At 37.4% G+C, this 72,089-nt stretch overlaps 1 protein-coding gene and 2 pseudogenes across 1 annotated transcript; 2 read left to right on the top strand and 1 right to left on the bottom strand.

Annotated features, from left to right (window-relative positions):
• Positions 1–21,525: 21,525 nt before the first annotated feature.
• LOC143690072 (olfactory receptor 6C74-like) lies at positions 21,526–22,459 on the top strand (annotated as a pseudogene).
• Positions 22,460–47,161: 24,702 nt separating this feature from the next.
• LOC143690071 (olfactory receptor 6C74-like) lies at positions 47,162–48,100 on the top strand. The gene has a single exon (XM_077168067.1). The coding sequence runs from the start codon at positions 47,162–47,164 to the stop codon at positions 48,098–48,100; it is 939 nt and encodes a 312-aa protein (XP_077024182.1).
• A 2,592-nt stretch (positions 48,101–50,692) lies between these two features.
• On the bottom strand, positions 50,693–50,895 carry LOC143690070 (guanine nucleotide-binding protein G(I)/G(S)/G(O) subunit gamma-10 pseudogene; annotated as a pseudogene).
• Between the last annotated feature and the right edge of the window lie 21,194 nt (positions 50,896–72,089).

Here is a 72,089-nt window from a genome sequence, read left to right as displayed (position 1 = left end):
TGAACAAGGCAACAAAGTCCACTCAACTGGGACAGAACAGCCTCTTGAACAAATGGTGCTGGAAGAACTGCATATCCATATCCAAAAGAATTGAAAGAGGATCCCTATCACACACCTTATACAAAATTAACTCTAAATTTGTCAAAGACTTAAACATTAGGGCTGAAATCATAAACTCTTATAAGAAAATACAGGAATTATCTTAAAGATCTTGTTATGGGTGGTGGTTTCCTACACTCTATACACAAAGCAGAAGAAATTAAAGAAGAAAAAGATAAATGGGAACTCCTCAAAATTGAATACATATTTTTGCATCAAAAGTCATGACCAAAAAAATTTAAAAATAAACAGCAATGGGAGAAATATTCTTAAACCACATATCCAATAAGTGTTTCATATTCTCAACATAAATAAATTTTACAGCTCAACAACAAAAAGTCAACCCAATTAAAAAAAAAGAAAAGCTCATGAATAGACCATGTTCTAGTTTGCTAGCTGCCAGAATGCAACATACCAGAAATGGAATGGCTTTTAAAAGGGGGAATTTGATAAGTTGTTAGTTTACAGTTTTAAGCCTGAGAAAATGTCCCAATTAAGGTAAATCTATAGAAATGCTCAATCCAGGGAAAGATACCTTGGTTCAGGAAGGCTGACGACATTCAGTTTTTCTCTCTCAGCTGGAAGGGCACATGGCAAACATGGAAGTGACTGCTGGCTTTCTAGTGTCTCTAAAAAGGGACTCTATCTAAAATGTTTCTTCTTTTAAAGGATTAATGGGTGGGGTCACAACTCCATGGATGCTATCTGACCAAAAATTACCACCCATAATTGGGTGGATCACATCTCCATGACAACAATCAAAATGCTTCCAGCCAACAATATTGAATGAGAATTAAAGGATGTGGTTTTCTGGGGTCCACCACAGATTCAAACCAGCACAGACCATTTTCCACATAGCTAAAAAACATATGATGGCCAGTCTATGGTGGCTCAGAGGCAGAGTTCCTGCCTGCCATGCCAGAGACCTGGGTCCAATTCCTGGTGCCTGTCCATTTAAAAAATAAAAAATAAAAATAAAAAAGTATATGATAAGATGCTCAACTTCTAGCTATTAGGGATATGCAAATTGAAACCATAATGATATACCATTTCATATCTACAAGTGCTGGAGAGTATGCAAAGAAATAGGTACATTTTTTCATTGTTGGTGGGAATACAGAATGGCACAGCTGCTCTGGAAAGCAATTTGAGAGTTCCTCAGGAAGTCAAGTAAAAAATTGTCATATGATCTGGCAATTCTATTCTACGTATATACTTGAAAGAATTGAAAGTAGAGATATGAATAGACATTTGCATACTAATAGTTATAATACCATTATTCACATTTGCCAATAGATGGAAACAGCCCAAATGTCAATCAACTGATAAGTGGATAATAAGCTGTCCTATATACATAAGATGCAATATTTTGTAGCTGTAAGAAGAAATGAAGTCATGATGTGTGCAACATTGTGGATGAACTTTATGGACATTATATTGAGCAAAATAAGCCAGAAACAAATGGACAAATACTGTATGGTATCATGAATATGAACTAACTAAAATGAGAAAACTCTGAAAAGTAAACTCAAGAACATGGGTTGTCAAGAGATTAAATGAGCGCAGAGATTTGGGCAATTGGTGCTTAAGGAATGTAGAATGTTTAATAAGGTTGATGTAAATGTTCAGAAATGGACAGCATAATACTGCATGATGGTAGCACAATAATGTAAGTATAATGAGCAAATCTGAGTGTGTATATGTTTGAAAGAGGACAGAAAGAAAGCCAGTGGATAAAAACTGGGATTGTAAAACTTATTGACACCTAGAGTGAACTATGACGGTGATCAATTTTATAAATATAAGAAAATTATTACATGAACTAGATCAAATGAGCATCATGATTTCAAGGAGTTGATAATAGAGTGACATATAGGAAAAATAGAATTAATGCAAATTAAGGTCTACAATTAACAATGACATTTGTAATACTCTTACATTAATTGTTAACAAAGACCCTGTAGCAATGCTAAATATCAATAATAGGGGGATAACAGGGGTATGGGACTTTTTTTGAACAAATGGGAATATTCTCATGTTGACTGTACATTGATAAAACTGCTTCAAAAAAATCCCCTGAAATGTTTAAATGCTTCATATGATAAAACAGCAAAGATACATTCAAATACTCTTTCTTATGTTAAAATAATAAAAATAAGAAAGTTAAGAAATAATCCATTGGGGAAACCTGAAATCCTTTTTTGTGTCTTTATGAGAATGATAATAAATATAATTTAAAAAGTTTTTACATATATGTATAATGTTAAGTTTAGAACAGAATGCACAGGTTCTAAAAACAAAGGTGTAGAATAAGTTCATTGTGCTAAGTGGCATATGAAAGAAATTTACTGCTCAAAGCAAAGTGGCACAGAAACAGCTTCTATAGCTACTTAGAACAAAGAAAGGGTGTGGGGGAATGGGGAGGGGGTGTGAGGAGGATGTGAGCTATGTGTTGTCTGGGGCAGGACATCCTTGGGTCGTGGACTATAAATTTGTAAAAACTAGTTTTCCAAGATGTTTACATATGATCTGCTTATCTGGTGAGGATAAGCAGATTTGCTGGTGTCAGCATGATTTGTGTATCACAGTTCCTTCTTTCCAATGGAGGCAGGGGTCTTAATTAGCACCACAAAGGATTATTGGTACGTCAAATTGCTTCAGTTTTTTTTTTTTTTTGCTTCTTCTCCATAACTTTCTAGGTAAAATGAGATTTTAAGTGTGAGTAGACTTACTTACCATTCCAACTTTGCAGTAGTAAAATTATGAGTAGTAACATTCACAGACAGTAAAATTTGTGATATTTTTCTTTGAGAAGTTTATGTGTAAAGGCCACAATGTTCTTTTTCTTTTCTTTTTTTCCTATACTGTGAGTCTTAATAATTCTGTTAAAAGGAATAGTATAAAAGACAGTCAGGGAAAAAAGCATATAATACAAAAATTGACAAGGCACTCTGTAAGAAGTTTGGAACCATGTAATAAGTCAGAGAAAGTTTCTGTAGTGTTTGTACTATGAACCAGACCTTGAAATTTGGGGAAAGAATTTTATTTCAGAAAAGAAAACTGATTTATTAAATGATTGATCTTTTTTTCCCTAGACCATTTAGGTAAATGTTTTTTTACATGTTTGAGAAAGTGTAAAATTATTTCATACTGTCAACTAACTCATATATTAAGATCACATAATGTAAAAGAGGATGAAAAACTAAATAATTTAAGACAAACAGATGAAAGTATATGCTAAGTTTCTATCAATATTCTGAGTAAATTGGGCACTGTGATATTACATTAAGAATGAGTGTGCTTGAAATATACTGCTCAATAGAAATGATTAATTTATCATTTGAGCTACTCTCAAATCATTTATCTATTCATTTTTAAATACCTGTTATCTACAAGCCATTTACCATAAAGAATGTTCTGTGATTTTCATTAAAGGGCTACCATCTTTAAAGTCAAATTACCCCCTTCCACTTCTTCCATCAGAATGTCCAAATTATGTTTTCATTTCTTATGTTCTCTCTGGTACTTCATTTGTTCTGAGACATATTATCTTAAATTATTTCTATTAGAGTATTGACAATCAATTCCTGAATCCCCAGGTAGTTTCCCATGACTATGGTTTTTAAATTGGATCTTTAGCAAGTATACAGCTTATTAAATATATTTACAATGTATTCCTTGATAGAGTTTCCACTTGAAATACTCAATTGCTTTATCCTGAAATCCTTCTTTATTGTATACCCTAGTGTGGTAGGCTGGCCAAACATTCTGATATTAAAAATAAGACATATTTTATTGAAAAATCACTAACTCCCAGCCATGGCTAATTTTTCCATATGAATTGTATAATTTTAAGACAGCAGTTTAAGAATTAAAATTGTTAAGAATAAGTTTTAAGAATTAAAGCAATTTTAAACATTATTAACATATTTAATAAGCTATATACTTGCTAAAGATCCAATTTAAAAATCATAGCCCTCTTTGTCCGAAGGGCGGCGCCCACGCCCCGCAGCAGCCGACTCGCCCGCCCTCCTTCTCCACTCTTTGTCCGCCGGCCCGCCGCATGGCGCCCACACCCCGAAGCAGCCGACCCGCCCATCCTCCTTCTCCCCTCTTTGTCCGCCGGCCCGCCGCGTGGCGCCCACACCCTGCAGCAGCCGAACCGCCCGCCCTCCTTCTCCCCTCTTCCCCCTCCTGCTACAGCGGCTCTCCAACCACCACCGTGCCCTCTTCTACCTTCACCAGCTTCTCCGCCACCAGCCTCGACAGCCTTGCCACCCTCGCCTTTCCTCTTCCAGAACAACTACTGGGGGAGTGGAGACAATACAGAGCAGCTCCTGGAGCCACTAGGGAGATCAAAGGGACAGCGTACCCCATCCTGGAATGGCTGACTGTCTGGGAGAACCAGCTCCGGTGAGAACACTGAGGGACGCAGGCTTTCCTGGGCAGGACGGCAAGCGGCCAGAGTCCCTCCCTTCCTCCTTCCCAGGCCAGCTGGCAGAATTGGGCAGGTGGTCCCATTGGGCCAAAGCGGCTGGCGTCCCACCACACGAGGCCCCCTGGACAACTGAAAGAGTTGGGTCGGAAATCCCCAGACTGCGGAGAACGGTGACCAGGGGGTCCCTTCCAAACACATGACTCCCTGGTCCAGCTGGGAACAGTGCACTCTCCTGGGCTGTGACAGCTGGCGCCCTTCCGCCACGCTTGGCGCCCCGGACCGACTAGGAAATTTGGTCGGGCGCTCTCACGTGCTGCGGCGGCCGGCGACCCTCCCCGCATTCGGACCCCTGGGCCGGCTGGCACTCTTCCAAGATGCTTCAGCTGCCAAACCTCCCCTACGGCGAGAGTTTTCCAGAGTTAAAGGACCCACAGCAACTTTTACTGGTGGATCCCGTAGACAAACGTGTGCCACAAGCGCCATCTACTGGGCAGGATAAGAAAAACAGAACCCAGAGATTTCACAGAAAAATCTTTCAATCTGTGGGGTCCAACACTCAGGGAAATCTGACTAAATGCCCAGATGCCAGCAGAAGATAATGGATCACGCTCAAAAAATTGAAAATATGGCCCAGTCAAAGGAACAAACCAATAGCTCAAATGAGATACAGGGGCTGAAACAACTAATGCTGAATATACGAACAGAAATGGAAAACCTCTTCAAAAACGAAATCGATAAATTGAGGGAGGACATGAAGAAGACATGGGCTGATCAAAAAGAAGAAATAGAAAAACTGAAAAAACAAATCACAGAGCTTATGGAAGTGAAGGATAAAGTAGAAAAGATGGAAAAAACAATGGATACCTACAATGATAGATTTAAAGAGACAGAAGATAGAATTAGTGATTTGGAGGATGCAACATCTGAATTCCAAAAAGAAACAGAAACTATCAGGAAAAGAATGGAAAAATTCGAGCAGGGTATCAGGGAACTCAAGGACAATATGAACCGCACAAATATACATGTTGTGGGTGTCCCAGAAGGAGAAGAGAAGGGAAAAGGAGGAGAAAAACTAATGGAAGAAATTATCACTGAAAATTTCCCAACTCTTATGAAAGACCTAAAATTACAGATCCAAGAAGTGCAGCGCACCCCAAAGAGATTAGACCCAAATAGGCGTTCCCCAAGACACTTATTAGTTAGAATGTCAGAGGTCAAAGAGAAAGAGAGGATCTTGAAAGCAGCGGGAGAGAAGCAATCCATCACATACAAGGGAAACCCAATAAGACTATGTGTAGATTTCTCAGCAGAAACCATGGAAGCTTGAAGACAGTGGGATGATATATTTAAGTTACTAAAAGAGAAAAACTGCCAACCAAGACTCCTATATCCAGCAAAATTGTCCTTCAAAATGAGGGAGAAATTAAAACATTCTCAGACAAAAAAATCACTGAGAGAATTTGTGACCAAGAGACCAGCTCTGCAAGAAATACTAAAGGGAGCACTAGAGTCAGATACAAAAAGACAGAAGAGAGAGATATGGAGAAGAGTGTAGAAAGAAGGAAAGTCAGATATGATATATATAATACAAAAGGCAAAATGGTAGAGGAAAATATTATCCAAACAGTAATAACTCTAAATGTTAATGGACTGAATTTCCCAATCAAAAGACATAGACTGGCAGAATGGATTAAAAAACAGGATCCTTCTATATGCTGTCTACAGGAAACACATCTTAGACCCAAAGATAAATATAGGTTGAAAGTGAGAGGTTGGGAAAAGATATTTCATGCAAATAACAACCAGAAAAGAGCAGGAGTGGCTATATTAATATCCAACAAATTAGACTTCAAATGTAAAGCAGTTAAAAGAGACAAAGAAGGACACTATCTACTAATAAAAGGAACAATTAAACAAGACATAGCAATCATAAATATTTATGCACTGAACCAGAATGCCCCAAAATACGTGAGGAATACACTGCAAACACTGAAAAGGGAAATAGACACATATACCATAATAGTTGGAGACTTCAATTCACCACTCTCATCAATGGACAGAACATCTAGACAGAGGATCAATAAAGAAATAGAGAATCTGAATATTACTATAAATGAGCTAGACTTAACAGACATTTATAGGACATTACATCCCACAACAGCAGGATACACCTTTTTTTCAAGTGCTCATGGATCATTCTCAAAGATAGACCATATGCTGGGTCACAAAGCAAGTCTTAACAAATTTAAAAAGATTGAAATCATACACAACACTTTCTCGGATCATAAAGGAATGAAGTTGGAAATCAATAATAGGTGGAGTGCCAGCAAATCACAAATACATGGAGGCTCAACAACACACTCTTAAACAACAAGTGGGTCAAAGAAGAAATTGCAAGAGAAATTAGTAAATACCTAGAGGTGAATGAAAATGAAAACACAACATATCAAAACTTATGGGATGCAGCAAAGGCAGTGCTAAGAGGGAAATGTATTGCCCTAAATGCCTATATCAGAAAAGAAGAAAAGGCAAAAATGCAGGAATTATCTATGCATTTGGAAGAACTGGAGAAAGAACAGCAAACTAATCCCAAAGCAAGCAAAAGGAAAGAAATAACAAAGATTAGAGCAGAAATAAATGAAATTGAAAACATGAAAACAATAGAGAAAATCAATAAGGCCAGAAGTTGGTTCTACGAGAAAATCAATAAGATTGATGGGCCCTTAGCAAGATTGACAAAAAGAAGAGGAGAGAGGATGCAAATAAATAAGATCAGAAATGGAAGAGGAGACATAACTACTGACCTCACAGAAATAAAGGAGGTAATAACAGGATACTATGAACAACTTTACGCTAATAAATACAACAATTTAGAGGAAATGGACAGGTTCCTGGAAAGACATGAACAACCAACTTTGACTCAAGAAGAAATAGATGACCTCAACAAACCAATCACAAGTAAAGAGATTGAATTAGTTATTCAAAAGCTCCCTAAAAAGAAAAGTCCATGATGAGACGGCTTCACATGTGAATTCTATCAACATTCCAGAAAGAATTACTACCAACTCTCCTCAAACTCTTCAAAATAATCAAAGTGGAGGGAAAACTACCTAATTCATTCTATGAAGCCAACATCACCCTCATACCAAAACCAGGCAAAGATATTACAAAAAAAGAAAACTACAGACCAATCTCTCTAATGAATATAGATGCAAAAATCCTCAATAAAATTCTAGCAAATCGTATCCAACAACACATTAAAAGAATTATACATCATGACCAAGTAGGATTCATCCCAGGTATGCCAGGATGGTTCAACATAAGAAAATCAATTAGTGTAATAGGCCATATCAACAAATCAAAGCAGAAAAATCACATGATCATCTCAATTGATGCAGAGAAGGCATTTGACAAGATTCAACATCCTTTCCTGTTGAAAACACTTCAAAAGATAGGAATACAAGGGAACTTCCTTAAAATGATAGAGGGAATATATGAAAAACCCACAGCTAATATCATCCTCAATGGGGAAAAATTGAAAACTTTCCCCCTAAGATCAGGAACAAGACAAGGACGTCCACTATCACCACTATTATTCAACACTGTGTTGGAAGTTCTAGCCAAAGCAATTAGACAAGAAAAAGAAATACAAGGCATCAAAATTGGAAAGGAAGAAGTAAAACTATCACTGTTTGCAGATGATATACTATACGTTGAAAACCCGGAAAAATCCACAACAAAACTACTAGAGCTAATAAATGAGTACATCAAAGTAGCAGGCTACAAGATCAACATTCAAAAATCTGTAGCTTTTCTATACACTAGTAATGAACAAGCTGAGGGGGAAATCAAAAAACGAATCCCATTTACAATCGCAACCAAAAGAATAAAATACCTAGGAATAAATTTAACCAAATAGACAAAAAACCTATATAAAGAAAACTACAAAAAACTGCTAAAAGAAATCACAGAAGACCTAAATAGATGGAAGGGCATACCGTGTTCATGGATTGGAAGACTAAATATAATTAAGATGTCAATCCTACCTAAACTGATCTACAGATTCAATGCAATACCAATCAAAATCCCAACAACTTACATTTCAGAATTAGAAAAACCAATAAGCAAATTTATCTGGAAGGGCAGGGTGCCCCAAATTGCTAAAAACATCTTGAGGAAAAAAAACGAAGCTGGAGGTCTCGCGATGCCGGACTTTAAGGCATATTATGAAGCCACAGTGGTCAAAACAGCATGGTATTGGCATCAAGATAGATATATCAACCAATGGAATCGAATAGAGTGCTCAGATATAGACCCTCTCATCTATGGACATTTGATCTTTGATAAGGCAGTCAAGCCAACTCACCTGGGACAGAACAGTCTCTTCAATAAATGGTGCCTAGAGAACTGGATATCCATATGTAAAAGAATGAAAGAAAACCCGCATCTCACACCTTATACAAAAGTTAACTCAAAATGGATCAAAGATCTAAACATTAGGTCTAAGACCATAAAACAGTTAGAGGAAAATGTAGGGAGATATCTTATGAATCTTACAACTGGAGGTGGTTTTATGGACCTTAAACCTAAAGCAAGAGCACTGAAGAAATAAATAAATAAATGGGAGTGCCTCAAAATTAAACACTTTTGTGCATCAAAGAACTTCATCAAGAAAGTAGAAAGACAGCCTATACAATGGGAGATAATATTTGGAAATGACATATCAGATAAAGGTCTAGTATCCAGAATATATAAAGAGATTGTTCAACTCAACAACAAAAAGACAGGAAATGACATATCAGATAAAGGTCTAGTATCCAGAATATATAAAGAGATTGTTCAACTCAACAACAAAAAGACAGCCAACCCAATTACAAAATGGGAAAAAGACTTGAACAGACACCTACCAGAAGAGGAAATACAGATGGCCAAGAGGCACATGAAGAAATGCTCAATGTCCCTGGCCTTTAGAGAAATGCAAATCAAAACCACAATGAGATATCATCTCACACCCACCAGAATGGCCATTATCAACAAAACAGAAAATGACAAGTGCTGGAGAGGATGCGGAGAAAGAGGCACACTTATCCACTGTTGGTGGGAATGTCAAATGTTGCAACCACTGTGGAAGGCAGTTTGGTGGTTCCTCAAAAAGCTGAATATAGAATTGCCATATGACCCAGCAATACCACTGCTAGGTATCTACTCAAAGGACTTAAGGGCAAAGACACAAACGGACATTTGCACACCAATGTTTATAGCAGCGTTATTTACAATTGCAAAGAGATGGAAACAGCCAAAATGTCCATCAACAGAAGAATGACTAAATAAACTGTGGTATATACATACGATGGAATATTATGCAGCTTTAAGACAAGATAAACTTATGAAGCATGTAATAACATGGATGGACCTAGAGAATATTATGGTGAGTGAGTCTAGCCAAAAACTAAAGGACAAATACTGTATGGTCCCACTGATGTGAACGGACATTTGAGAATAAACTTGAAATATGTAATTGGTAACAGAGTCCAGCAGGAGTTAGAAACAGGGTAAGATAATGGGTAATTGGAGCTGAAGGGATACAGACTGTGCAACAGGACTAGATACAAAAACTCAAAAATGGATAGCACAATAATACCTAATTGTAAAGTAATCATGTTAAAACACTGAATGACGCTGCATCTGAGCTATAGGGTTTTTTTTTGGTTGTTTTTTACTATTATTACTACTTTTATTTCTTTTCTCTATATTAACATTTTATATCTGTGGCATAATTTTATTCTTGGCCTGGTAGCTTAGTCTCTTTCTCTCCCTCCCTCGCCATTTTGGCACGTCCGGTTCTTCTAGGCCTCTGAATTACAAGCCTCACCGGCGACTAGTGATGATGCAGTCTTGTCTCTCTAACCCTATTAGTCTTCTCCTTAGTCCTCCACCTACCCAACATCCTCTGCTACGGGTACACTCAGGAACAGCATCTCTATGGTCACAGTCACTCATCCGTCCTCCCTGTGTGATTGGCTACCCTTCCCTGGAGGCCACGCCCTAACTCCGCCTCTCCTCAAACTGTATATAATCCAGGGCTCGTCGACCCTCGTGGTCTTTAGCTACTGGCGGCCCTGGCATAAGCGTCTACCAACAATAAAGCTACCTCGCTTCATGCCTTAATTGACTCGGCCTCCAGTCCTTTAGACCCGCAGCGAGGTCTCCTGCGCGCGCCCCTTGGACCCAGACCCCCGGCTCGAGCCCCTTTTCTGCGTGCAGCAGTGTCGTCTAGCAAGCAGTGAGAAGCTGAGGAGTAGAGGGTCCCCGATAGTTTAGCGGTTGGGCCAAACCGCAAGTGGCACCCGAACAGGGACCCCTCTCTCCTTACCCGGCGAACTCCCACAGCACCCTAGGACCTCGTCCAAGGTAAGCGCCCTCGGCACTAGCCACCCAAATAAACTCCAAAGGAAGTCCTAGGCCCTAACCGGAGTGGCTAGTTGTCTCCCTAAATTTTGGTGAACATGGGTAGCAGAATTACTCGGCAGCAGGCACCACAGGTCCATGCCCTAGCGGCACTTTTAGACATTCATAAATGTAAAGTCTCTGTTAAGCAGCTGCAGGTTTATTGTGATCTCCTGCTTCCTTTTAACCCGTGGCTAGTGACTTGCCACCTGTGGAGTACAGATACTTATGATCAGCTAATTGCTGGAGTAATGGACAAAATGGAGCACGAGGGTAAGCGTTTCCCTCTGGGGTTGCTCCCCACTCTCATTGCCATTCGCTCCTGCCTTCAGGGCTCCTCGCCGCTGGCAGACGGCCGCCCGGCCCGAGCGATGGCCGCGGAGACTGACGGCTCCAATTCTGAGTCAGACTCGGTCGCCGAGTCGCTGCTCGATCAGCTTAATAATCGGCTAGAGGTAGATCCTCCGAGGGATACAAATGGCGGCCTTCCGGCTTCTTCCTCGAGTAAAGAACAAAGCAACAGGAAGAGGCTCTACCCCGCCCTCCCAAAAGGGAGTGGCCAGGAGCCATCTTGTAACTCACTCCCTCCCAACCCCCTTCCGCCTCCTCCGCAGTTAAAAAAGCGGAACGACACTCCCTCGACCCCTCCTCTCACAGGAGAGGAGCCTGGTCTGCCATCCTATGCCCCTCCTCCGCCATTTTGTGAGACCCGTCCATCATTTTGTGACTCCGGGGCCATGGCCGCCGGCCCAGTCTGGCCTGGTAGCCCACCTGTTCAGTCCGCTGCAGTGGCATGGCCTACTGAGCCCCAGCGGCCCCTCCTGCCGCCCGTGGTTGGATGCTTCCCTATGAATCTCCAGCCAACGCAGCAGTGCCTACTTGCTTGGTATCCTCACAGTGCAGAGGCAATCAAGCAACTGCGCAAAGCGGTCAAGGAAGACAGGTTTGCGAGTCCGTACGCAACCCACCTGCTAGAGGAAATGTCCACGCAGCTTAATACACCTCACGATTGGACAACTCTAGCCAGAGCTATTCTCACCCCAGGCCAGTATGTTGATTGGAAGGCGCACTTCAACTCAGAGGCCGAGCGGGCTGCTCGACAAATAGATTACCCAGGAGGGCCCCCGGGCCTCGGCATCCCTCTCGAGTCTTTCCTCGGGAGCGGTCGGTACTTCGACCCAGCGGTCTATGCCGCTGCCCCGTATGGGTTTTGGGTCCAGTTACGAGAAGTAGCCATGCGGGCCTTCCGTAATTATTCAGCCTCCAGACCAGAACAAGTTAATTCAGAAAACAGACGAGGATTTCGCCTCCTTTGTCTCTAGGGTACAAGAGGCTTGCAAAAACAAAATATATGATCATCAGGGGCAGGATGCACTAGCTAAGGAACTCATATTTGAGGGAGCCCGTCCCATCTTCAGACAAGCGCTGGCAGGTGTTAGAGAGAAGTCCATCTCTGACTGGGTACTTGCTTGTTCCAATATTAACCCTTCCGCATGAGACCTTGCTGACTCCCTAGCACTCGCCTTAGAGCTACTAATGAATGTTACCGGTGCGGTGAGTCTGGACATTTTGCTCGGGAGTGTCCTAAGCAACCTAACCCGAGAGACACGGGGGCCAAGCCACCGGAAGGAAAACGCTGGCAAGAGCAAAAGCCCAAAACCCCTTGCCCAAAGTGTAACAATGGCTATCACTGGGCACGCAATTGCCACGCACCTAACCCACCTTTAAACTTCCAAAGAGGCAGGTCTCAGCCCCGTCCCCAAGAGACCCGGGGTGTCAGCAGGAACACCCCCAAACCGTAATGTGGACCATTCCTATAATCCCGAACAAACCCACCCGTAAACTAAAAATCGGAGCCGATTGGCTTCTAGGTACGGTGGACTCGGGAGCAGAAATTTCATGCCTTCCTGCAAAATGGAAGAATCTGTGCCCAACTACCGCAGGGCCCGCAGTAATCGGTGCCACGGGCTCTGCCCCCTCGGCAAGAGCTGCCATTCCCCTTACATGGGAGGATGAAGAAGGCCACCGAGGTGTCTTCAGGCCGTTGTTTCTAAACACCATTGACCAGATCTTATGGGGGCGAGACATTCTAGCAGCCTCAGGGGCATATATTACCACGCAGCCCCCTCGAGAATGTTTCTCAACCACCATCGGCCAGGCCCTCTGGGGGCGAGCCATCCCCGCAGATGTAGGGACCGATACTACCTCGCAGCCCCCCCAATAGTTTGCGCCACTGCTCGCGTTACACCTCCAGCACCCACTCCTCTTCAATGGGACACAGAGGAGCCTATCTGGGTGGAGCAGTGGCCGCTTCCGTCCCACAAGTTAACAATATTAGAGCGACTAGTGCAAGAGCAATTAGTCGCAGGACACATAGAGCCATCACGTAGTCCTTACAATTCTCCAGTTTTTATCATCAGTAAAAAGGGAGGTACCAAATTTAGACTTCTTCATGACCTCAGGGAAATTAACAAGCATATCCGACCTATGGGGTCCCCTCAGCCTGGCATGCCGCACCCTGCAGCTCTTGCTAAACATCTGCAAATAGCCACCATAGATATAAAGTACTGTTTCTTCTCCATTCCGTTACATGACAGGGACAAAGAAAAATTTGCCTTCACAGTGCCAGTTACTAACCACATGGGGGCAGCACAGTGTTATCAATGGAAGGTTCTACCACAAGGCATGCGAAATAGCCCAGCCATTTGTCAGGCATATGTGAATGTTGCTGTGCAGCCTCTCCAATCGCAAGCCACTATTCTCCATTATATGGACGATGTGCTTGTAGGAGCGGATACTCAGGAACAATTGCAGACTGTCTTGTCATTGCTAATCGCTAATCTCCAAAGTTTGGGGCTAACTGTCCAGCCCGATAAAGTTCAAACCACTCCTCCCTACACATTCTTGGGCTATACCATTGGTCAAAAGGTTGCACCTACTAAATTTTCATTTGAAATTCCGGAACGCCTACGATTGCATGAGTTACAACAGCTTTGTGGGCAAATAAATTGGGTCAGGTCAGCCCTCCCCGTGACAACCCAACAGTTGGAACCACTGTTCTCATTGTTAAAAACTAGCAACAAGACAGTCGAGGCCATTAATCAACATATTAAGCTCACATGGCAGGCGAAACTAGCCTTACACCTTTTCAATGAATGTTTTGCCTCCAGTAACCTGGGTAGATATCAACCTAATCAGTCACTAATAGCCATGATCCTAAACACTTACCATTCACCATCAGGCGTTCTTTGGCAAAATGGTCCCCTAATGTGGATTCATCCAGCCAAAAGTAAACTCCGTAAAATCTGCCCACAGGTAAAGCTGTGGATAACCTTAGCCCAAGACCTAATCAAAGCAGCAGTTCAGCTGGTAGGGAGGCCTCCAGATGTACTAATCTGGCCTATTGAGGACAAGCAGTTTACCTGGCTGCTACAATTTAATCCCGACATGCAGGCGCTAAAAAGGGAGCTCGTTTGAGCCCCCCGTAATTGCATAAAATAAGTTCTCCTTTTAAGTCTTGTTTCTAGGAATCCAGTAACAACTTGCCCAGTGCAACACGTAGCCCATCGCCGCCGGCAGCTGGTACTGTTGCCGCCGTGACCTTCACTCAAGCCTCTGTCACTGCGGAGACTCTCCTCAACGTGACCCAAACGACCTCTCAAGCTTTGGAGACGCAAGAAAATATCAACCATCTGATGCATAGTGCTGTGTTCAATGTACAACAGCAAAGAGACTTAATTGCTCTAAATGTAAAAGCTCCTTGTAAACTTGCCTCCTCTGTTTGCAATGGACGGTACCCGTTCACTAACATCTGTGTTACTCCTATCCTGGCTCTATGCCCCGTCTCACCTTGCGAGACTAAATCTTCACCACATACCTAAAAACTTCTTGCTCTAGCAACTCTAAACCCTTTCTCTTATGCAGACAACCGGCAGCAAGCGCAGGTATAGTTAGCTAGCGTTGCTCGCCCTCGCAACTTATAGCACTACCTTTCCTATAAAATTCTCATTATTGCTCCTCAACATTTCTCGTTTCTAGGCTGCTCATTCTCTGTCGCCGGTCTCCAGCTGAGGCCCAGTTTTGGCTGCTGTTATGTTCAGCCTACTCGCCCGGACTGTTCTATGGAGGAACGCAGACAAGCCCGGGTTTGACTCGCAGGCCTAGCCTCGCCTGAGGACTGATCACCCTCGGGCTGGGGACAGATGAGGACCGGTCTCTCCTGCTTCCCCTAGGCTATAACAGTCATCGCCTGCCCACATTCCTCACACTCCCCCACAGGGGCTGCATGTTGCCAGAGTACGTGCATCTGGGTCCACCAGATGGGCACCGCTGGGTGCGACACAAGGATCGCAGAAGAGGGTCACTCTTACAGACCTCCTCTGGCTCTTCTGGGGCACATGAGATTTGCATAAGGGTCGGCTCAGCACATACCCTTCCCCTGAAACCCTGAGCCTTGCACACAAGGGGAATCTTATCACTGCCCCTCCCAGCAAAGGTTCATGCCCGCCACTTGTCACACAAGTGTGTTCTTTAAAAAAGAAAAAGAGAGGAATTGTGGCATAATTTTATTCTTGGCCTGGTAGCTTAGTCTCTTTCTCTCCCTCCCTCGCCATTTTGGCATGTCCGGTTCTTCTAGGCCTCTGAATTACAAGCCTCACCGGCGACTAGTGATGATGCAGTCTTGTCTCTCTAACCCTATTAGTCTTCTCCTTAGTCCTCCACCTACCCAACATCCTCTGCTACGGGTACACTCAGGAACAGCATCTCTATGGTCACAGTCACTCATCCGTCCTCCCTGTGTGATTGGCTACCCTTCCCTGGAGGCCACGCCCTAACTCCGCCTCTCCTCAAACTGTATATAATCCAGGGCTCGTCGACCCTCGTGGTCTTTAGCTACTGGCGGCCCTGGCATAAGCGTCTACCAACAATAAAGCTACCTCGCTTCATGCCTTAATTGACTCGGCCTCCAGTCCTTTAGACCTGCAGCGAGGTCTCCTGCGCGTGCCCCTTGGACCCAGACCCCTGGCTCGAGCCCCTTTTCTGCGTGTGGCAGTGTCATCTAGCAAGCAGTGAGAAGCTGAGGAGTAGAGGGTCCCCGATAGTTTAGCGGTTGGGCCAAACCGCATATATCTTTTTCTGTTGTGTTGCTAGTTCCTCTAAACTGAAGCAAATATACTAAGAAATGATGATCATGCATCTATGTGATGATGTTAAGAATTACTGAGTGCATATGTAGAATGGTATGATTTCTAAATGTTGTGTTAATTTCTTTTTTTTTCTTTTTTTCTTTCTTTCGTTAATAAAAAAATCATAGCCATTTACGATTATATATGTCATGTTTTATTTAATTTGTTAAATTTTTTCATTAATAAATAAATTTAAAAAAAATCATAGTCATAGTAAACTACCTGGGGATTCAGGAATCAATTGTCAATATTCTAATAGAAATAATTTAAATAAAAAATAGCTTAATTTTCATTACTCCCATAGGGGAACTGGATGCCTATTAAACATTTATCTTAAGCCTAATCTCTAGCCATTCCTGAGTGGCTTAGTAAAGTACAATTTTTTTTTTCAAACAAAGCACAGTGAGTGGAAGTCTCTGTGTGTGAATAGAATTGTTTTATAACTTCATGCTACCACCAACACCTATAGTTTCCTTACTGCCTTCTTCTGTTTCCTAATGCCTTGTTTTATAAATTTATATGTGTGTCCTGAACATGTTAATTACCCAATTAAGTATTATATTTTTAAGACTGTTATCTACTTTATCAAGGCAGAATTAATCACTCAATTTTCTATGCAAGTTCACTGATAGCACTTAACATCTTAATAATTCAGTGGTATATTTCTTTCAAAGGTTATGTAACTGAGAAATTAGGATGTAAGGAATGATTTTGATTATTGAAGCATATTCCTTTTTGTGTTCTGGGATATTGGAGTAGACAGAGGGGAATACCTGAAATCCCTAAACAATAATTTTGCTGCCCTGATATCTGAAATGATTGTAAATACCCTTCTCTTGTGCCTTTGAGCTGTTATGCCTTTTATCTGGTCATATCTTGTAGGGCAAAGGCCCTAATGCTAATGAAAACTTTGAAGTCAGTCATTAACTGGCTTCAGCCTTAGACATTTGTAAATCATATCAGCTAGATTATGCTATAGAAAGATAAATTATCTCCCTTTTTATGGCTTAAACCTTTAGTGCTGAAGTGATAGCCTGCCTCCCCTCCTTTTAACTTTAGTTCCCTTGAAATGATAATGATGAACTGTTTCTTCATCATTTCATAGCTGTGAATTTGCTATTCAGAAAGACCTCATCCCTTCTTGCGAAAATTCTTAAAAACCTTGAACCCGCTAACACAGGGAGACAGCTTTTGGGCCTCTAGGCCATCTACTTTCCTACTACACAACTAGTAATAAACTCTTTCTCTCTTTGAAATCATGGTGTCTCAGGAATTGGTTGTTGAGTGCGTTGGGCAAAAGATCCATAGCCTTTGCCTGGTAACAATTTGGTAACTCAGATGGGATGGACACCTGTATCTCTGGAGACCCAGCAGAGCAGATAAGCCTGTTAACTGAGCCTTCTGTGGCTGCTGGACTGAATTTAGTCTGAAGGCTTGCAACCAGGGTTTCTCTGTTCTGCTGGCATTGAGGAGACTTTTGGCACCTTAGGAAAGTTTCAAGGAGAGAAACTGTTCTCACTCCATGTCTGGACAGCTGCCTGGGTAAGTCATCAGTATAAAAGTGGATTGGAGAGTAAATAGGCTATTTAAGTCCCCTTGATTCAATAGGCCAGGGTCAAGCTTCCAGAACAATTCCTTTTGCTCAGACTTCTACACCTCCTGATTTTAGGTACCACACTATGCAGAAACCCTGAGCTAATCCAACAATCAACTGGTGTTTAATAAAATTAAGTAGGCCTATTTAACATTAGCTGGTGTGTTACTTAGGTGTTGTTTAACTGTTAATTAGTGTGCTAAGTGTTTAATTGTTAAGTAATGTGTTTAGTGTATGTTCTGTACAGGGTTTGAGGTCTGACCTAAATTTGTCTATTGATGATACTCCTAAAAATGAATATTCCAACAAGTAATTGGCATTTAATGAATTAAGCAAATCTGTTTAAAGGCTAGCTGGTGTGCTATCTGAGTATAGTAATGGTTAATGTTTGTTTAATTGTTAGTTGGTGTGTTAAGTATTTAATGCCTGTTTGCTAGTCAGTGTGTTCAATCTAGTTATTAATTGGTGTGTTATTTAAATATACTAAGTGTTGTGTCTTTTTAAATGTGTGGATTAGTATGTACCTGCATTTGTAATGGTCAAATGTTCATAACTGGTTACTAATTATGGAAATTCTTTGCAAAAGGGAATCTTTGGGCTGCATTGAAAATTGAAAAGATTTTGCTTATAAGTCTATAAAAAAGTTTTTTTGTAACATAATCTGGCCTCAATATAATTGAAAATGAAGATAGTACCATTTAAGTTAAAGTTAAAGATATTGCAGCTAGAATTGTTCTGCAAAAAGGTAGAAATGGTATCAGGTAATATATTCAATTGTTAATTTGTCCATCTCAAAAGTATTTCTGTGTTTTTGTTTTTTGTGTAACTAATTTTCCATTTGTGTCTGTTTGCATTTTTAATGTATAATCTCATATCTCCAGGTGGTAATAGCAAATTAGTAAGAAAATTCTTTAAGAGACCTATTTGAACTGCTTAGAAGTAATTAGTTGTCTAATATAAATATATAAATTGATACTTCTGAAGTAAAAGAGTAAAAAGAGGAAAAACTCTGTGAGCAGCAAGATTTAAAAACCTTAATTTTGTAACTATTGTAAACAAAGCTGGACATTAGAAAGAAATCACCCCTTGGATTTTCTTAAGGCAGCAGAAACCTGCCAAAGGACTGCCTCTGGAAAAAGCAAAGACCTTTTCCAATAGCGCAGATCACAGCTTTTAGTAAAATAAATCCAATAATTAGAAATAGTTAAAAGAAGGACATAGGAACTCTCAAAATTCCACAGCCTTAACCTAACACTTTCAAATTTAAACTGAATAAGCCCGATATCTTTCTATTTGTGCAACCTATCCCTGCTCTAAGGGCCAACTACCTAAAGCAGTTATGGGGAAGGCAAGGCACAGAGAGAAAAAGAAGCTGTGGTTCAGAATTATATTTTACTGGGCCTGGAGATTACAAATTGTAAAAAAATGCTATAGAATAAACTGTTTGTTAATATTATTTTTCCAATAATACCTTTGCAATGGGAACTATAGTAGTCAGATCATTATTAAAATATATAGAGAGGGAACAGGTTCCAAGATGGTGGCTGAGTGAAGTGTGGAATAGCATACACCAGTCTGGACAAACTGGACCAGCTGTGATCCCACCAAGAGCTGTAAATTTCCCAAGCCATGGAGGCTGTCATCCCTCCCCTACAGGCTGGTTCCTGGAGGGGAAAGGAAAGATCTTTATGAGCAGCAGAGGCTGAGCTCAATGATGCTCCAATTGTGAAATTAGTTAACAAATTCTAACTACTGAAAATAGGCCCCCAAATCAGATAAACCTTGAATAAGAGATAAAGGTACTAAGAGTTTTTGCCCCAGACAGAGGGGAAAGGGCTGATGGGCAAAAAAAAAAAAAAAAAAAAAACAGGCTTTTTGAGTTGGACAGCACAAAATACTTTAAAAAGCCTGGACCCTAAAAAAAGGTGGAGTGTGCACATAGAACCTGGAGATACATACACTGAGAAATGTACCAACTTAAGCTTTTGATTAAGAAATCTGTGGAATGGGGTTTCTTAACCTGCTCTGAAAAGGATTTTTTTTTTGCTTTGTTCCTACTGCTTAACTGCTCATTAGATAGAACTGCAAGGTTTCTCAGGCTCCAACTGCCCCAGGCAAGGGTGGAATTAAGTTTGTCTCAGGAACAGAGAGGCTGGTCAGGAATTAATTCACTGGAGGCTGTGCCTTCCCCAGAAGAGGGGTAGGGTCCAGTTCAGGTGGAATCCCTTCCTCAGTGAATTCAGACCCAAGTTTTGAAACTTATATTGTAGGAATCAAATATGTTCTAAGAAAACTTTGAACCTTTCATTTTGTGGGAATCAAGCTTTGTACAGTTATCCCTCACAGTATCTAATGGATTTCAGAAATACATTTTATTAAATAAATTTGTTCCTTCCTCATGGAATTTATGATTTTATATGCCTCTAGTATACATGGTCATTGCAAACACTGTGGAGAAGGATACCAAAAGGTGGGTTTGTTTTGAATTAGGGGCTATTTCCTCCATGATTATCATGCAATCATACTTAATTCAATAAATTTAAAATTTTCCATGCAAAATTTAATTCTCATATCCTAAAGGAATCTCATTTCTTTACATTTCCAAAGTAACCATAGTGACCCCTGTAACTATAATAGTGGTTGGAAATGTATGCCTAGTTTACTATCACCTAGCAAGCACATTATTAGTGGGATTAAGATGCAAAATAAAGTTGTTTAGTAACTTATAATCATTATTTTAAGATTTTTTAAAATCTAATTTTAAGCTAGACAGTATCAACATGTGAATCTACCTCTTGAATTTATTATCTGGGACTTTGTTTAACACATCACACTTTCTCTGATTGACATTTTCCTATGTGTTTTAACCATTAAAATAGACTTTAAACAACAACAACAAAGAAATGAAAGAAAAAGAAAAAAAGACTGTAACTTTCAATTTAAAACTCTCACTTTTCTGCAGATTGAATGCATAGCTTGAGAATTTGGTCGCAAACATGTGACTTCCAAAAGTCTGAGGAATTTAATGTCTTGAAGCATGATTCTATTTAATTGGCCAGCATATAGACTTTTGTCTAATTTAAATTTATGTCAAATTTAATATATGTTAGAGGAAAAAGAAAAATCAGGGTGACTGAAAGGAAAATAAGTTCATGTTCTCAGAAGAAAAGGGGGAAGCTGTACTAAACATGGTTATGAGAATGTGAATTTTGAAAAACATTCAGAAGTTTGGTTAGGGTACCGAATTCTCACTCTAAGTAGCTAGAGATATTTAAGTCAGCATTATGTATATTTCAAAAGGTGGAGAAACCTCAACTGGCACGTGATTTACAGAATAACAGCCTATAACAAGGAGCAATGAACACAGTAAATGGATTAATTTAACAAAGTAGAAGAGTCACCAGATGTTTGAAAATAATTTAATGTAAATTGATAGGAAACTAATTGCAAATACAGAACATAAAAATTCAAATAGCATGAGAGTTCTTTATTTGTTTCTTGTTTTGGGTTTAACTTTGACTTTATCAATGTAACATCCCTTTGACATGCTTGGCTTTATGGGAAATAAAACCAAATTCTTAACATTGTATTTGGTTAGTGAATTTTGAGCAAAAACTGTGAGGTCAAATTTTTAAATATGCAAACTTCTGACTAACAGAATCTTAGGGGAAATTGGGTGTGTGTAGCAAAGTGCATCTGGGAAACATAGAAATATAGTTATATCATTTTAAAATTTTTTCTCTGTTTAGTAGATATAAGCTATGAGAAATCACACAACAGTGACAAGCTTTATTCTTCTTGGACTGACCGATGATCCACAGTTACAGGTGGTCATTTTCCTTCTTCTTTTTTTCACTTATATGTTGAGTGTCGCTGGAAACCTAACCATCATTGCCCTCACCCTACTCGATTCGCACCTCAAGACGCCCATGTATTTCTTTCTCCGAAATTTCTCATTTTTAGAAATCACATTCACAACAGTCTGTATTCCAAAATTTCTTGTTAGTATGGCAACAGGTGATAAGACCATTTCTTCCAACAGTTGCATAGCACAGTTGTTTTTTACTATTCTTCTGGGAGCAACGGAATTTTTTCTTTTGGCTGCCATGTCCTATGACCGCTACGTGGCCATCTGCAAACCCCTGCATTTCACAACCATCATGAACAGCAGAGTCTGCAATTTGCTGGTCTTTGTTTCATGGTTGGCTGGCTTCCTAATAATTTTCCCACCACTCCTTGTGGGTCTCCAGCTTGATTTCTGTGCAGCTAACACCATTGATCATTTCTTCTGTGACGTTTCTCCCATACTGCAACTTTCTTGTACAGACATAGATTTAATAGAATTAATGATGCTTTTCTCAGCCACTTTGACACTTCCTGGTTACACTGGTGTTGGTGGTTCTCTCCTATGCAAACATCATTCAGACTATTCTGAAAATGCCTTCTTCTCAACAGAGGAAGAAGGCCTTTTCTACATGTTCTTCTCATATGGTTGCTGTCTCTATTTCTTATGGCAGTTGCATCTTCATGTATGTGAAACCCTCTGCGAAGGAAAGGGTATCTTTAAATAAAGGGATAGCTCTTCTCAGTACTTCTGTGGCCCCTATGTTGAATCCCTTCTTTTATACACTGAGAAACAAACAAGTAAAAGATGCTTTAAAACATGTGACCAAAAGGATCAAGGTTTTTCAATGAAGTGAATAGCATAAAAACAATGACAAAAGCTATGATTAAAACAAAACAAGAAGGGTGGAGTGTGTCACAGATAGTTCAACATCTGTATTCATGGAAATATTACCTGTCTTGGGGTGCACGGGTGGTTCAGTGGTAGAATACTGGCCTTCCATGCAGAAGACCCAGGTTCGATTCCCAGACCATGCACCTCCCCCCCAAAAAAAATTACTTAACTAATTTAAAATTTTCACTGTGGTCTGCCTCATCTCCAAAGGTTACTCTTCATCTCAATTATTCCCTCAGGCAGAGAGTACACATGTAAGATAATTCTATTTTGGGTAAAGGTCACATTACTCTATTTGGTGCCTCCATTGATTTCCTCTCAAAAGGCTTTCAGAGGGATGCAAAGAAGAATTTAATTTTTTCCATATTCCTTTCACTATTCTGGAATTCTAAGATTCAAATTGGAGTATATTATACACTGAATTTATTACCCTACCTACATTTGATCACTTAATTTATTATAGATGTATTAAAATTATTTTCTTACTCTATTTATTTGGAGCAAACCAATTTAATAGCATTTCTTGAAATTGCACATTTTGATAGTTCCAAAATTTGAACTGGTGATGAGAGATAAATGTATCTTCAGGAACAGATTAAAGAGACTGCAGAGAAGTTAAATAATTACTATCATGGTAGCTATCACATTGAAACTACTGCTAACATTTATTGACTGCTTACAATGTACCAGGCTCTGAGAAATTTATTAGTTCCCATCTTCAAAACTCTCTAAGAAAGGTATTTCATGATCATGAAATTTTATGCATAAAAAATAAATTTTATGCATAAAATTTTTATGCATAAAAAATCTAAGGCATATCTTGACATTGACAAAAAAAAAAAAACTGCCTGATGGAAAAAAAAAGGATCTGTCCCTTAATCTCCATGTCCTTGTTATGGCTTATTAACAAAGTAAAATGAATAATCTCTGTCTGTCCCTGTGTTACTTGAGATGCAAAAGAACAGCAGAATCTTTATAGAACACTCTATATATTGTAGAGAATGGCATGAATAAAATTAAGACTTTATGACACCTAGCAAAGTACCTTATTTTTCAAACAAAGATTTTGAGCATTAAATATTTGTACAATAACTGATCATTTTCAAAGTAGGATGACTTCCCAGTATCTTTGAAATGATGTCATATCGCAATGTAATCAAGTGAGCTAACTTTCCCAGGAAGACTCATGTAAATTTCTTCAGTGAATATTTGTCCATCATTTAGTTTCCACATAAGGTAATATATGAAAATTTCTGATTGTATGGTTATTATTTTCTTTCATTTACCAAATTGTTTCATGGATTTTGTCCTAATATATTCCAAAAGTAAATATGACTCTATTAGACCTTCAGGTTATTGAATATGAATTTTGTGAGGATCAGTGACAAGGTTGAAATCTATATATCTATATGAATATTAACCATGTTATGGAAATGAAGCAGAGAAACTTCAAATATATATTTTTAACTAGGGGCATGCATATATAAGTGGTTTCCATAAAACCAAAAGAGCTTAAAGTGTATCTCATTTGACAGTAGAATTGACACATTAAAGAAGCACTCTTCAACTTTCCTTATGGCATAAAATAATTAGGCAGTCTTTTACAGAGCAATGTCTTCTGAAGGGCCTCAGGAACCCAAGTTTATATGCACAATATTTTCTATTTTATAAGTAAGAACTACAGTCAAGAAAGTATACATAAAATGTTAGGCATCTGACATATTCAAGAATTACTTCAACAATTTGTTCAGATTTTCTTATGAACTCTCTTGACTCATAATTGTTCCCAAATGCAATTATATGAAATATTTACTTTATTTAATAAATTATTCATCTAATTATTAAATATAAACCTGAAGCTTATTTATTTCTTGTAGATATGAAGGCTAATCCATAAATCATTTCATATAAATCAAAGATTATAACTTCTTTCATGAAAAATAATTATGGATAAGTACATGAAATTTAGAAATATATTTACTTTGAATGCATAAGCTTTTTCTCTTCTTCTATCCCTGGGTTGTGTGTAAGTGAATAAAGGGAAAATGAAAAGGGAAAGAACCACTAGACATAGGCCATAATAAGAAATGATTAATGGAATTTGTCACCCACTTAACTGGAAATAAATTATGAGTTTGTGAATAACTGTTTACTTTTGTGAATACTAGAGATGAGAGTGTGTTATATGGATATGTATTTCTCAAATTGTGCTAAATATTTTAGTTTTTCTTACCATTCCTTTGCTGTATGTATTTATCCCTTCCATGATGTTCCTTCTTTTCTGGAGCTGAAAGTTAAAAAACAATGATAATAACTAAGAGTTTCTGTTCCACTATGAATATTGACTGTTAAGAAAAGCCATACTCAGGGTGGGGGAAGGTGCCAAGATGGCAGCTTAGCAAGGTGTGGGATTTAGTTCATTCTGCCAGACAGCTACTAAATAGTCAGGAACAGTACAGAACAGCTCCTGGGGCCACGTCAGTAACCGAACACACAGCGTACCCCAGTCTGGACCAGCTGGGCTAGCTGTGAGCCCCCCTAGAATGGTGAGTTCCCCACGTTGCAAGGGCTGGTGCCCCTCCCCCACAGGTTGTTTCCCAGAGAGGAAAGGAGCACAAATAAGTTTCAAGTGTGGAATTAATTCACAAATTCTGACTACTACAACTAGGCCCCCAGCTCAGGCAAACCTGGTTAAAGCAGAAATCACTGATTTTTGTCCCGGCACTAAGAGTTCAGAGGTGATAGAAAAAGAAAAAAAAAAAGAAGAGAGGTTTTTGTGACTGTGTTTCTATGGAGTGTTGGTTTCCCTTGGATGTAGCGGTATGGCTTCTCAGGCTGCAATTGCCCCAGGCAGAGGCAGAAACTAGCTTCTTTGAGGGCTCATTAGAAACCAGTGTTTTCCGCACGGGAGGGGTGAGACCAAACTCAGGTGGAGCCCCTCCTTCAAGAAATTCACTCCACAGGGTTTGGTAATTTGAAGCCTTTAAAACCAGCCTACAACCTCTCCTCTGTCTCCACCATGCCCCCAGCAGGGAGAGTCTGCCAAGTTAAAGGTACCACATCATCTTATGCTGGTGGGACATGCAGGCAGACAAACACCACATACTGGACAGGATAAGAGAAACAGAGTCCAGAGACCTCACAGGAAAGATTTTCAAACTGCTGGGTTTTACCTTTAGGGAAAACTGACACAGGCAACTCTTTCTTTCTGACAGGAGACCAGTTTGGTTTGGGAAAATCTGGCTGGCATCTATAATACCTAAGTAAACCCTCCTAAGAATGGAGGGTTGGGGAGGGGAAGGTGCCATACAGGCAGGGCAAGAAATAAGAAAACAGAAACTGAAAAATTCTCCTCTGTTAAACCAAACCTAAGCTAGTGGTCCAGAAAAAGCTGAACTGAATGTCAAAGAACAGGCAGACAACAAATTAATCCAGCAAGCAAACCCTAGGTAAAAGATGTGAAAGCAGTCTCCAGAATAAACTAATTAAGGTAATTAAATGTCTAGACACCAGCAAAAAATAACAAATTGCACTATGAAAATTGAAGATATGACCCAGCCAAAGGAACAAACCAACAATTCAAATGAGATACAGGATTTGAAGCAATTAATTCAGAATGTATAAACAGACATGGAAAACCTCATCAAAAATCAAATCAATGAATTGAGGGAGGATATAAAGAAGGCAAGGAATGAACTAAAAGAGGAAATTGAAAGTCTGAAAAAACAAATCACAGAACTTATGAGAATGAAAGGCACAGTAGAAGAGATGAAAAAAAACAATGGGAAACTACAATGTTAGATTTCAAAGGCAGAAGATAGGATTAATGAACTGGAGGATGGAACATCTGAAATCTGAAAAGCAAAAGAAAATATAGGAAAAAATGGAAAAAAAATATGAGCAAGGAATCAGGGAATTGAATGACAATATGAAGCACATGAACATATGTGTCGTGGGTGTCCCAGAAGGAGAATAGAAGGGAAAAAGAGGATAAAAACTAATGGAGGAAATTATCACTGAAAATTTCCCAACTCTTATTAAAGACTTAAAATTGCAGATCCAAGAAGTGCAGTGTAGAGAAAGAATAGATCCAAATAGATGTACTCCAAGACACTTACTAATCAGAATTTCAGAGGTCAAAGAGAAAGAGAGAATCTTGAAAGCAGCAAGAGAAAAGCAATCCATCACCCACAAGGGAAGCACAATAAGACTATGCATAGATTTCTCAGCAGAAACCATGGAGGTGAGAAGACAGGGGGATGATATATTTAAATTACTAAAACAGAAAAAAACTACCAATCAAGAATTATATATACAGCAAAATTGTCCTTCAAAAATGAGGGAGAAATTAAAACATTTTCAGACAAAAAAAAATCACTGAGAGAATTTGTGACCAAGAGACTGGCTCTGCAAGAAATACTAAAGGGAGCACTAGAGGCAGATATGAAAAGAGAGAAGAGAGAGGTGTGGAGAAGAGTGTAGAAAGGAAGACTATCAGTAAAGGTAAAAAGAAGGAAATTTAGATATGACATATAAAATCCAGAAGGCAAAATAGCAGAAGAAAATACTACCCGTGCAGTAATAACACTAAATGTTAATGGATTAAACTCCCCAATCAAAAGATATAGACTGGCAGAATGGATTAAAAAACAAGACCCATCTATATGCTGTCTACAGGAAACACATCTTACATCCAACATAGGTTGAAAGTGCAAGGTTGAGAAAAAATATTTCATGCAAATAACAATCAGAAAAGAGCAGGAGTAGCTATACTAATATCTAACAAATTAGACTTCAAATGTAAAATAGTTAAAAGAGACAAAGAAGGACACTATGTATTAATAAAAGGAACAATTCAATAAGAAGACATAACAATCATAAATATTTATGCACTGAGCCAGAATGTTCCAAAATACATGAGAGAAAAATTGAAAACACTGAGAAGAGAAATAGACACATCTACCATAATAGTTGGAGAATTTAATTCACCACCCCATCAATGGACAGAACATCTAGACAGAGGATCAACAAAGAAACAGAGATTTGAATAATACAATAAATGAGCTAGACTTAACAGATATTTATAGAACATTACACCCCACAACAGCAGATACACCTTTTTCTCAAGTACTCATGTTTCATTCTCAAGTATAGACCATATCTTGGGTCACAAAGCAAGTCTCAATAAATTGAAAAAGATTGAAATCATACAAAATACTTTCTCAGATCATAAAGGAATGAGGTTGGAAATCAATAGTAGGCAGAGTGCCAGAAAATTCACAAATACGTGGAGGCTCAACAACACACTCTTAAAAAACCAGTGGGTCAAGGAAGATATTACAAGAGAAATCTCTAAATATCTTGAGGCAAATGAAAATGAAAACATAACATATCAAAGCTTATGGAATGCAGCAAAGGCAGTGCTAAGAGGGAAATTTATTGCCCTAAATGCCCATATCAAAAAAGAAGAATGGGAAAAAATTGAGGAATTAACTGACCACTTGGAAGAAGTAGTGAAAGAACAGCAAACTAACCCCAAAGCAAGCGAAGGGAAAGAAATATGAAGATTAGAGCAGAAAAAAATGAAATTGAGAACATGAAAACAATTGAGAAAATCAACAAAACCAGAAACTGGTTCTATGAGAAAACCAATATGATAGATGAACACTTAGAAAGATTGACAAAAAGAAGAAGAGAGAGGATGCAAATAAATAAGATCAGAAATGGAAGAGGAGACATAACCACTGACCCACAGAAATAAAGGAAGTAATGACAGGATACTATGGACAACTTTGTGCTAATAATATACAACAATGTAGAAGAAATGGACAACTTTCTAGAAAGGCATAAACAACCAAATTTGACATGAGAAGAGGTAGACAACCTCAACAAACCAATCACAAGTAAAGAAATTGAGTCAGTCCTTAAGAAGATCCCCCAAAAGAAAAGTCCAGGACCAGATGGCTTCATGGGTGAATTCTACCAAATATTCCAGAAAGAATTAGTACCAATCCTGCTCAAACACTTCAAAAAAATTGAAGAGGAGTGAAAGCTACTTAACTCATTCTATGAAGCCAACATCACCTTCATACCAAAGCCAGATGAAGATATTACAAAAAAAAAGGGGGGGGGGGGAACTACAGACCAATCTCTCTAATGAATATAGATGCAAAAATCCTCAACAAAATTCTAGCAAATCGAGTCCAGCAACACATTAAAAGAACTATACATTGTGACCAAGTAGGATTCATCCAAGGTATGCAAGGATGGTTCAACATAAGAAAATCAATTAATATAATACACTGTATCAACAAATCAAAGCAGAAAATCCACATGATTATCTCAATTGATGAAGAAAAGGCATTTGACAAAATTCAACATCCTTTCTTGTTGAAAACACTTCAAAGGATAGGAATAGAAGGGAACTTCCTCAAAATGATAAAAGGAATATATGAAAAACCCACAGCAAACATCATTCTCAATGGGTAAAATTTGAAAACTTTCCCCTTAAGATCAGGAATAAGACAAGGATGTCCACTATCACCACTGTTATTCAACATTGTGTTGGAAGTTATATCCAGAGCAATTAGAGAAGAAAAAGAAATACAAGGCATCAAAATTGGAAAGGAAGAAGTAAAACTCTCACTGTTTGCAGATGATATGATACTATATGTCAAAAACCCAAAAAAACCCACAGCAAAACTACTAGAGCTAATAAATAAATACAGCAAAGTGGCAGGTTACAAGATCAACACTCAAAAATCTGTACACTAGTAATGAAAAATCTGAGGGGGAAATCAAGAAAAAAATTCCATTTACAGTTCAACCAAAAGAATAAAATATTCAGGAATAAATCTGACTAAAGAGACAAAAGACCTATACAAATAAAACTACAAGAAATTGTTAAAAGATATCACAGAATACCTAAATGGATGGAAGAGCATACTATGTTCATGGATTAGAAGACTAAATAAAGTTAAGATGTCAATTCCAACTAAATTGATTTACAGATTCAATACAATACCAACTAAAATTCCAACAACTTACTTTTCAGAAATAGAAAAACCAATAACCAAAATTATCTGGAAGGGCAGGGTGCCCTGAATATCTAAAAGTATCCTGAGGAAAAAAAATGAAGTTGGAGGTCTCACACTATCTGACTTTAAGGCATGTTATGAAGCTACAGTGGTCAGAACAGCATGGTACTGGCATAAAGATAGATATACTGACCAATGGAGTTGAATAGAGTGTTCAGATATAGACCCTCTCATCTATGGACAATTGATCGTTCATAAGGCAGTCAAGCCAACTCACCTGGGACAGAACAGTCTCTTCAATAAATGGTGCCTAGAGAACTGGATATCCATATGCAAAAGAATGAAAGAGGACTCATATCTCACACCCTGTACAAAAATTAACTCAAAATGGATGAAAGACCTAAGCATTAGATCTAAGACAATAAAACTGCAAGAAGAAAATGTAGGGAAATATCTTATAAATCTTATACTAGGAGGCGGTTTCCTAGACCTTACACCCAAAGCAAGAGCATTGAAGAAAGAAAGAAGGAAATGGAAACTCCTCAAAATTAAACACTTGCACATAAAAGAATTTTGTCAAGAGAGTAAAAAGACAGCCTACACAATGGGAAACAATATTTGGAAATGATATATCAGATAAAGGTCTAGTATCCAGAATTTATAAAGAAATTATTCAACTCAACAGCAAAAAGACAGCCAACCCAATTACAAAATGGGTGAAAGACTTGAACAGACACTTCTCAGAATAGGAAATACCAATGGCCAAAAGGCACATGAAGAGATGTTCAACTTCCCTGGCTATTAGGGAAATACAAATCAAAACCACAATGAGATATCATCTCATGCCCACCAGAATGGCCATTATCAATAAAACAGAAAATGACAAATGCTGGAGAGGATGTGGAGAAAGAGGCACACTCTTCCACTGTTGATGGGAATATCAAATGGTACAACTGCTGAAGAAGGTAGAGTGGTGGCTCCTCAGGAAGCTAAGGATAGAATTGCCATATGATCTGGTAATACTGTTTCTAGGTATCTACTCAGAGGACTTGAGGGCAAGAACACAAATGGACATTTGCACACCAATGTTTATAGCAGCATTATTTACAACTGCCAAGAGATGGAAACAGCCAAAATGTCCATCAACAGAAGAGTGGCTAAACAAACTGTGGTATATACATATGATGGAATATTATGCAGTTGTAAGACAGAATAAACTTATGAAGTATGTAACAACATGGATGGACCTTGAGGACATTATGCTGAGTGAGATTAGCCAGAAACAAAAGGACGAATATTGTATGGTCTCACTGATATGAACTGACCTTAGTGAATAAACTTGGAGAATTTCATTCGTGACAGAGACCATCAGGAGGTAGAAATAGGGTAAGATATTGGGTAACTGGAGCTGAAGGGATACAGATTGTGCAACAGGACTGAACGTAAAAACTCAGAAATGGACAGCACAATACTACCTAACTGTAATACAATTATGTTAAAACAATGAAGCTAAATGTGAAAATAATAGAGGGAGGAGGGCTCTGACCACAAATGAAATATAACTTATGTAGACAGCTTAATTGAACACCATAAGTACATGGAAACTTGAGTAAGACATGAGATTTTGTTGGTTTGTCCAGAGTGATGCCCTGATAAATCCCAGAGTGATTGAACAGTGAATGAAAAAGTATTTGCAGAGTCCACTTCAGGGAATGATGAAAAAGGGGGAAAATTCAACTTCCTCAAGTTGAATTCTTGATATTCTCACAAGCAGTGTGGACAATCAAAGCTATAGATTGAGCCCCCAGTCTTGGGTTTGTTCATATGAAACTTAACCCTACAAAGGATAGGTCAAGCCTTCTTACAATCAGGCCTAAGAATCACCCCCAAAAGAACCTCTTTTGTTGCTCAGATGTGGCCTCTCTCTCCAGCCAACACAACAAGCAAACTCACCACCCTCCCCCGGTCTATGTGGGACATGACTCACAGGGGTGTGAACATTCCTGGCAACATGGGACAGAAATCTTGGAGTGAGCTGAGACTCAGCATCAAGAGATTGAGAAAACCCCCAGAATGAGCTGAGACTCAGCATCAGGGGATTGAGAAAACCCCTAGAATGAGCTGAGACTCAGCATCAGGGTTTGAGAAAACCTTCTCAACCAAAAGAGGGAAGAGTGAAATGGGGCAAAATAAAGTGTCAATGGCTGAGAGATTTCAAACAGAGTCAAGAGGTTATCCTGGAGGTTATTCTTACACATTAAATAGATATCACCTTATCAGTCAAGATGTAATGGAGAGGCTGGAGTGAACTGCCTGAAAATGTGGAGCTGCGTTCCAGTAGCCATGTTTTTTGAAGATGATTTTGTAATGATATAGCTTTCACAATGTTACTGTGTGATTGTGAAAACCTTGTGTCTGATGCTCCTTTTATCTACCTTATCAACAGATGAGTAAAACATATGGAATAAAGATGAATAATAGGGGGAACAAATGTTAAAATAAATTTAGAGTGAAAAGCTGGTGATCGGTGAGGGGGAAGGGTGAGAGTATTGTATGTATGAATTTTTTCTGTTTTCTTTTCATCTGTTTTTCTGAATTGATGCAAGTATTCCAAGAAATGATCATGATGATGAATATGCAACTATGTGATGATATTGTGAATTACTGATTATATATGTAGGATGGAATGATCAAAAGTTAAAAACAAAAAAGAAAAGCAATCCTCAAGGTACATCAATTGCCTCTTTAGTAACTGTACTGCTTTCAATCTTTAAATTTAATGTCCCTCGGCTATTGCTTAAGTTTCTAAAATATTAATTGATCATGCCACTCTCTTGCTAAGAAATCTTGATGGCTTTCTATTGCTTACAATATATAATATTTAAACTTCTCAATGTTTTTATAACCTGGTCTTTCTTTCCAGTTTCATGTCTTACCACTTCCAAATTAGGAAGCCCAAAAACTCTCTGAACAACACAGGGTAATTGCAAAAATTTAGAGCTCTCACGAAGAAGGAATGCATGCTTCTTGTCTAAATCTTTTCTGCTAAACTGATGAAACTTCAATCATTAATTAAAATTAATAAATAAAGTCTCTTGTGGAAGACTCTGGTCAATAAGAATAAGTTAATCACACCATACTGCAGATCACATATATCACATCATATGTACTGTAATTAATTGTTGGTATCTATTTCCTGCACTGGATTCCAAGTTTCTCAAGAGTAGTGTCTACATCTTATGGATTTATTCATTCTCAGTATTTAGCTCAGTGTCTAATATGTAATGAATGAATAAATGAATTCAATAGTGAATGACAGGAAATGAGTGAGGTTAATACATTCAGTAATAAAGTAAGATTTAAAAAATTGGCATTTGATGAAGATCAATATGAAATTTTAAGGCAGTGTTAAAAATGTCAATTACAGAAGTAACTGATGGATAGATTTTATAACAGATCACAAGAAACAAAATGTTTAGGTATAGTAAAACTGCAAGCTCATGATGAACACGGTGCATTTGAGTGCTGAGAGGAGATAGTTAAGTTGTATGCTTCGAGAAAGTTCCATTGTACTATCTCTCAATAATAGTGTTTAATTTTTTTTCACCCTTTATATTGGGCATTAGAAAAACCTGGTTGCAATCAGAGAAGAATAATGGATATTGTCAGAAACTTGGAAACTGTGTCCATAGGAGCAAATATTTAGTGTATTAATGATAGGCTGCTAAAGGAGCAATTACCTTTAAGGGAAATGAACACTTTCTTCAAATACGAAGATCACTATGCCACCAAAAGTTATAGACTTGTTTTTGTTACTATAATTTGAGGTCTTTAGTTGACGTTTATCATAATCCTATAAGTAAAAAAAATAGTATAATTTGATAGTATATGTATATCTGCTTGTATATAAATATGTATTTTACTACAGCTAAGATTGTACACATTTTAATAGGAAAATAGAAATCAAGGGAAGGAAATCATGTGAATGAAGCAATATATCTTATAATTTTCTATTTTATTTGTTAATGGTATGAATATTGGACTCAATTTAATTATTTTTGTTACTTTTTTTGAAACTGTGATAAATAATCTATAAATCTTATTCCATTTGATTTTACTGTGCTACTTGGCTGGGAGTGTTGCCATAAGACAAGATTAATAATTCCAATGACAGGTTTACTTATTTAAAGAAGTGAAAGTTACAATAGTTATTCTCCAGTACTAATCAATATGTATTATTAATAAAATCTAATAAATTCTGCCCACTCTAATTTTAATCTGCTGTCTTGACTTTGCATTTCTATATAAATATTTTTTAAAGCACACAGAGATTTTTTATTTGGAAGATTTTTAAAAGAGGTAGAAGTAATTGTTTACATGCTTTTCCAATGGGTAGTCCACATTTTCAATATTAATGAGCTTATATAATTTTCAGTAACAAAAACCATGGCCATAATTTCATACAATAATTTTCAAAATTCCTTTTTCTTTGCAAGTTTCTTTAAAAATTTATGGGTATTTGATAGCATAGAAAAAGGAAAATTGGAATATGTTCATTTTAGAACATATTGACATGTATAAATCTATAAAATAAAGTTGCATAATTTTTTTAATATATCTGTTTGAAAATACTTTACCCTGAGAACTTCTGAATCTCTCATACAAAGTACCTGTTATTTCTTAGCATCTCATTAGAATATTATGTATTTTCCATTTAATTAAAGGCAAATTTAATGGAATTAACCAGTTTAATAATATCACTTAACAAATTAATCTTCAGCACATTTCTGCAAGAAATGTTAAGAGAAGTTCTTCAGGGAGAAGTAAAATGAAATAAGTAAAAAATTCAGGTCTAAATAAGAAAAAAGAAGTGTATTAGAAAAAGAATAAATAAAAGTGGAAATAAAACAATTTATTCATCTAACTTTTAACAATAGTAATATAAATGCATTTGATTGTTAGAGTATAGGGATTTGCGTACTGAATGATGAGTATTACATATGTTGAGAGAGAATAATTGGAGATACTCAGTTATAAATTACCTGCACTGCACTTGAAATGGTGCTATTTGAAAATAGACTTAGATTGGTTTAAAGGTTGTATTGTAAACTTTTGAGTAAACCCTATTTTTTACTAAAGTATAATTAACACACTAAGAGAAGAGATAAAACACAATAAAGCAAGAGAACTCAGAAAAATAGGAAGAAAAAAGAAACAAAGAACACATCCAATAAATAAAATGTGGTTAAAATCATGTTAGATATTAATCCAACTATACCAAAAATCACCATTATAAGGAATCATTTAAATCACCAATTTAAAGACAGAGATGGTCAGAATGGATTAAAAAGAAAAAGAACCAATATTTTGTGTTGCTAAGTCCACTTTAAATATAAAGACAGAGATGGGTTAAAAGTAAAGGGGTGGGTGGGCCACAGTGTCTCAGCAGGCAGAGTTCTCACCTGCCAAGACTGAGACCTGGGTTCTATTCCCGGTGCCTGCCCATGCAAATAAATAAATAAATAAATAAAAAGGAAAGGGGTGGTAAATGACAAATGATGCTGATCCTAACTGAAAGGAAACTGGAATGTTTATATTAATTTCATACAAGCAGAATCAAATATAATAAAAACTTTCAGGGATAAAAGGTGCGCTACCTAATAATAAAGGGGTAAATATTCCAAGAACTCCTAATGGTCATAAACCATAAATACCCAACAATAGAGTGTCCAATTACATGAAGCAAACTAATGGAACTGGAAAGATAAACAGACAAATCCACTATTGTATTTGCAGGCTTCAACACCCCTTTCTCAGTAATTGATAGGTCAGGGACTCACAAAAAATAAAAGTAAGGATACAGATGACTGGAGTAGCACCATTAATATACTTGACCTAGTTGACATTTATAGAATTCTCTGCCCAACAGCATCATGCAAATTTGCTTCAAGTTTATATGGCATGTTTAATATAGACCACACTCTGAGTCATAAGATATGCATTAACAAAATTAAAAGAATAAAATCATACAAAGTATTTTCTCAGATTGCAATGGTATTAAACTAGAAATGAGTCACTGAAATATAGCTAGATGTCCCTAATTATCTGGGAATTAAAAGCACATTTTAAAAAAAATACATGATTTAAGCCTCTTAAGAGAAAGGAAAAATATTTGAAATAAATGGAAATAAAAAATACATTTAAAAAAATTTGTGAGGTGGCCTTACCCTGCTCAAAATGAGAAGTTTCAGTGTTCCCTTACCCAACAGGAATTTTAGACAGCAAGCAAGAACTGGCAGACACACCTTTCTTAAAGCTCAACGCCTAGTTGGTCTCTTTAGATTTTGGCCACAACATATTCCTCATTTGGTGTGCTACTCTGGCCCATTTACCAAGTGACCAGAAAAGCTGCTAATTTTGAGTGGGGACCTGAACAAGAGGAGGCTCTGCGACAGGTCCAGGCTGTTGTACAAGCTGCTCTGCCACTTGGGCCATATGATCCAGCAGATCCAACGGTGCTGAAAGTGTCAGTGGCAAATAGAGATGCTGTCTGGAGCCTTTGGCAGGCCCTTATAGGAGAATCACAATGCAGACCCTTAGGATTTTGGAGCAAAGCCTTATCATCTGCTGCAGATAACTACTCTCCATTTGAGAAACAGCTTTTGGTGTGCTACTGGGCCTTAGTAGAGACAGAATGCTTAACCATGGATCACCAAGTTACCATGAGACTTGAGTTGCTTATCATGAGTTGGGTGTTGTCTGACCCACCAAACCATAAAGTTGGGTGTGTGCAGCAGCACTCTATTGTAACATGGAAATGGTATATACAAGATAGGGCCTGAGCAGGTCCTGAAGGCATAAGTAAGTTACATGAAAAAATGGCACAAATGCCCATGGTCTCCACTCCTGCCACATTACCTTCTCTTTTCCAGACCAGAGCTATGGCCTCTTGGGGAGTTCCTTACAGTGAATTGACTAAGGAAGAGAAAACTCAAGCCTGATTTACAGATGGTTCAGCACAATACGCAGGTACCACCCGAAAGTGGACAACTGCAGCATTACAACCCCTTTCTGAGGTATCCTTGAAGTACAGTGGTGAGGGGAAATCCTCCCAGTGGGCAGAACTTTGAGCAGTGCACCTGGTTGTTCATTTTGCTTGGAAGGAAAACTGGCCAGAGGTGTGTCTGTATACTGACTCATGGGACTTTGTTAATGGTTTTGCTGGATGGTCAGGGACTTGAAAAGACCATAGTTGGAATATTGGTGACAAAGAGGTGTGGGGAAGAAGTATGTGGATAGGCATTTCTGAGTGGGCTGAAGACATGAACATATGTGTGTCCCATGTGAATGTGCACCAGAGTGTGACTTCAGCAGAGGAAGATTTTAATAATCAAGTGGATAAGATGACCCATTCTGTGGATACCAGTCAGCATCTTTCCCCAGCAACTCCTGTCATTGTCCAATGGGCTCATGAACAAAGTGGCCATGGTGGTAGGGAAGGAGGTTATGCATGGGCTCAGCAACATGTACTTCCACTCACCAAGGCAGACTTGGCTACAGCCGCTGCTGAGTACCCAATTTGTCAGCAGCAGAGACCCACACTCAGCCCCTGATATGGCACTATTCCCCAAGGTGACCAGCCAGCTACATGGTGGCAGGTTGATTACATTGGACCATTCCCTTCATGGAAGGGGCAATGATTTGTTCTAACTGAAATAGACACATACTCTGGATATGGGTTTCCTTTCCCTGCATGCAATGCTTCTACCAAAACTACCATCCGTGGGCTTACAGAATGCCTTATCCCTCATCATAGTATTCCACATAGCATTGCTTCTGATCAAGGAACACACTTCACAGCAAATGAAGTGCAGGAATGGGCACATGCTCATGGAATTCTCTGGTCTTACCAGGTTCCCTATCATCCAGAAGCAGCTGGATTGATAGAACGGTGGAATGGCCTTTTGAAAACTAAATTATAGTGCCAAATAGGTGGCAACTTCTTGAAAAACTGAGGTAATGTTCTCCAGGAAGCTGTATATGCTCTGAATCAGCCTCTGCTGTACGGTGCTGTTTCTCCCATAACCAGGATCCACAGGTCCAGGGACAAAGGGATGGAAATGGGAGTGACAGCACTCCCTATTACCCCTAGTGATCCACTAGGAAAATTTTTGCTTCCTGTCCCTGCGACCCTGAGCTCTGCTAGTCTATAGGTTTTAGTTCCAAAATGGGGAGTGCTTCCACCAGGAGAAACAATAATCATTCCATTGAACTGGAATCTAAGACTGCCGTCTGGTCACTTTGGGCTACTTATACCACTGGATCAACAATCCCAAAGGGAATTCCATTATTGTCTGGGGTGACTGACACTGACTATCATGGGGAAGTAGGTCTGTAACTACATAATGGAGGTAAAGAAGAGTTTTCTTGGAATATAGGAGATCCCCTAGGGCATCTTTTAGTACTACCATGCCCTGTGATTAAAATCAATGGAAAACTGTGGCAACCCAATCCAGGCAGGACTACCAATGGCTCTGAAACTTCAGGAATGAAGGTTTGAGTCACCCCACCATTATCTATCCACCCCACCAGTGGATAGAAGACCATTCCACCATTCTATCAATCCAGATGCTTCTGGATGATAGGGAACATGGTAAGACTAGAGAATTCCATGAGCATGTGTCCATTCCCGCACTTCATTTGCTGTGAAGTGTGTTCCTTGATCAGAAGCAATGCTATGTGGAATACCATGACAATGGATAAGGCATTCTGTAAGCCCACAGATGGTAGTTATGGTAGAAGCACTATGTGCAGGGAAAGCAAACCCACCAGGCAAAGAACCATGGCCAGCTGAAGTGCTTGCTGAGGGTAAAGGGAAGAAGTAGTGATAAATATGTAGTGGGTAGTGGGAGAAATATGAACTTTGTCCATGTGATCAGTTACAGAAATGAGGACTGTAATGCTGCTTTATTCATGTTAAACTATTTAAGTTGTAGATATCAAGTTTAAGAATGAATGTTATCCAAGGACTTGAGCCCTGTTCTGGAGAGATTTAATGTGTTTCCAGTTATATGCAGGACAGTTGAGTATTGTTAGGTGAAAGGAAAAACGTGTATTTTATTGTTATTTAGAAATTAGGTATGGTTTAAGGTAGTACGCATAGCTGCCAAGCTGGCAAATGGTGGACTGTCATGGTCAGGTTCATGTGTCAATTTGGCCAAGTGTTGTGGTACGTGTTTGTCTGATTGGGCATGTGCTAACTTGTCTGTTGTGATGAGGACATTTCATAGAATTAAATCATGACCATGTCAGCTGCATCCACAGCTGATTCCATTTGTAATCAGCAAAGGGGTGTGTCTTCTGCAATGAGTGATGCTTAAGCCTTTTAAGGAAGATTCAATAGAGACAGGCTCTCTTCCTGCTTCAACTGGTGAGCCTCTCCTGTGGAGTTCATCCAGACCCTCATCAGAGTCATTGGCTTCAAAGCCTGCCCTGCAGATTTTGGACTCTGCATTCCCACGGTCACATGAGACACTTTTATAAATTTATATTTATAAATGTATATTTGTGAGTGTTCCCTGTTGATTCTGTTTCTCTAGAGAACACTAACTAATACATCTTTAGTTATATTGTGGTGCCCAGACAGGCCCCTCTTCCATTCCCTCATCAGCTCTGCATGGAGTCAGCTGACACTCCTAGGGCAGATCCCTGGTCCTGGTTCTGGATGGAACAGAGTAACCCTCATGCAGATAGTCAAAGCATATATGTCTGAATCAATCTGTCAGTGATCGTCTAAGGGACTTGTTGCCCCAGAATTTGCCCTACATGAAGAATATGGCTCACAAAGCTCTTCAGAATACTGTGGGGGCATAGTTAAGTCGTGCTGTATGGAGCAAAAACTTGCTGGCTGTAGGACATACAGTGTAGTATGACTATTGTGAGGGAAACACTTCTAGGAAAGAGGGTACATGGGTATCTATGTATATGTGGGAATTCCTAGGGTGACTGGCACATGATTTAGGGCATTGTATGCAGGACAGATGAACATTATCAGGTGAAAAAATATGTGTGTTATTGTTTTCTGTTGAGAGATTAAGTATCTTAAAGTGGTATGTATAGTTGATAAGTTGAAAAGAAGCAGACACTGTAGTACTTAGGTTCAGGTGTCAACTTGGTCAAGTGATGGTGCCCAGTTGTTATGTCATTGTGAACTTAAATCATCAGCATATAAATTTCATCTGTGGCTGATTTCATCTGTGGTTGGCTAAGGGGAGTGCCTTCTGCAGTCATGAGGTTTAATTTAATTAGCTGGAGGCTTTAAAGAAAGAGTCAGAATAGAGAGATGTGACTCAGCTCAGCTCAGCTCAGCAAAATCTAGCTCAGAGTTCAGAGCTGACACAGACACAGACATTTGGAGATGCAGAGGGGACATACCCCAGGGAAAGTTGTTTGAATCTAGAAGCCAGGAGAGAAAGCAAGTAGATATTGCCATGTGCCTTTCCATGTGACAACAACCCAGAGGAAAGCCAGCTGTCTTTCTTTTGAGAAACTGTAAATTTGTAACTACATAAATCCCCTTTGTAAAGGCCAATCCATCTCATGTATTGCATTCTGGCCAGCTTTAACAAATTTAAAACAGGCTCCATAGAATGTTTACCAGTCTTTGTGCTTGGCAAATAAAGTGGTGGCTTATCATCTTCATTCCATCAGGGTACATGAAACATGAAGTCTAGGTTGCAATCCTGAGAATGTTCTTAGTTTATTTCTCAAATACAGGATTTTCATCCTAGGTTTTGGTATCTCCACCTAGAGCCATCTCTCTGGCAAATTCTGACAGATACTGGTTTCCTTAGACAATGGAGTATAATTTCCATATTATTATCTTTAAATTTATTTGAACATAAATAAATGTGTTTTTTGGTTTCCTATTCATTATGAAGTTTATGAATATTTTCTTAAAGTTTCTTTTCTCTTTAATGTACAAGTAGAAATACAAGCTTCTGAATATTCACTTGTTTCTGCATCAGTTGTATGTTTTTTAAATTTGAAATTTGGTCCAAACATTTTTTTTTTTTTCTTTTTTTTTTTAAAGGAAGGAAAGACAGAGAAGGAAGGAAGGATGGAAGGAAGGAAGGGAGGAAGAAAGGGAAACATCTTTAAACATTTTCTTGTTTTATTATATTTTGTTTGTTTGTTTGTTTTTTACATGGGCTGGGGCCGGGAATCGAACCGGGGTCCTCCGGCATGGCAGGCAAGCACTCTTGCCCGCTGAGCCACCGCGGCCCGCCTGGTCCAAACATTTTTAAATTATAAAAAATGACTTTAACATTTAGTAAGATAATTATTATCATTGACTTATAAATCACAATTACTTAGCTAACACACTAAATTGTGCCTTCTTCATGGAATATTCAAAGAATCACTTCTAGCTTTACATTGGAACATGAAATAAATCATTTCACCTGAATGAAGCCTTTGGCTCTGATGAGATGATTGATATATTTATGTGTAATACTATAAATGACCCACATCCCTGTCAGTCATACAGCATTACAGCAATAATATATTGCACAATATAGGTTGTAGTATTGCAACCAAAATAATAAAAATGAATTTAATGGAAAATGATTTTCCATATTTAGTTTTCAAGTTTAAGTTGTTGAATTTTATATAAATTCAAAAATTAGTTTCTCCATCACACTAGCCACATTTCAGGCGCTCAGCAGTCACCTGTTTTTGGCAGCTACTGTATTGAACAGATAAGTTCTAATTCTTTAGATACTTATGTTATGACTGTTAATTATCCATTAAAAGTTATTTGGGAACAATTATGAGAGTTATGGTACTACAATCTGGCTGGCTGGAGAATCTTCTCTTCCTATGGGTATCAGTAAAATTATAGCATCCAGTCATTTTTCTCACTGAATGTTTTGGAGTAGAAAGAGAAAATTTTCTATATATAACTGCCAAAATCCAAAGGGGGTCATAATCACTTTTCTTAGTTGTTTTTTTGAGATGTACAACCTCTTTTCTTTTGGGAGAAATATGTTGACATGGCTCAAATGACTGTGTCCTAGAAAGCTTCACTATGGTGGCAGGCTGATGAAGTTAATTTCATACATATTCCATTCTCTTGCCAAGGCAAGGTATTGACGTACCAAAATTTCCCTACTTACCTGATCCTATCTTCATGATGTCCTAAATTCAGTAGACCATTGTGATGTTCTGTAAGTTTGAGAGGGTAAAAGTCCCAGAAAGATAATTCATGATAAGATTTTGAAAGTATATTATTGTACCTACTAGTTAAAGTTATTAAATACCACATCTGGTATTTAAAGTGGTTAAATGATACTTCTGGTATTACCTATTAATTCATAAATAATGCATTTAACAGTTCAACACCTGTGTACCTAGTGCCAGAATTCATAGTGATAAACTACTATAAATTGATGGTATATTGAACAGCAGGTGCCTTTGGTGTCAAGATATATATGTATATATACACACATAAGCATATTTATTTTATAAATGATTCAGTGCTATTCTCAAAAAAATAAACTGTCTGCCTTAGGCAACATTCAAATGATTGAATTGAACATTTATATAGAACTCATAACAACTCCTTTGATATTTTTAAGTTTTGGACAATGGCACTAATGTCAGTAAGTTTTTTTAGTGAAATAATGATTCTTAGCTTTATTATTTGATAGCAAAGGAACTCCATGGTCTTCTACTTGGCCTTGAGTATATTTACTCTAAATATGAAATCAGGCACCTGCACTACAATGATTTTCTAATAGATCAGGGCATAATCTATACTTATCTCTTAACCTTCCTCTTCTCCCTTTTCCTCAGCTTAGATATCTGGATGCAGTAACTCAGACCTGGAGTCAAATAATTCTTTGAAGTTCCAAGTTTCACTCTCTTCTGTGAGCACTTCTGCACACAAAAGGCCATATGTCCTTTTGAGGAAGATGGAAGAATATTTGCATATAGGTGAAATCAGTGCATCATTTTTCCTAAAGTGTTCTGGCTTCCTCATGACTTCTGGATCTTTGAACTAACTGAGCTATGTAATTGCTTAAGTGGTTCTAACTCCATCATGATAGCTGAAGTCAGGCCTCTTTAAACTATACTAGAATTCTTTCAGTTATATACATCAATTTTAGTGAAACATACCACCCCAACCTTGCATATGTGTGTTCAATGATATTCCCTGGACCATGTCTTCCTAGGAGTTGATTGTCTCAAATGAAATTGGAGAGTCTGTTTTAACACATCTTCATTTCAGGGCATCAGTTACCTCAATAGTTTACAAAGCTACTTCAGCCTGCCCAAAGAGCATACTTATAGAAAGCACTTTCTTCTGGCTATTTTCCAATGACATAATTAGGAGTTAAATATGTGGGTTGTACATGATGAAAGTTATATATTATCTTATAACACATTTCAAGTTCATTTAATATGCTATTTTGGTTATCAAAATATCAATTTTAGTTATCTGGTGGAATAAACTTTAAAACAAAAATTATAGCAGCAGATGTTTGTGCTCTCCTATTTGATCTAACAAGTCTGGTAATTGCACCTATATCAACAGCTTTATTAAAGTCATCCATATATAAAGTTATATTTACTTCCTCTCTGGTATGTTGGCCTTAAATTCTATTTCCTCATATATTCTCCATGCTTTTGTCAATATAAATTGGCAATATATTTTAATACTTTAAGCATTTCTTCTCATCCCAGTTTTCCTTTTAATAGTCCCCTTTAGCATTCTCTATTATAACTCTAATTATCAATATAGAGGCAGTGAATTTTGTTTGTCCTGGACAAGAGCATATTTGGGATACTCTGAAGATAGATGTTACCATTGTGGCCATCAGTCTTTCCAAAAGCCAATCTCAGTGTCATAGACAGAGGAATAGAGAAAACTGCAACTGGCAATGTGTTCCTGTGGAATTTCAGGATTGAGTTTAACCTGACTTACCCCAATTATCCCAAATATGTCCATTCTAAATGGTGTCCCTCTCACATCATTTCCAATCAATGTATTGCAATGAAACGTAGTATGGTGTGAATTCAAACTATGTTGCTATGCCACAAAGTGCAAGATCAGAAATTGTTCTAGTTTTCAACTACACCAGACATGAGGCACAAGGACAGAACTTTATTGGGGACAGTCATGGAAAATCTGAGGTTTTTTGACAATGAATTAGCCAAGAATGTAAAGTCATTTATTTCAAAGCCTCTCATTTATTTCAATGTTGTTGAAACTGGTCATATCACTTTTTGAGCACTCTTATTTCACATTCTCATAATATTTTCAAGTATTATCTGAGACTGAGTTGGAGAATGAGCAGTCTTTAATATATATTTCCCTCCAATTGACTTCAAGTGATGACTTACACTTGAAGAAATAGAAAACTTGGAGACCTTACTATGTGTATCTCATTCCTTAATGATTACCTCACTCTCAAAATCAGTTAACCAATTCCAAATTCCTCTGCTTAAGGGTATCTTTTTTTAAAAGGGTATCTTTGATCCAACCACATCTGATGCCAAATTTTATATGGGTTATGACATGAGTTTTGCAGGGTAGAGTAAAGGCAAATGTTACATAAGCTTAACCAAGACTTAAATTTATTTTTATCTCATTTTAGCATGCATGCTGGTATTACAAAAATGTTAAATTCATTGGGATTAGTATACTAGTATGGCATCCTGGAAATTGAATGCATTCTTTCTTATTCAGTTGCTATCTCTAGGATGTTTTGCTCATTCCTGAAGCTCAATAGAGTTTGCCATCATATTTTCATTAAAGAAGTTTGAGAATGTAAACAAGAAAGTATAAAACCCTATTAATAAAGGCAATGTCAAGATACTGCATGCATAAATTTCATTTAGGCACACTGGCCAGAACTGGACACAATATACAGATAGAAGAATAGGAATTGGAAATTGGATGTTCATCTGGGTAGCCACATATAAGATAGGAAACTCTACTAGTAATAAAAAAGTATTACAGAATGTTTATGACTCTTATACTAGTTTCTGACCTACCATGTAATATACACAAACTATTGGGAGAAATGAAAATCTTTAGAAAAAGGTGAAGGTTAAATCATGTGCAAAATATTTAAATGCCCCTTGAGAATTGAAAGTGACATTTTCAGTTTGCAGTCAATTATCTACAACAGAATGTATTTTCATTTTACCGTCTCACTTTTTATTCTCATCTAAAATTAAAGGTTTACTTTATTTTTCATCTAAAATAACCTTTACTCTTTTGCTTCTATATCCTTATCTATGTGCCTAGCATTTCAAACCTTGATGTGTGGTAAAGTAACACATATTATGGCAATCTATAGTAAATTCTCTAGAGACATAATTAAAAGAAATGGTGTGTGTGTGTGTGTTATTTTATGTCATACAGTAATGTACAATTTGGTGACTTTGGAAATGATGTTCTTGGATCTCAGTTCCCTCTGAGAATTCCTCATTCTTATTAGATATTTTCCTTCAGGGTTCAGAAAGTATAAATCCTCCATGGAATCAAGAGATGATTGTTTCATACTTAATATAAGTCAATTGTAGCAAGGGGATAATTTGATAAACTTCCTAGATAATGTGCAGTAAATTAGTCAAACATAATTTTAAGACCATTATTCAAGTATTTTATGTGTTTTAGGATGGAGCAAATTATATGGAGAAAGAAATGGAGCTTCAACGTGCCCTGCTCACCAGAATATAAAACAGTTAAGTATCCAAATACAGAAGGTTTGCCTGAATAAATCTGCATATTACCTTATTAAATAAAGTTATCTGGAATCATATATGTATTGGGCAGATTACTTTGTGAATCTAAATTTTGAAAATGATAATCTTTCTAAAATTATGGATAATTTTTCTCAGTTGATAGATTTTAACACAATTTTACTCTTCTATTTACATTAAATAGTTAGCTTTTTACCACCATTTACAGTTTAAATTGGAGCTAACTGAGAAAAACCTAAAATGGAATAATGATGTAAAAAGAAAAAGACTTTTGTTAATGTTTATCTAATATTAAGAATACCTAACAAATGAATTTTGACTGCCACTATTACCTGTGTTCTAAGGATTTCATTATATGACCTTTGTTGTTCTTTTTATAGTTGATTGGTGGTGATGGGTGGTATGTATGCTTGCTGAAGTTGGGTAAAGCAATGGTTTGATGTGATGAAAATCTAGTTTAGACATTTTGCAATTTTGCATTTGTATAAATGTTGCCATTGGGGATATTTGTGTACATTCTTGCTTTTCATTTTTAATTTCACCATGTCTTATATAATATAGGAAAATAGTAAGAATAGTGCTTGTCATATACATAGTCTTCAATGAATCCAGGTATTTAGTATTGCCAAAATTTCTTAATAGTTCATTCACCAGTCATTGCAGTATTCTTATTGGGATAGGACAATATAGTCTACCTAAAATTTGTGTCAGCCCCATTCCTCCCAATCATGTGAGTTTGTAATTTACCAAATACTCTCTTTTTTCTTTTAGAGCTTGCTGATTTAAAAGCGAGTCATAATTTTTTCTTTACATTAGGAAGTGAGCAAAGTGGTACGTATTAAGTATATAAGTATTTTCCTTGGTAGATACTGTTCCATTATTTAATTAATTACACAATGTTCAATATTTTAAATTTTCTTGAGCTCATTTACCTAATAAACTAACTCAGTCTAAAAACTCCCTTTTAATTCTCTTTAGGTTGCCATGACACTTTAACTTTCTCTCCCCTTTACTTCTACCTCTTCATAACATTTCCTAAACTTGTTTTGATATTGATTTGCTTCTATATCCCTTAGGTTTCTATTTCATTTTACTCGACCCTTCCATTCTCAGTACCTTAACCAGCAGAAAGAATATTGTATTTTGCTCTCTATATAAGCAATACCACCTGTTCATAACAAATGTGCATTGCAGTAGTAAGTGATATCTGTGATGAGTGACAAAGGAGATGTAGGATGAGAATCCTAACAAGAAAAACAAATGGAATTGTTCTTTATCTTACAGTCACATTTTTAAATTCTAATATCAGCCATAAATGAAAGCAGTCAGATAAGAATCATGGAAGTTGAGTTTTGATTCACCGAGTAGACAGTGAAGGGCTCACTCTCCTAGATATTGAGAGATATAGCCTTGGTATGTATGGATACTGTTTTAAATGCTAAAAGTAAACTGATGCACTTGCCATTTCTGTATTAGTTTACAATGTCTTTAACTGACCAATTAAATGGCATATTATCCCAATGCTTGCATATCTTCCAGACAGAAGTTACATTTACTTAGATGTATGAACATTCTAATTCATTGACATAAAATAATGAACGGTTGCTACTCTTAAGAATTTTTCCTGTGTTAGAGTATATATTTTAATGTGTTAAGTCTCTCTCCAGTTACTCTGGAAATGAATAATATTTATTTATACTGGCATAAACATACATAAAACATAAATATACTTTCTGAAATATTGGTTTCCTAACGTTAATTATTAGATATCACTGCTATCTTGCCATCGGGGTCATCAGGCATTATTTTATTTTTCTACTTAGACGTGATAGAAGTCCTAGGACAGTAATGAGAAACCATACAAGAGTGACCATGTTTATCCTAGCGGGTTTGACTGATGACCCACAATTGAAAGTTGTGTTATTTATCTTCCTGCTTCTCACCTACTTGCTCAGCATTGCAGGCAATCTAATCATCATCGCACTCACACTGCTGGATGCTCACCTCAAGACACCCATGTATTTTTTCCTTCGAAATTTTTCCCTCTTAGAAATCTCTTATACTACTACATGCATCCCCAAATTTCTGGCTACTATGGCAACTGGGGACAAAGCCATTTTCTATAACTTTTGTTTGACTCAAGTGTTTTTTGCCTTTCTTTTTGGAGCATCTGAATTTTACCTGCTGGCAGCCATGTCCTATGACCGCTATGTTGCCATCTGTAAGCCCCTGCACTACACGACCATCATGAGCAGCAAAGTCTGTGTACAGCTTGTCTTCAGCTGTTGGCTTGCTGGGTTCTTTGTCATATTTCCACCACTTATCATGGGTCTAAACCTTGACTTCTGTGCCTCCAACATTGTGGATCATTTCTACTGTGACACCACTCCCCTGCTGCAGATCTCCTGCTCAGACACACGCCTCCTGGAGACCATGGGCTTCATCTCAGCCTTGGTAACACTCTTGGTCACGTTGGTGATGGTGATAATATCATACATTTACATTGCATTGACGATTCTAAAAATCCCTTCAACTAATCAGAGGAAAAAGGCATTTTCCACATGTTCTTCCCACATGATTGTGGTCTCCATTTCTTATGGCTCCTGTATCTTTATATATGTTAAACCTTCAGTCAAACAAAGAATATCCTTTAACAAGGGAGTTACAATGCTCAATACCTCAGTTGCCCCACTTTTGAATCCTTTCATCTACACTCTAAGGAACCAGCAAGTGAAGAAAGCCTTCATGCATGTGATACAGAGAATTATCTCTTTTTCAAGAAAATGAAAATATGTTCAGTTATGGGAGGTGAGTGAAATATGGAGTCTGGGCTGATATGCAATTATCCATTTATAATTTTTAATACCTATTTTCCTCCTTTTTGCCATTTTTTTTGCTATTGGTCTATATCACTCCTCAAACTTTCTTTTTTTTTCCCACAAAAATGCTGTCAGAAAGAAGCTGTTGCCTTTCTTTGTCCATTAGAAATATTTTAAATTTTAATTTCTCTTCTTTTGAATAGCTAATCAAAATAGCTAAAATTTTCCATCTATCTCTTGTATTTTGAGAATTCAGTATATCAAGGCTTTAATATAGTGTTTAATTTTTTCTTTATTTAGTGTACCATATAATGCACATTTTATTATATTACATGACTGATAAATAATAATTTTCAGTCTGTCACAACCTAATTAGAATTATCATTTCTATAGGATACTATTATATTTTTACCAACTGTGTATATATATTACATGACAAATAATAGTAAGTCCAAACAAGTCATTTCTTTCCCTAGAAATCATTATGGAAAAGGAGATAAAAAGAGAGGAACTTTGCATCAAAGAAATCTGACAAACACTACCTCAGGTTATGCTGATGTATGCAGCCGTGAAATGATGTGATAAAAATGGCAGTTTATCTACATATCTTCCACCCAAAAGATACAACCCCAGCCTAACCATGAAGAAAATATTAGTGAAATTGACACTTTGGGGTCATTTTACGCAATAGTTACCTTTTCTACTCAAAACTGTCAAGTCATCAAATAAACGAACTTTGAGAATCATGTCATAGCCAACAACAGCCTGAGGATGCATGATGATAAATATAGTGTAGTATCCTTAAGGAAATTTTGCAATAAGACAATCTGAATAAAGCATGGACTTTAGTAAATGATAATAAATCAATTGCAGCATTATTAGTAAAAAGGTTTCATACTAATGTATTATTCAGTAATAGAGGAAAATGGATGTTAGGCCTGTGGGAACACTCTGCACTTTCTTCACTCATTTTCTATAAATATAAAACTGTCCTGAAATAAAATTATTATTTAGAAATTATTAGTCCTTTGTTATCCATAAGAATACTAAATATATTTAATAAAATTATCTTTTAAAGAATTCTAACTTGTTTTTTTGATGAAGTAAACAAAAATGTTATTTCTGAACTTGTTAGAGATTCTTACGAATACATATAAAGTATTCTTTTAAAAAGTGTCCCAAATCAAACTGAAGGCACATCATTAAACTAAAACATTGTGACATTAAGAATTCTTTGAGGCAATAATATTTCACATTTCATTGAATTTAACCATTTCAACATAGGTTACTTTATTTTCTTTTTTTGGGTGCATGGTCCAGGAATCCAACCCAGGTCTCCTGCATGAAAGGCGAGCATCCTATCACTGTACATTTTAAATATTTATTAAAGACATTAAATAATGCAGTATTACTTAAAGCACAATCATAAAATAAAGGAACTTAACAAGACAAAGATCAAATGTGTTTCATATACAGGATGAGGCAATCTCAGTCATAACACAATATTAATCTTTTCCCAGAAAAGTCTGCTTAAAACAGCTCCCAAGTTTAGTGTTTAAAAATGAAAGTCTTCTCATTTAGAAAAATCAAACATTATTTGATTACTACAGCCTATTCTTCCTCTGAATCTTGTAATTGCTTATTTTCATGTAGACACTAAATTTATGAGATAAGAACAGATTTTGTAATGGCGTAAAAATTAAAAAACAACAAATTACAAATATTTGGTTTTAAAAGCAAAAACATACACATGGTATTTCAGATATAGAAATGCTGGTGATTCACTTATGAAAGAGATGTATTTTAGTATATTTGGTGGTAGGATTTTAAAATATAGAGCACTTCACCAATAGAATCAGGTCATTATTATATAAAAAATCTACTTTTCTATTCAGTTTCCTATTTTGAGCAGAAAAGCATCAATTTCAGTGGAATTTTCAGTATAGGATGAGGCCACAGGAAAGGTCTCTGTGGAGTTATGTTCATGTGTCAACTTGGCCAGGTGATAATGCCCCTGGCATTCTGTTGCTGTGAACTTGAATCATTAGTATGTGAAATTCATTTATGGCTGATTGCATCTGCATTAGGCTAAGAGGAGTGCCTTCTGCAATGAGTGATGCTTATTTTAATTAGCTGGAGGCTTAAAAGAGAGAGGTCAATGCAGCCCAGTCCAAGCAGCTCAGTATACTCATCTCTACACTTGCATTTCAGCCCAGATTTTTGGAGATGTAAAAAAGAATCACCCTGGGGAAAGCCATTGGAACCCAGCAGCCAGGAGAGAAGGCCAGCAGATGTTGTCATGTGCCTTCCCATGTACCAGAGAACCTCAGATGAAGGCTAGCTGCTTTTCCTCTGAGCTATAAATTTTTAACTAAATAAATCCCCTAATTAAAGCCTATGCATATCTGGTATGTTGCATTCTGGCAGTTTTGGCAGATGAAAACAGTCTCAAATGTTTAAAAGTTGTTTGGCTAGAGAAAAGTTTTCTTGAAACTTGGAGACAGTTGTTTATCATGCTGTACTAGAAGGCACTCCTCAATGAACTTCTTCCCCAGGATCTTCAGAGTAAAGCACAGGATCTGGGCTCCCAGAAGTGGTTCCTCCTGGCTGGCACCCTGACCAGCAGGCCATCCTCACAGGCATGCTGCATGCAGCACTGCTGGAGCTCTGCAACCTGCAGGGAGACTGATCCCTTTCATGGGCTTCAGGCTCGAGCTGTTCCACCACGCACTGCAGAGCATTCACACTGTCTCTTGGAGACATGGGGTCCTCTAAGTTGGTTTTAAGAACATTTTGTGGTAACTAGTTATCATTTGTTTTATTCTATGTGTGGTGGTTACAGTTAGGTGTATTTGAATTTATCCCAGAGAGCAAATATGTTACCTCATCATTCATTTTCAAAAAGCCAAAAGTAGGTGCATTCTTTAAATAGTGTGTCCATAAGAAAAAATATCACTTCCAATTAAATTGGCATACTCTTTGAAGCCAAGGGCAGATTTCTTGGTAAATGACTGCTAAAGGAATCATTTTATTCTCTTCAAAGGAGATTTACTGAAGTACACACACATACAAGTTTGTTTCATACAGGGAAAACCCAAATATTGGAGGACACAGGTAATGTTAGGCAGAATCCTTTCCCCCATGATGTGAACAACCCCTATTACATGAAGTTTTCCCCACCCATGATTTCCAAGAGCCCCACTGAGCCCAACCTAGGTCATGCCTTTTTGCCCTCTGGCAGATATTATCTTGCAATTAACTCCCTTTACCCAACACCACCCTCTTGCAGTTGCAATCCTGCATGACTAAGGGAATATTTAAATGTTAAGCCTCCCCAGTGACATGTCTTAGCCTATCTGCTCATAGCCTACCAATAAAGCTCCTTTGTTGAAGTTTTAATCACTTCTCCTCCCTCTCAGTTGAAAAACCTGTCATTTTGGTGCTGATACTTGAGACTGGGAATGGAGACAGAACCTCCATAGGAAGGCATGGAACCCACTTGCCTGACTTCAGCACCAACACTGGTGAATCATCTCAGTAAGGAAAAATGGTCTCCACTTTTCTCCCTGGCACTCTCTTTCTCTGTTGTCCTGGACAATACATCTAAATCCTAGCACTAGGGGAGAGTTGCCTGTGCTGGGTCCTAGACCCTAGGAATGAGTGAAATGGTGGGGTGCCTCCATTCTCTCCTCCACATACTCACTGGACTTAAAACTCTCAAGGGGGGGATGCCCACTTGGTTGTTTCTAAGTCATCTAAGAGTGAGAGTTTCTCCTTACCCTACCCATTTTCATGGGAAACAGGCAGTCCTTGGTCTTGTTACTGATTTAAAACCCAAGAGATTATTTTTCTATTGCAATACCACCTGTTCAGTGTACAAATTAGATAATGGGTTGGTTTGGCCAGAAAACAGAACCCTTGACCCACAAGTTCTTCTAGACCTTGACATTATTCTCATTTGGGAAGTGGAATGAAGTCCCATATATTCAAGCCTTTTTTGGCTTACATAGGTTCCCCTCTCTCTACCAAACTTGTTCTACTTATCAATCTTTCTCCAGTTCTCTCTCCTAAAACAATCTAGTTCAGAACCCAATGCCCCTTCTCCTCCTCTCCCTGTCTCTTCCATAGAGCCCACTGAAGACCTTTTCCTCAAAGCCACTCTCCACCCCCCACCCCCACCATGTAGCACCTCCTGGCCAAGCCACAGCTGCTGTGGCACAGCCAGAAAATAACCCTCTCCATCTCCTCCTCCTCCCCCATCTCCAGATTCCACTACAGAATCTCAGCCCTCTTCCTATGCTTCCCCTCCTCCACCACCTCCCTACACAGCCCTCCTAATTAACCCGAAACTGCTGCCATTTTCCCTTTTCCATTTTTGACCTCTTAAGTCAAACAACAATATTTAGGTTCTTCTCTATTGACCCCACCCCATTTATTAAATAATTCTAATCCTTACTGTATCCTATGACCTCTCCTGCTAAGATCTAAGCGTTCAAAGCCTGTTTGTTAGTTGATGTATTCAGTTTAGTTATATCACTTAAATATAATAAGTGTTAAGTGTCTATCTGAATTTTTTAGTTGGTATGTTCCTACATCTACCTGTATTGTTCAGATGTTCCTAATTGGTTACTGATTACCGAAATTCTTGTAAAAGGGAACCTTTAGGCTGTATTGAAAATTGGGAAGATTTTACTTATGAGTCTATAAAGAGAATGTTTGCTTCTTTAACCTAATCTGGATTCAAAATTATTTAAAATGAAAATATTACCATTACAGTTAAAATTAAAGATATTACAGTTAAAATTTGTTCTCCAAAAAGGTAAAAATTGGATGAGATAAGATATTCAGCCCTTTAGTTGTCCCTCTCAGAAGTATTTCTGTGTTACCATTTCTTGTGTAACTAACTTTCTATTTATGTCTATCTGCATGTTCAATGTATATTCTCATATCACCTAGTGGTAATACTAAATTAATAAGAAAAAATCTTAAAAAGCTCTATTTGAACTGATTAAAAATAATTAGATTTCTTATATAAATATATGAACTCATACTTATGAAGTAAAAAAGTGAAAAGAGAGAAAAAAAAAAACCTCCAAAAGGCAAGATTCAGAAACTTTAGTTTTGTCATTACTATCAACAAACCTGGACTTAGAAAGAAACTGGAATTTCTCTAAGGCGGCAGAAAACCACTAAAAGGCTGCCTCTGGAAAAAGTGAAAACATTTTCCAATGGTCTTGATCACAGCATTTTTGTGAAATAAATTTAATTTATTTCTAATAAGTCTAATTATTTATTGATTATTAATAATAAAATTATTTCTTTTTTCACATATTTTTTACGAAACCAGCATACTTAGAACCATGACAATGGATATCTTAGTTAGCTTAAACATAGCATATTCAAATGAAGTATATACAATCATTGTAAAACCTGTGTTTGTGCAATAAGTTTCATAGATGAATTTAAAATTGAGGCAACAAGGAAAAAATCTACATATTCTGATAACAAAGTTCTTACATTCTAAGTATTAAAAACTAACTTAGGACAGTGCAACAGTGACTCTGTGGCAGAATTCTTGCCTGCCATGTTGGGGACCCAGGTTCGATTCCCAGAGCCTGCCCATGCCACAAAAACAAAAAATAACTTAGATACCATTTGATCAGCTGTCAAAACTGTGAATGTCCTCAAAATATCAAGTAGAAAGTTCTTAGAAATATCTGCATTGCTATAGTAACAATCTGCATTACTAAATATTTTCCTTATTTCAGGAAAATATGAAGATACAAATATGCTTGCAATTAACATATGAAATCTTAACCACCTAAAATGGATATCTTAGTTAACTTATCCATAAGCACATTAAATATATATCTAAATAATTAAGTTTAATTATTTGTAAAGAAGGGTATAGGAGCTCCCCAAATTCCATGACCCTCACCTAAAACTTCCAAATCAAAGCTCAAAAACCTAATTTCTTTCTGTCCAGCCTATCCCTGCCCCAAGGCTTACCCACCTAGAGCAGTTATGGGGGGGGCTAGGCACAGAAAAATATGGTTAAGTGCGGTTTAGAGTTCTTATTTTTTTTTTTTACTGGGCCTGTAGATTAGAAATGGTAAGCATAAAAAATGCTACAGAATAAGCTATGTTTGTTAATATTTTTTTCAAATAAAACCTTTGCAATGGTAACTGCAGTAATCAGATCATTATTAAAATGTAAATATCCTTGAAATAGGAATAACTGAATAACATCTGTGGTAGTTAGATTCAGTTGTCAACTTGGCCAGGTGAAGGTACCTAGTTCTGTTGCTGTGGACATGAGTCAATGGTACATGAACCTCATCTGTTACTGATTACTTCTGCAGTTGGCTAGGAGGCATGCCTGCTACAATGAATGATGTTTGATTTAATTGGCTGGTGCTTAAATGAGAGACTCAATGTAGCACATTCCAAGCAGCTCAGCCTATGTCATCTCAGTACTCACAGTTTAGCCCAGGTCTTTGGAGGTACAGAAAGAAATCATCCCAGGAAAAGTTGTTGGAACCCAGAGGCCTGGAGAGAAGACCAGCAGCAGACCATCCTGTGCCTTTCCATGTAAGAAATGAACCTCAGTTGAAAGTTAGCTGCCTTTCCTCTGAAGAACAAAATAAATCCCATTTTATTAAAATCCAATCCATCTCTGATGTGTTGCATTCTAGCAGCTAGCAAACTAAAACAACATCTAATCAAATTTCAGAAGTAAAATGAAAGATCTTTAAGAAATATGGAAGTTTTCCTGTATGTAAGCTTGGGAAAAATTAAACAATTGTAGTATATTTGCCAGGACTTGATAGTCAATGTACTATGTTTTTCAATGTACTTTTGAAATTGCTTATAATTTTAACGTATCATGAAAAGAAACATTTTTTTATTCTCTGATAAAAGAAAGCTATGGTAAATTAAACAAATACATTTTTATACTGTTTGGGTGTGTTCCCTTTAATTTATATAAGCTTACAATAAAAGAAGCTAGTCTAAGGCAGTACTGAATTGGAATGAGAGGTTTTAGGCACATTGTAATGTAATGTTCTGAATGTAAGGCATATAAATGCATGGCTGTATTACTGACTCAAGCATAAATTTCTTTCTCCTTTCATTATTTTGTAGTATCTCTGTCTCTTCTCCCCTTTATGAATACTGTTATTGTAAGGAAGAATGCTGGTTCAAAAACTTGGTGAATTTAGTACCAAATTTATTTCTAATTATGTGCAGTCTAGATAAATAAAAATTATATGTGGAATGGATATAGAAGGGGATAGAAAAATTTAATGGAATGAATTTTGTTTGTTATAGACATATACATAAATTAATAGAGAGTTGTAGGAAGTAAATTTTGTTTGTTATAGTCATATATGACTATAAGCTCTGAATGAATATAGTTATAAAAAAGTTTATGAAAGTGAATTCTTTCTGACATAGTTAGTGATGTTCAAAATTTAATGGATCTGTATAACATATATTTTGAAAAGAAAGCTTTTATTTCAAGCCAGGTAATCACACAACTAAAGTTTAGTTTTTTTGCCTCATTAAAATAGCCAGGATTGGGGGTGCAAGGGTAGCTCAGTGGTAGAATTCTCACCTGCCATGCAGGAGACCCAGGTTCAATTCCTGGTTCATGCACTTCCCCCAAACAAATCAAACAAGCAAAACAAACAAACAAAAACCAACCAAAAAAATTCAACAAATGGTACTGCAATAACAGGATACTCACATAGAAAAATAATGAAATGTAACCCTGCCATATAGCATACAAAAATCCAAACAAAACAGAGATTGTTAGTCCGTTCTTAGTGTAAGATTTTTTTTAATCATCCAAGTATACCATCTAGAAAACAAAGATTTTACATCGGAATTATATCCTTGTTAATATCCTTAGCCTTCTCATCCTTTATTTCAGAAGACAAGATTTCTCACTGTTCAGGGAAAAACTGATTTTCTATCCTGTTTCTGGTTAAATTTGATAGGTAAAATAATATTAAATTCATATATTTAGAAATTGTATAAAATTCCTAAAAATCTGACAGTGTTCTCACCATCCATGTTCTATCCTGATACTAATCTGTATGATGTTCAATAATGGTATGGTGTTATTAGTTGTAGTTTTGATTATACTTAGAAAACTACAGATCATAGAAACAGCCATATCATTGCACTGCTTTGTTCTATTACTTGTCTAAAAATATGTGTAGTCAGAAACAGAGCAGAGTTCCATCTATAATTAGGAAAAGCTTTTATATTATATTGTATTGTATTGCATTGTATTATATTATAATTTAAACTGTAATTGACATAACTGGTATATATGTAAAAGTGAAACTGAACAAAACCTTGGCCATGGTTTCTTAATATAAAACAAAAATCTCTCTAATCTTTTTATTTCTAAAAGTACCTTCCTTTTAGAAGCTTAAAAATCCTTATACAAAATTAAAATTCAGATTGTAACCTTTCAGTTTTATCTTTAAATTCTAAAAGGTTTTGTTCTTTGTATAACCTAATAGTTCCCTGGAAATTTAAGTGTCTGTGTGACAACTGAAACTCATGTTTAATTCTCCAGCTCTGAAAGTCAGCATGGGTGCATAGAGAAACTGTTAAAAACAAACTGAAAAAGATCAAACTCTGATTAAAGATGTGATGGGACAGATCTCATTAAACTAAAGTGAATCAATATACAAGGCAAAGAATAATATTGTCTGCATTTTAAAGTTTTAACTTTTATGTGAAATAAAAAGAAAAATATTTTTGTCCAAAATTCAAGTTTTCATTAACACAATATCTAATTTAATCTGCCTAGTCAGTTAATTTGAACAGCTGAATTCAGCTTTATTTGATCTAGAACCTGGAATAAGGAATAAACTTAATATTCTGTACTACTTGTGCAGTATTTTGGGCAGAAAATGAAAAAAAATATATATTTGCAAAGTCCCTTGAGGGATTGGGAAAAATGGAACTATTAAACTTTCCCACCTGGGGAATTCCTGACATTTTCTTAATAGGAGCTCCCAATTTAATAAGTCAACACTTCAACTTTCAGTCTTGTGCCTGATAGAAATATAAACTTATTTCTGTAATATCAAAAATGAACACTTTATGATTAGATTACTTCCAGAAAAGCTCTGCTGTTGCTCAAATGTGGTCTCTCTTTAAGCCAAACCCTGGACTTCCTCCCATTATGGGATATAATTTCCATGGGCATAAGTCTGGCTCTGGTGTCATGGGGCATTACTGGCCCTGGAGTCATGAGACATAAATTCCAAGGATGAGCCTGGCCCTGGCATTGTGGATTAACTGACCAAAAGTGGGGGGGGGGAAATGGAGTTTCAACGGCTAAGAAATTTCAAATTGAGTTGAGCGGTCATTCTGGAGGTTACGCTTATGCAAGTTTCAGCCATATATTACAAACTGCCACAGTATGCCAAACCCCAACCAACTGTGGTCCTGGGAACCCTGAAAGATATCCTGTCCTCTATAAAATTTTACTTATTAGGATTTTTTCCAGAGGTTTAAAACCTTCTGATTTTTCCAATGCCAGAGATGCCAGACTCTCTAAGAACAACAACCAGTTTCATGGTATTATCCCTTTGCCTCTTAATGACCACCCCCCTTTTTAGCTTTGAAGCAGTTAGAGAGTCATTGCTCAAATATCCCACCTCAGTTTTGGGCACTGTCTCTTAAAATTCTTAACCAGCTTTATTTGCAGAACAATCCAAACAATGACAAATCAGGCTGTCAGGGATACGCTACACCTCTGGCAAAAACACCAGTACCAGCCACTACCCTGTGATGAAACACAGGGACAGCTCTATGTGTTCCACAAGCCAGAAACAGATATGGAAGGCAGACCTGCAGCCTTCAGCATCCCAAGAAAACTAAAAGGAAATGTCTGGAATGTTAAGCAGAATCCCTTCCCTCATGATGTGACCAATCCCTAGCAAATAGTCCAAGAAATGCTGTTTTCACCCCAGTGGCTTTACAATACATTTTAAAATCAGTATGTGTTAATCTTCCACTTTGTTCTTTTTAAGTATGCTTTTAGCTATTTGAAGTCTCTATCTTTTCCAGATGAATTTGGTTACTAGCTTTTCCAAGTCTTCAAAGTAGATCGTTGGAATTTTGATTGGTACTGTATTGAATCTGTAGATCAATTTGGGTAGAATTGACATCTTAGCTAGCTTTAACATTCCCATCCATGAACAGTGAAAGTCTTTTCATTTCTTTGATTCTTTGCTTTCTTTTAGCAATGCTATGTAGTTTTCTGTGTACAAGGCCTTTACATCCCTAGTTAAATTCATTCCTAGATGCTTGATGTTGAATTCTGTTGAATGTTTTTTCAGCATCAATTGAGATGATCATATGATTCTTCTCTTTTGATTTGTTAATGTGCTGTATTGCATTAATTGATTTTCTTGTGTTGAATCATCTTTGCATTGCATCTGTGATATAAATCCTACTTGTTCATGGTGTATAAATCTTTTAATGTGTTGTTGGAGTTGATTTGGTGGTATTTTTGTTGAGAATTTTTCATCTATGCACATGAGGGATATTGACCTGTAATTTTCCTTTCTTATAGCATCTTTACCTTATTTTGGTACTAAACAGAAGTTAGCTTCATAAATTGAATTAGGTAGTGTGTCAGTTTGAAGCTATTATGTACCCCAGAAAAGCCATGTTCTTTACTCTTCATTCAATATTGCTAGGTGGAATCATTTGACTATTTCCATGCAGATGCACCTCACCCAATTGTGGCTGGTAACTTCTGATTAGATGTTTTCAATGTAGATGTGTCTCTACTCATTCAAGGTCTGGTTGTTACTGGAGCCCTTTCAGAGGGAACAATTTCAGAAAAAGCTGTGAGCCACCAGAGCCAAATGAGTCTACATAACCAGAGACCTTTGGAGATAAAGAAGGAAAATGCTTCCAGGGGAGCATCATGAAACTAAAAGCCAGGAGAGAAAGGTAGTGTACATCACATGGTGCCCTCCCAATTGAGAGAGAAACACTGAACTTTATCAACCCTTCTTGAGTGAAATAACCTATTTGAGTGAAATAGACTTAATTTGGAAATTTTCATGGTCCTAGAACTGGAAACTTGCAAATTAATAAATTTCTCTTTTTAAAATCTGTTTCATTTTTGGTATATTGCATTATGGCAGCTTGCCGACTTAGGCAGATACTTTTTCCTCAATTTTCTGGAAAAGTATGAGCAGGATTGCTGTTAGTTCCTTCTTGGAATGTTTGATAACATCCCCCTATGATGGTATCTGATGCTGGGCTTTTCTTTATCAGGTGATTTTTGATAACTAATTGAATTTTTTTACTTGTGGTTGATTTATTGAGATCTTCTATTTCTTCTTGAGTCAGTGTAGCTTGTTCGTATGTTTCCAGAAATAAATTTTCCTCTCAGCACAACATTTGCTGCATCCCATAAGTTCTGATAAGTTGTATTCTCATTTTCATTCATTTCCAGATAGCTACTGACTTCTCCAGCAATTTCTTTTCTGGTCCACTGATTGTTTAAGAGTGTGTTATTTAATGTCCATATATTTATGAAAGTTCTCATTCTTTGGTGGTCATTGTATTCCAGCTTCACTCCATTGTGATCAGAGAAAGTGATTTGAATAATTTCAATGTTTTTAAATTTATAAAGACCTGTTTTGTGCCCCAGCATATGATCTATCCTGGTAATGTTTCATGAGCACTAAAGAATATATATCCTTCTATTTTGGGGTGTAATGACTTATATATGTCTTTTAGATGTAATCATTTATCACATTGTTTGCATTCTCTTTTTTCTTGTTGATCCTCTCCCTGGTTGCTCTATCTATAGAGGAGAGTGGTGTATTGAAATCTCTTGCTATTATTATTGAAATATCTATTTCAGTTTTGCCAATATTTTCCTCATGTACTTTGGAGCTCCTTGAGTGGAACATAAACATTTATGATTGCTATTTTTTTCTGGTGAATTGTCTGTTTCATTAATATATAGTGCACTTCAGTGTCCCTTATGATGTCTTTACATTTGATGTCAATTTTATCTGATATTATTATAGCTACTCCTGCTTTCTATTGGTTACAGTTTGAATGGAACTTCTTTCTCTATCCTTTCACTTTCAATCTATTTGTATTCTTGTGTCTAAGATGAATCTCTTGCAAATAGCATATATCTGGATTATATTGCTTTAGTCCATTCTGCCAATCTGTATCTTTTAAGTGATAAGTTTAGTCTATTAATGTTCGAAGTTATTATTGAAAAGGTATTTCTTGAATCCACCATCTTATTTTTTGGATTTTATCTGTCAGATCTATATATTCTTTTCCCTCTTTCTCTTTTTGTCCTTCAAGTTACATTTACTGGTACTCTTCAATCCTATGCCCTCCTCCAGACTTCCTTCTCCCCATGTCATTTTTTTTCAATTGGTAGAACTCCCTTTAGTATTTCTTGTAGGGCCAGTCTCTGTGGGCAAAGTCTCTCAGCATCTGTTTGTCTGAAAATTTTAATTTCTCCCTCACTTTTGAAGGAAAATTTGTCTGGGTACAGAATTCTTGGGTGGAAGTATTTATCTTTCAGGATCTTAAATGTCATGCCACTGCCTTCTTGCCTACATAGTGCCAGTTGAGTAGTCTGAATTTGGTCTTATGTGGTTTCCCTTGCATGCAATTGATTTTCTTTCTCTTACCACTTTCAGAATTTTCTGCTTCTTTTCAACATTTGATAGACTGACTAGTATGTGTCTTGGAGTAGGCCCATTGTTGCTTCCTGTTTGAACAGAGCTCAAAGGATATTAAGGAATGATGAGAAAGAAAGAAAGGAAGAAGGAGAGAAAGAAAGACACAGACGGGCTCAGAGGGTCTGAAGCTTGAGTTTACTTCAGACAGACTTCAGACAATTTTATTCTTAACCAGATCCTGGTTATATACCACAGGATGACAATAGGCATGCATGCATTTCCTGAGGGAACAAAGTTCTTATCTTTCAGTGTTCTTCCTTCATACTTAAAATAACCATTTGGGGTAAACAAACATTCTCTTCCTCCTAAACTGTCTTACATAAATCAGATAACATAAAGCAGCTTACTGCTGCCACCACCCTAATGCCATCTACTCCCAAGTAGTTCCACAGGTCTTATGTTAATCCTATCTCCTACATTTCCCCCTTTTTATTTTATAAGTTGAGGTGACCGCACCTGTCTTAGGTTGCCCTTAGGCTCTGAAGGGTCTTACCCATCATTGGCTGCCAGTCAAGCTCTCTGACTTTGATTATCTGTTGTTAAACACAGCTGAGGAGGAAGCAAAGTATAAACAGCCCCAAACCTAAGATTATTTAGCTCTTGGGTAAGTGATTGTGTAATATCACCTCCCTAGGCTACATGTAAATTATTCTGAGATAATTCTAATACCCATTTTTGGTAATTCTAAGATATCAGGACTTAGATCTGAAAGCCTTAAAAGATGCCTTTTCCCTTTTCTCATTCAATTTCAGGCAGGCCATATGTTAAAAGAGGGTAATACAAAAATTGCTCTCATTCCTTTTACACTTTAAACTTTGTAAAAAAAATTTAAATTATACATTTGATCTCCAATATGAACCAATATCATTTCTATATCATTTAGTCTATTATTAATTTGCTCATCAATGAGATTGTCTATGCCACAGTTCACTGGTGTTTTTCTAACAATGCTGCATCTGTATAGTTTGTTGCAATGCAGTTCCAGTGACTGCGGCCACTGTGATGCTTCCAATGATTCCAATGGCAGCTACAATAATGAGTCCAATTAGTCTCTTAGTCCTTTTTAGATATTCTTTTGCCAAATGGATCAGTATATGTGTTTCTGGAGAGGATTGCCAGGATCTTGACATCTGCACCAGCAGCCAAATACCTCTTCTTCTCCTTGCTGCTAAAATCATCTCATTTTTCTGCAATATAAATTCTTGGAGACAAGTGAATAGAGAATAATTCTTATAATTAAAAGTTTGATTTCCTGTATGTGTATAGTGTTTATGGTGGCTATTTAGAGAGAAGTTATAGTTACTAGAATATGCTGTAAAGATTGGTCCCAGTCCTAAGAAAAATTTCCCATTAATTTCTGTGACATATTTATCATCCCAAATTTTGGTACAAATCATCCTCTATGTAATAACTCTGGTTTAACTTGCCTATCCATATAGTCTCAGTTATCTTCAACCCCACAGGGGAATCTTACAATTCCATAGGAATCATTAATTATGATAACTGCTCGATCCATATGACATGACTGCCATCCATTCCAACTTTCTTTCCCATCTATCAGGCAAATATCCTTTGTATCTGTAGAGTTATGCATACAGGTCTTTCTAGGAAGAATTAAATTTGACACCAGTTTTCTTCTTACTGGACCTGGGAATCCTAAACTTGTGTTCAGATTATTTTGGTAAATTTGGATTGGCCCATGTTAGGGCTCACAGATAAACCCAATAAGTATAAAGATGTCCCTGTCCTTCATCAATTAAAATTATATGTCCTATGATATACATTACCCATTTAGTTATTTTTGTCCAGGTTGACATGTCTGGGTTTTATTCTCTTTGAGGGAATCCAAACCAAGTTTCTGTCATCTGCAATGACAAGAGCAAATCCCCTACCCCACACCTTTACCATTCCTGGTTTCCATAAATCATCTTTAACATCTTTCCAATAGATTGGCTGCAGCTGCAGTTCTGTTTGGGATATATCATTTTTCTTTTCCAAATTGCTAAAATGTTGTTCTGCTGGAGTCTGTGATGAATTATCATAAATGTTTAAAAAATTTAAAGTAAACAGTGGTTTCATTAATTGATCTTTTGGTGTACATATTTTCATAACATCATCCTGATCATCATCTCCCCCTTTTTGTTTCAAAAGCATAGACTTTAGTGTCTGGTTTGCTCACTTAATAATTCCTTGCCTTGAGGGATTATGTGGAATTCCTGTGATATGAGTAATATTAAAACTAGTACAAAATTTATGAAATTGTTTTCCTGTATCAGCAGAACCATTGCCATTTTATTAGATAACAGCAAAAGCATTAAGTAAATGTGATCGAACATGGCAGAAAAGTTCTCCATATTGTAAGGTAGCCCAGATGAGATGAGAAAAAGTGTCTATGATACTGCATTTTACCAAAATGTGAAATATGAATAATATCCATTTGCCATAATTCATTTGCTTTTTGACCTCAAAGATTAACCTCTGATGCAAATGGGAGTGCATTTAAAGGTCCACAGATTTGAGAAGTCCTAACAATGTCCTGAGTTTGCTGTTTAGATAAAGATGGAAATTTCTTTCGCAGCCCTTTGCTATTGATATCAGTCAATTTGTGAAGTGTTGTGGGATTTTGAATTAAACTCACAAGACTGTCCTGCTTGCTGATTTTGTAATGACAGAGGACCTGGAAGATTAGTATGAGCTCTTTATATCCACGATAAAAAGAGGATTAATTTGACTTCTGACTAATGTTTGTAAATGTAAAAACATTCAGGAGAGTTCATCTCTTTCAAACAAAGAAGCTGTCTCAATGTGAGTAACTGTTTGGCAAACATATTCAAAATCAGAAACAATATCAAGAGATTGTGGAAAACTTTGCAATACTTGAATTACAGCTGCTAATTCAGTAAGCTGGGCTGAGGTATAAGGCATTTTCTAACTTGTTTTCCACTGGGGTGACATATGCAGCCTTCCCATTAATATTATCATTGGTAAAGACAGTAATAGCTAGCGGGGAAGCTGGAACTATTTTAGGCAAAATCCATTGTGTTCATTTTTAAAAATTGTAAAAGTTTTGACATAGCAAATGATTATTCATTTGTCCTTTAAAGTCACTTAATGCTATTTGCCAAAAGGTATTGAAAATATATAGACTTTGAACCTCTTCCTTTGTGAGATTACACACTATGTGATTAGGATCATGACCTCTTAATTGATAATATCTTTGGTGACCTTTGGCTATTAAAGAAATAATCTTTTGCAAATATGTATTTAAACATTTTTGTCAATTGTTTGGTAAAAAAATCCATTTTAAAACACCATCTTGCTAAAATAGGCCTGTGGGAGATTGCAAGTAAAGAAAATAATAAAATTAACAGGCTTTTTTAGATCTAGTTGAACAAGCTGTCCTTTTTTGATGCATTGTTCAATTAATTGTAACTTTCATTCAGCTGCAGCTGTTAACTGCCTTTTGCTTAATAAATCAGAATCTCCTTGTAAAATATCAAACAAGTTTTGTAACATATAATTAGGAATCCCTAAAGTAGCAGGTAGCAAAAATGAAAGCAGAGTGTCAATAGTGACGTGTACCCATAGTAAATAACCAGATTTTTAAAATTGAATTCATTGGATTGATTTAAAAGAAATGCAGGAATGTGGATTCTTTATAACTGGTTGTGCGTTTTTGCTAATTTTAAATATAAATATATTGCATGCAGTTTTTATGGTATTTTCTCACAATAGTGGCCAAATTTCGATTTGCTTACATGACCGGGCCCAGTTGGGTCCTCTAGGAACTGGCTAGGGACCAAGAGGAGCTTCCTGGGACCTAGATATCTTTATTAAAGTACACCTCCTTCTGGGGGGATAGCCAGTCCTCCCAGCTAGAATGTACATTTTAATTATTCCTTACCAAGGTCATGTGATAGCAACATCAGTTGCATGTAATGGGAACATCAGATGAAAAAAAGACTCCATAAGTATATTTTTTCCTTGCATTCAGCCCTCAAATCTGATCTGCTCCCAAAATAAGCCATGGTTATTTTAGGATAAATTTAGTTTATACATATGTAGTTTATATAAAGACTGGACAAAGCCTTAAGATATTTTGGCTTAAAGGAATATAGGTATTTATATGATCTGAATATGATTTATCCAGTAATAGATTCATTTATAGTCATAGTATTTAGATTAATAGATTAAGCCACCTGGTTTAGGGCAAGAAAAGAAGCAGTTTTTGCCAGTATAATGATACCCAGGAGAAAATCAGCATTTTTTATACAGATAACAACATGATAAAAGTTAACATAAGTTATTTTGATAAAACACAGACTCTTTGCTTTTTAACTAATTATTTAGAATTTTTTTTTATATCTTTTCATTAGAACAGGCTAAGAGTCCAAGAAAACATTGTCATTTTAGACTCATTAAATCTTTCTTGATTTTAACCATAATTTCTATTTTTATAAACCCTCAGCACTTATTATATTAGTTTAGGTTTGTCATTTAGTAACAGTTACTCATTTTAGGATAAAACTATTCTGTTTTCCTATTAATAAAAATACATCTTTCATATTTTTAATACTTAAATCATTACTTTGAACAAATATTTTACCACATATAATTACCATCAAAATTACATTTGTTAGAATAATGTTAAATACTTAAAATACTTTAATTAATGTTTCAAATATGCATTAACTATCAATATATAGTTTTTAACAAGAATTTTTCATTTTAAGGTTCTTAAACTATATTTCTTTTTAAAATATGAGTAGGAGCTAAACTTATGGCCAGTTTCCAAATTGCTGTTTGTAAAAGGAGATGGGGTTACTATTCCCATTCTTTGTCACAAGGTTTTATTTGTAGCATAGGTATAATTTCAGTAGAATAATTATTTAGATTAAACTAAGGTAACTTAACAGAACACTTTGAGTCAGAACTACAATCCTGAATTGCATATCCCTTAGGGGACTGATCTATTATAATTCTACAGGAACCATTAATTAGTACTGACTTTTGCTTGGCATGGCATTGTTCCTATTGAATATTTTCTGACTCAGGTGTATATGAATTTTTATATAAAAGTAGCTCATATTGATGTAAAATTTTTATAATTATGCATCCCATCTTAAGTTATTTATTTGCTTTCCTTTTCCCTTGCCTCAGGTTTACACTTCTGTGTTTCTATTTTGAAGTTTTTTTTTTTTTGTTTTTTTTTTTAAGAAATCTTGAAGAAGCTTTTTTAACCTCTTTTTCCCAACTAGAGTTACCTTGTCCCTGGCTATTATTTCCTGGTTGTGTCATCTTTATGCTATTAACTCTTTCCCTTTACTATTTTCTTCCTAACAACAAGAACACAGTTTCTTTATTTTTCCTAAACTCCCTTCTGTTATTGCCCCATGTGGCCTCACTGTATTGTCATGGAAAACTGTTTTCAATTCAGAACTTTCTTCACTCCTTTTCCCTCAATGTGTCCCATCTCACTATGGGGAGTCTGCTTTAGACTCTTCTCTGCTTTATCCACAAAATCTTTTTTCCTTTAAAATACAAAATAACTCAAACTTTATTAGAACCTTATTTTAGTAATGACACCCTGATGATGTTTTCAACACATAAACATACAAACATACATACATACATACTCCATACTTCTCCAGCCGCCTATTATGATTACCCGTTACCCTGATGATCCAAGGAAAATGCTTACTTTACCAATATGACTCGCGTCCTCTTCTATCAGCTGGACACATGCCTCTAATGAGACTTTTCCTTGGTTCCTTAATATTGATTTTGGAGTCTTCTTCTTTGAGCCCCACATTGGGTGCCAAATGTTGCTTCCTGTTTGAACAGAGCTCGAAGGATATTAAGGAATGATGAGAAAGAAAGAAAGGAAGAAGGAGAGAAAGAAAGACACAGACGGGCTCAGAGGGTCTGAAGCTTGAGTTTACTTCAGACAGACTTCAGACAATTTTATTCTTAACCAGATCCTGGTTATATACCACAGGATGACAATAGGCATGCATGCATTTCCTGAGGGAACAAAGTTCTTATCTTTCAGTGTTCTTCCTTCATACTTAAAATAACCATTTGGGGTAAACAAACATTCTCTTCCTCCTAAACTGTCTTACATAAATCAGATAACATAAAGCAGCTTACTGCTGCCACCACCCTAATGCCATCTACTCCCAAGTAGTTCCGCAGGTCTTATGTTAATCCTCTCTCCTATAGCCCATTTGGATTTTTTCTATTTGGAGTTCATTGGGATTCTTTGATTTGCACATTTATGTCTTTGCATGGGTTGGGATGTTTTCCCCATCATCTCCTCAACTGATCTTCCTAACCTTTATTCTTCTCTTCTCCTTCCTGAACTGCAGTGTTTATTATATTTGTGTGTTTTGTTTTGTCCATCATTTCTCTGAGATCCATTTCAAATTTTTCCATCTTTTTTGCCATTTGCTCTTTTCTGTGTTCATGATCAGTTGTCCTGTCCTCTAGTTCACTTGTTCTTTCTTCTGCCTCTTAAAATCTGCTGTTGGGGCTCTAATATATTTTTTTTTATCTGGTCTAAGGTATCTTTAATCTTTGTGATACCTGGTAGTTTTCTGTTGATTCTTTTTCTAATTCCTCTTTATGCTCTTCTAGTGTCTTCTTGATCTCATTTATGTCAATAACCAACCCATTGATTTTATTTAGTAGAGCTATATGAACATCTTTGATTAGTTGTTCCAAAATCTGTGTCTCCTCTGCTGTTTTAATTTGGTCATTAGGCTTGGGCTATATCTGTCTGTGTCTTCATGTGCTGTATGACTTCTGTTGCCTTTAAGACATGTAAACATCTTGACAGGATTATTTTGTGAGTAGGTAGGGATCATGGGTATCAAAGTTTGGGGTATGGGTCACAGAGGTTGGGGCACAGGGAAAGCAGATCATGGGTGTGTCCTTAAGCAGTAGAAGGGGTCCACAGAGGTTGGGATGTGGATGTGTGAGTGTTCAGGGGTGGTGCAGAGGTCCTTGGTGTTGTGGGATGTGGGTCAGGAGTGGGTGATGTTAGGTGGGTGGGGCCCTGGCATGGGTGACTAGTGCAAGAAGGGTGATGCAGGGGTGCACATATGTGCAGGGCAGGACTATGTGGCACAGATGTGCACATGAGCATCTGCCAGGTATGGGAGCAGGGCACTTGTGCCAGGGGCTGGGACAAGGGTGTGCATGTGCGTGGAGCAGGGACTGTGGGGTGCAGTTGCCAAGAGATCAGTGCACAGATGCATACATGCCCAGTGGGGCGGATGTGGCTGTGCATGTGTGGTGGGTGGGGCCCTTGTGTGCACATGTGCAGAGCTCAGGGCCAGTGGAGCTGGCTTGTGCCAGCATGGGCCAGAGGTAGGTCTTGCCCTGATGCACAGGTCAGTGCTTGTTCAGAGATGGGAAGGCCTGTCCTGGGTACACATGTGCACATGAGCAAGCATGGGAGAGTCAGATGCTGCTGGATGCATGCACAGAGCTCAGGGGGCACAAGATGGGGTTGTGCAATTATACAGATTGAGAGTGGATGTGGTCTGAGTATGAAGGTGAATGCCTGAGTCCAGATACACAGGTGATTGCCTACAGGGGGCATTGAGGTTGTGGAGGGATCAAGGGTCTGGGTGTGGGTATGCAGTTCTTGGAATGGGTGGGGTAAGGTTGTGCACACGCATGCTGGCTGGGGCAGGCATGTGTGCATGTGTGGGTGTGAGTGTGTGGCAGGGATGCAGGTGGGGGTCAGGGTGGGGGTACTTGGAGCACAGTAGAGGGGACAGTGATAGGATTCAAATGTGTGGGTTGTGCGGAGAATCGTGAGGCACAGGGTGCTGTTGGCATGCATGAGTGTAGTGTATTCAAGGAATGTGGCTTGGCTTACTTCCCTGTCCTTGTCTCCCTGTCTGTGTACCCCTGAGGGCTCTGGGCCTCCATTTGGAAAGAGGCACATTAGGCTCTTTGCACTAGCGGGATGGTCTCGGCTTCCATACAATTGAATTCTTCAGCTTTTACAGCCTGGGCCTCTATATGTGGTGTAGAAGACCCTAGCAGGTCACTTACACCCTGGAATTGCTGTTCCAGTCATTTTTCTATCACTTCTCTAGCTGTTACGTGGAGCAGGGGTGAACTCGACCTATCCTGTTCTGCCATCTTGCCAGTATTCTTCTAAAATTTCATTTCTTAAAAGTTCAAAATTTGGAAAATTTAAACTGAGATGAAGGGATAAAATAGTATTTACATTTGGGAGGGGCCATGTTTGGTGGTGTCTTCCTCTGTATAGGTAATATTCTGGTTCCTGATGTGAATTATTGTGAATGAAAGTATTGCTTCATGAAAGTCATTTAGCTTAAATATCATCATTTATGAGCATTATGGATATAATTTAATACCAAGTTTATTTTAAAACTTATAATTGGATAATTTTTATTCTGAACAAGGTGTAATAAGGACTGATTAAGGACTTTGGTACTCAAGATTACTCAGCAGAAGTTCCTTATAAGTTTTTCCCTAATCGTCTATGTTTACCAACCTGAGAACTAGAAGAAGCCCCTCCCAGATGCTGTGTGTGCAGACATAAAATAGTCTGAACAAAATCTGGTAGTCCTTAATACCTTTAAAAGATGGAGGTGATAAACATGTGGGTGATTGGTTCAGCCTAGCAGGCCCAAATGCTTTAACCCTACACGCCTGTTCACAAGGCAAACACCAAGATAAATATCCACATCCTCTCCCTCATCTCAATGACCACTGCAACAAGAGTTGTTGGGTGGACACTGTCTTCTACCACCACTCCTTTGCAATAACATGATGGATTCATTCCCCTGAACAGCCTGTAACTTCCATCATCTCTACAGTAAGGAAGAAGAACCTTTCCTACATGCAGCAGAACTGTGACTTCCACCCCTCTAGAGTAAATAGGATGGGCCCTTCTGTGGCATATTTCTCAGGGACTGGAGCCTAGCCATACTTAAAAAATTTTTTACTCCCTCCCTGCATTCTCTCCCTGTCTCTCATGTCTGTAACCTAGCTCATTGTTCCCCCTTCCCCCTCTTGTCGTAGACCGCCCATTTCCGTAGCTCACCATAAAAACGCTAGCCTTCCTGTTATTCGTTTCTTGCCTCAACCCTCTTTTGCTGCCCTTACCTAGCAACTACCTTTTAGCTTGTGTAATTGGCTCCCCGAACCCTCCACCCTCTCCCCTATTCCTCCCCCTGTGCAACTGTATATAACCTAAGCTCCCTGGAGCCTCGGGGTCTTCTGCGCACTTGGGCTCCTTCAGTACTTATAGCTTATATCATGTAACAATAAAGAAGCTTTGTGCTGATCAATTGGCCTCCGGTTCAAGTCCTTTAGTCCCTAGCTGAGACGGCTAGGCTCTGCTTACCTAGGTTTGTTCCTTGCGAGCTTGCCCCCTAATTCACCCAGTGCTCCGGTCGCGCGGCCCGGCTGAAGCTATCAGCGGCACCCTTCCCTGGGGTACTTGCAGGCAGAATACTCTTTTGTTGCTGTCATGACTAGCAAGTTTTGTTCCTCCCACTCCCAATTCTAATAAGGCTGTGAAATTGAGACTTATCACATGGATAAATACATATGTGGAAGACAAAAATAGCACTGTAGAGGCTTTATAGATTAAATTGCCACAAATGAAATAATGACTGAGGATGGAGGTGAAGAAGCATCTTGAGATGTGCATGACGAAGTACAAGAGCAGGAGTAGTGGACAAATAAGACAGATTAAATCAACTGCCCTCAAGTAATACTAAACAAAACAGGGCACTGAATTGTGAGTCTTAAGGCTTACCAGCCAGCTGTGAGGAATTGTTGAACTTTACTCTGATTATTGAAGGTGAAACATGGGTGGCCTCCAAAAATTGTAAGCAATTTATTTTCATGGGGCCTTGTGCACCCTTGGTTTTGTACTTCCTGTGTGAAGGTCAGGCATTGGCTTGCCATCCTTTTGAATCATTCTGCCTTGCACAGTAGGAATGGTTAACAAAGAGCTTCAAATGAATCAGAGAAACCAACAAAGTGGCCTATTTACGGGAAAATTCACCAAGAGCCATGGTGGCTTAGAAAAGAAGCATGGGTTTCTAAGAAACAATTCTGCTTGGCATTTCTACACACCTAGTGACAGCTCTTATCTTGGATTGCCTTGGAAGATAGAAATAGCATCTCCCTTTTTGGTAGAAGACATAATTATTTGATGACCAGGATATTAAAAACAATGTTTGCCAGTGGACAGAATTAGGTAGGTTGTAGGCAGTGCTTAAAAGACTGGAAAATTTGCTAAACTGGGAGATCCTCATTTGAGACTCAGGCTTTTCATGTGTGCAACATCAACTAGGACCCCCTCCACCTAGAGCACCATAGGATTTGTGAAAAAGGGGAACTGATGAGAATATGTTGTCCATGCTGCCCTCTGTGCAGGGGATAATAAAGTCCTTTGTCTCTGACCTTGGTGTCTTGGTTCCTCACTATCTACAAAAAAGGAGAGAGGGTAACCTGCTATATTGCAAGTCGAGTAAAATTTTAGACTCTCTCAGTTTTTGATATTAGAATAAATTTGGCAAATTTATTGAGAAAGACAAATATGAAATGGTTCAAATAAGATAAAATTTGGTTTTCTCTCTCATTTAAATATTCAGGCTAATATCCTGAAACTGTTGCATAAGTTCATTGTGTCTTGTTTGCAATAGTCATCCCCAGTGCATTTGTTAATTTTCATGGCTCAGGATGGTATATTTTCACATGTACATTAAATGTAAGAAGGGAATAAAAAGAAAGAGGAGGGCAAACCCCTTTGATCACAGGACAATCACTAGAAATTAAACAAATTATTGCTATTTACATACATTGTCCAAAACAAATCATAGAGCTACAGCAAGTTGAAAGGAAGGCTGGGGTAATGAATCTTGATTCTGGTTAGTCCTATATGTAATTGGATAATCTATTAATATGGAAGAATTGGAGAATACTTAATTATTCTGAAATATTATTTTTGATCCACTAGAGAATATCATAAAGACAGTTTGCAGAAAGGAAGTTAAAGGCTACATAGGATATGAAATGTTAACTGTGACTAGGGAATTCATAATTTATTATTAACTAATAATAGCACTATAATTAATAATAGCACTAATTAATAATAATGTAAGGTACAACTTTGTCTCTGACAAGAAATGCACTCCA

This window comes from Tamandua tetradactyla, chromosome 7, assembly GCF_023851605.1.
Source record: "Tamandua tetradactyla isolate mTamTet1 chromosome 7, mTamTet1.pri, whole genome shotgun sequence".
Lineage (NCBI taxonomy): Eukaryota > Metazoa > Chordata > Mammalia > Pilosa > Myrmecophagidae > Tamandua > Tamandua tetradactyla.
The sequence above is the reverse complement of the archived record's forward strand: the minus strand, read 5'-3'. Positions and strand labels throughout refer to the sequence as shown.

Excerpts from the sequence above, each read along its gene's own strand:
- LOC143690071 (XM_077168067.1), top strand. The coding sequence starts at position 47,162 with ATGAGAAACCATACAAGAGTGACCATGTTTATCCTAGCGGGTTTGACT.